The sequence below is a fragment of the Canis lupus genome, chromosome 3 (assembly GCF_011100685.1).
Source record: "Canis lupus familiaris isolate Mischka breed German Shepherd chromosome 3, alternate assembly UU_Cfam_GSD_1.0, whole genome shotgun sequence".
In the NCBI taxonomy this organism is placed as follows: domain Eukaryota; kingdom Metazoa; phylum Chordata; class Mammalia; order Carnivora; family Canidae; genus Canis; species Canis lupus.
In genome coordinates, this window is record NC_049224.1 from 64,506,897 (window position 1) to 64,578,985 (window position 72,089).

General features: G+C 38.8%; 1 long non-coding RNA gene across 1 annotated transcript; it reads left to right on the top strand.

Moving 5' to 3' along the window:
- The first annotated feature begins 9,517 nt into the window (after positions 1–9,517).
- LOC111095261 lies at positions 9,518–31,600 on the top strand. Its single transcript, XR_005357189.1, has 2 exons — positions 9,518–9,662; positions 31,394–31,600. It is a non-coding gene; the product is annotated as an uncharacterized LOC111095261 (long non-coding RNA).
- Positions 31,601–72,089: the final 40,489 nt, after the last annotated feature.

Consider the following 72,089-nt stretch of genomic DNA (forward strand, 5'->3'; position numbering starts at 1 on the left):
CCAGCCTGAGAAGATGAAAAGCAAGGAGCTGTGGAGACCCTGATACCAGTCCCATATAGAAAACAATGGGAGAAAATGATGCCCAAAAGCAGAGAGAAGGAAAATCAAGAGGGAGAAAAAGTAAATCACAGTGGAATCAAAGTCATGTGTCTAGTTGTTGAGTGTCCCTTTCACACCTGGGTTTCAACTCTTCCTCTGACTCTGAGAGCGACTTCAGAATGGTAGGCTGGTTCTGATCAGATTCATGTCTCTTATAACACTTTTATGGAAAGTGACTCACTAGAAGAGATTTGCACATATTGTCTATATCACCACCATTCGGCAGGCCCAGGGCATGATGCAGAGTGCCGAAAGTAATATTAATTAAATCTAAATGTTTTTGTCCCCTGAGGGACCTCAAATACAGTGATTAAAGTTCCCAGGAATCATTCACTCAACAGTTTTAGAACATTTGGCTATGATCTGAACTCAGTGAGTTCTGCCTTCAGCATTTAATTTGAGTGATTGCCATCAACAGCACCCAGCAAAGGTGGAAACCATACCTCCATATGCTTTTCATTAGCAGTCCATCAGTCTGCATTTTTAGTGGCACTCATTGTCCTCTGAACCTTTGTTCAGTGGGTACCTACTTAATTTTAATTACTGATGATGACATTTCTACAATTAAGAGGACAGAAATCATCTGGAATAACAAAGGTCAAGATTGGCTAGGGAGGTAGGGAAGAGAGTGCTGAGAAGGATACATTGATTTTTTGAGTTTGGGCCAAAGTATGACTTTTCTCTGAAGGTTGTCTTCCAACTAACTAAATTATATTTTAACTTTATTGTAATTCAGTTCTTCAGCATATTTATACTGAATACCTACTGTATATTAGGCATTGTGCCCAATGTTGGGAGTAAAAAAGATGAAAGAAGCAACATCACACATCACTGTCTTCAAGGCGATCCACTTAATAGTGGATTCAAGCACAGCGCAGAACGGTGTTGATGGCTTATTCAGCATCTGTAGCCCCTTCCTCCTTCCTAACAGACCCCTGCTATTGTTCAGTTACTCATGGGCCCCAGAACAAGCTGGCTCCATCCTTGGTTTGAGGACTGGGCATGGTGGTTCTAAAAGAACCCCCTTGCCTTGCCAGGGAGTGAACGGTACAGGAATGCAGGCCTGACCCAGTCAGCACATAGCTTTCTGAATTAGCAAGAATGATTCAGAAGCAGACACAGGACCTCAAAGAAGTCAATGAGTTAGAGGGAAAGTTTGCTATCTCTTACCATTGTTTGCAGTGAAACCATTACAGCCATCATGTGTCCAACTTGAATATGAAGCCAGCATCCAGAGGACAGAAGAATCACAGAGAAATTGAGCAGAATCTCCAGATTAGGTCATCCCTGAAGCCCGATCAGCCCCATCTTCCCAGCAGTGAGGGTCTATATATTTCCTCATGATTCCAATCACTTTGAATTGGTCTCATCCTAATTAATAGAGACAAATGAACAGAAATGTGGGATGTAGCAGATGAATATATGCAGAAAGTATGAAAGGAAAACCAAGGAGCAGTGGCAGGAGATCCCAGGGGGACACTGGTTGCACGGGCAGGTCAGGGAAGAGACACCCAGTGGAGCCTTGAAGGATGAATAGGAGCCAAATGAATGACAGTAGGGGCTAGGGAAGAACAACATTTCAGGTAGACGGAACAGCCAGAAAGAAAAATAGGAGGAAAATAGCATGAGGTTCAATATTCCTAACATAGTATAGAAAGTCTAAGGTGAGGCTGGAGCCAGATCATGAAAGATTTGGATACCATGAAAGGAACTTGGACTTAAACTTGACTGAGAGAGCTGCTGTTACAAGCGAGGCAGGCTTTTTATAGTCAGACTTACACTTTAGACAGGTTTCCTTGGTGCCCATTGAGAGATGAGTACTTCATGGCTCATACAGTCCCTGTTGCAACTACTCTATCCTTGTAGTACAAAAACAGCCAGAGACTATCTAAATTAATGGGTGTGGCCCTATTCCAATAAAACTTTATTTATAAAAATAGGCTGTGGGCTGACTGATTCTCAGCACCTCTTAATCTCATAAGAAGCACAAATCAAGCAGGATAAGCCCCCAGCTCGTATCAGTACTATGACCTCTCATCACATATGAAGGAACTCAATCTTTCTCTACCTCCCAGCTCTGAGCAGCCCTGCTTCCCTTACTGACTTCACTTCCTGCCACTTCATCCCTTGCTGACTTTGCTCAATCTGTACTGGCCTTCTGGTGCTTTTGGGGTACTCCTAGGTTACTCTCACAGGAGGACATCAGCACTGGCTGCACCTCCTGTGTGGAATGCTCTTCCCCTAGAACTTGGCATAGCTCACTCCTTTATGTTATATATGTTTCTGCTCAAATGTCACTCCCCAGAGACACCTTTGCTGATCACTCTCTTCAAAATAGCTCCCGCTCCTCTTCCAACAATCTCCATCTTCTATCTTCTAACCCTGATAATTTTTTTTCTTCACAGCACTTACTACTACCAGACATTATATTATTTATTTGTTTGTTTACTGGTTTCTTATCTGTTTCTCTCACTGAAATGTAGCTCCATTAGAGCAAGTAATTTCGTCTTGCTCACTGTTACATCCTCAGCACCTAGATTATTGCCTGGCACATCACAGACCATAAGTATTCATTAAATGGATGAATGAATAAATTTCTGTCCCCTGACATCAGAACAACCCATACTATTGGGGCTTTATCAGGAGAGACCAAAGCCAAATTTTGAAACTGTGACCCTCATTTACTATACAAAGATATTCATGTTCCCCAATTAGTAACCTCAGCTCTACTCATGGACTCTTAACACCCTAGGATAATTCCTATGCAATCATCTTGGAAAAAATCTGGAATGCTTTTATATCAGGATTATCAGTTGCAATATCCAGAAATATCAGGCATACAAAATCACCAAATAAGACTGCAATTACTTGAAGATCAAAGGGAATTCAGGATGTTATTGTGATAGAAATGTGACATGCAGAGACAGAGACAAGAAGGATGGAGGTCAGGAATGGGTAGCGTACAGACTTTAAAAGACAAGTCCAGTGTAGATTGGCCTAATGAGGTTTAAGAATCCCAGCATCACCACCAACTGCTTGAGATGAAGGAAAGCACTCTGAGATCATCCAGTCCCTTTGTAACTTTATGTGTGGTTCCCGGACCAGCATCACTGCATCACCTGGGAGCTTGTTAACATCCCACAATCTCAGGTCTCAGGTTCCAGACCTCCTGGATCAGAGTCTGCCTGTCAGCAAATCCCCAGGCAATTCATGTACACATTCCAAAATGTCATGGTAGCCCATTTGCCTGGCAGCTCAACATCCAAGGTCTTTGTTTTGTCCACCAAACTTTATCTAATTCAGGTTACCATAAAATGTGATTTTTCCCACATATAAGAAACAAGAAATGTCACAAAGAAATCAGATCCCTAACTTTTTTGGAAAAATCTAAAACCTGGCAGCACTCCTGGTGTGCATTCCACATGGTGTCAATTGGTGAGGGGTAAACAGTGATTCCCCTTTATCAAACCCTACAGTTCTCACCAGGCCTGCTGTAATCATCAGAGATACTTGTCCAGACACCACAGATATTTCAGTTTCCAACCCCTCATCTAGTCCAACAATCTCTTTACGGAAAAGGAGAACATGCTCAGAAGGGTTAAACATTTGGGCTAAAGATTCATAGCTAGTTTCATACTCATTCACTTATATTATCCTCCCTGAAAAATAGGTAGCATTATTGCTCCCTTGAAGATGAGAGAACTAAAGTACTTTAAAGAAACTCACTGGCTCTCTTAAAATAAAGAAATAACAAAAATATCCTGATTCTCCAAGGCTGGTGGGTGAGGAAAGAGTCTGCCGTTGATGGAGAAGGGAGACTGGAGGTAACCTGCACAACTGTACATCCAAGCAAGGGATGGTCCTTTGCTCAGTGATCCACCAGGGACCACCTCACCACTTCTCAGGCAAAGGGAAATCTTGGGAGGCAGAGAAATCTCCTCTGCAAATGGAATTTACCCTTTCTCTGACAAGGAGAGTAGATTATGGTGTGACACAGAAATAAGTTGGTGGGTCCAGAGCATCAATGATTGACCCAGGCTCATCCAAGTGCCAGAGGTAAAAGCCAGGGATGGAATTCCAAATTCCAAGCCCAAATTAAGCTGCTGCAGCCTAGATCCATGGGTGATTCTCTACTTCTGGATTTATCAAGCTTCCAATTCTCTGATTTTCCACTCTCAAAATTAATGACAACAGTAAGAAAGATAGTAACAAAATAACAGTAAGAGAAACAAATCATTTGGAATAACAAGACAAGTATCTGTGATGGGTATTGCGCTTCAGAGTTTATCACAGACGTTATCTTCTCTGAACATCACAAGAAGTATGATCACTCTTCCATTTCACATGTTCAAAAATAACCTGTCCAGGCCCACTGAGTTAGTAGGTCCTCAGACTGATACTCTAACGTACACCACGTGACTCTTTTTAAGGCACACATTTCCTCAGTCATTTAAAAACAAAATAACTGAAAAACAGATTATGGTGTCATATAGATAGCCTAACAAGAATCAATGGAAAGACCATGTGCAATGGCCATATTTGAAGGGAGTAGAGAGGAGCAATTATGAGTTCATACTTAAGACCAGAATGCAAGACACAACTCTGCTGCTAACAAGCTATGTGAACTTTCAGGTGTTACTTAACCTCTCTGGGCTTTAGTTTCTTTTTGGATTAAATAGGGTTAACAAGACCCCTTGCCTCATTCTAAGAGTCAAACAAAATAATGTGTGCAAAAATGCTTAGTCCACTGCCTAGCACATAAAGGAAATAGTCAACAATTGAAAGCAATTATTTTTAGATCAGTCTGGAAAGAAAAATATCTAAATACAGCACCTAGAAAGACCTTAGAGGTTTGTAAACCAAAAATTTAGGTACAGAGAAAAAATGGAGAGAGAGAAATCTTATTCCTCTAATCTAGCAAAAAGAGACTCCAGGGAAGCAGAAATTGTGATGTATAAACAGCTTTGAGATTACAATATAAATTAATCAAGGGAATTATTCTTCCTTTCAGAGGATTTAGACTAAGGAGCAATGGCCTGAAGCCACAGAAAGGGAAATTTGGGTTAGATACAGCAAGACAAGAATGTTCTCAGCAGGGAAAGTAATTAGGAAATGAAATAGACTCCCAGGGGTTAGGATGGAGGAATCTGCCCTGGCAGTAATCAAGGAGAAAGAAGGGAGAAAACAAGCAGGCAAGAACTGCAAAATATCCATTGACTAGGGGTTGGGGGGAAAAGGGAGTTTCTGCCCCCTTTAAGGAATCCATCAAAAGGGCAGCAGCAGTCATTTATGACCACCTATGTACCTGGTGCCCCACGAGGTCTTAAAGGGGATGCATAAGAACAACAGGAAGGATACTGACCTCAGGAAGCTTGCCATCCAGTACAGAGAGCAGAGTTCTCAGACTCAGAGGGGAAGAGGGAGGGAGTAGTACCATCTAACCTGGTGGACCATTTTTTTCCCCTTGGATAACACTCAACTGTTTCTACACTGTTGCAGAACAAAAGGCATGAGTTAGGTTTAACAATTGATAATATTGGAGATCCCTGGATGGCTCAGTGGTTTAGTACCTGTCTTCGGCCCAGGCGTGATCCTGGAGTCCCAGGATCAAGTCCCACATTGGGCTCCCTGGATGGAGCCTGCTTCTCCCTCTGCCTGTGTTTCTCTCTCTCTCTCCCTCTCTCTCTTTCTCTCTGTCTTTTATGGATAAATAAATAAAATCTTTTAAAAAATTGATAATATTGATTTTATGTAGACAATTAGAAAATCCTTTTCTCCTGTGGGTCACGATGATGTTACATATTGAGTTGTCATAATAAGACCTTATTCTGGTAGGGGCAATGTGGTAAGATAATAATGAGTCTCTTATATACAAGAGAAAAATTCGAAAAGTCACAATACAAAGCTGAGACTGATGCCTAATTCTACCATAAAGAAACTTGGCTAAGAAGAAAATCATGGTAGGCTAGAGTCGGCAAAGATATCTCTTGGATTGAGCTGAGATTGAAGTTAAGTCTTGGCCTGAATCAAAATGCATTTAAGACAGTAGACAGCCATCGATAGCTATCTATTGCCATAACACTGCTGCTTAACAAAAATCCACCCAAAACCCAGTGGCTTAAAGCAATAACTGTATATTGATTCTCACAATTCTGTGGGGGCACCTGAGTGGTTCTGTTGACCTGAACCAGGTTCGGCTGACCTTCCCTGGGTTGGCTCATGGTCTGTGATCAGTGGTGTGTATACTGCAGCCTGGCTGGTCACGAGTGGCCTCTGTGCCTCACACTCTCACTCTCCCCAGGGCATCTTGACCTGTTCCTATGACATTGTCCTAAGAAAGCACAGAAGCAGCAAGACCTCATGAGACCTGGGCTGAGAACTCAGAACTTCTCCTGACCGTGTTGGCATGGTCTTGTTGAAGGAGGAAGGTTCTGATGACATTCACTCCTGGCTCTTCTTTGGCTCCATCCAGATACTGAGGAGTGGGGAATGATTTTGATTGACCTGATAAATAATCTGCAAAAGGAAAATGGAGGAAAGAAAAGAGTGAGAATTTTTGGTACTCCCACTGAAAGAGAGTTGTATGGGGGAGTTTAGAGAGAAACAGAGTTTGGAGATGGAATATTCTAGCGAAGTCTATATAGCAAAGATGGCAAAAGTAGATTTCAAAATATGTTACTGGGAGTGAGACTGAGATGTTATTTAAAATCTTGTCAAAGCTTTGGTAGAGGTTGAATTGCCCTGCACTTATCCTTGGTTTGGGACTGGCATTGCTTAGAGTGCACCTTGGTACAGGGTGGCAGCAGCTTGGTGTGGGGACCAGACAGGGGGCCCACTGGGAGCAGGTATACCATGAGGCTCATGCTACAGTCTAATCAACATCTCACATACACCCTGGTTTGGGATCGACTGTGTGGCACTTAACCAAGGGGATAAATCAATCCCAATTTTAAATGAAGACTGGAAATGAAATGGCCTTTTCTAGCAAGAGATGACCAATTCACCCGATGGCACATAAATATTGCCTTTATTTGAATTGGAAGAAATCTTGCCGCTCCTTCCTCCTGATTAAGAATGTCATAAATCCCAGGGATCAGAGGGAGAACCAAATTCTCTGGCTGGAGGAGTCTAACACATTCCAGAACGACATTGACCCTACTCACAGAAGTCTGCTCATATTTTGTTCAAGACCTCAGAAAGTTCATATAGAAAATCAGAACTTGCTAACCCAAAAATGTTTCCAAATTATTTCTGAAAACAAAGCCTCATCCTGAGACTATTTTCTATGTCTTTATTATCTGCAAGCAAGAATTTATAGACACTCAAAGCCCTGTATATTTGTTATCTAATCACATGAGGAAAATGCTAGCCCCAGGGTCTGTTAGCCACAGCAACACCTGAAGAACAAGTTCATGAATTAGCAGTTGTCCCAATCCTAACACAAAGTCCTCGAAGATCTCTATCATGGAGGGAAAAAGATGGATGAAGGACACAGGATTGCATCTGAGGAGTGGCCTTTTTTCATGGCAGCCAGGGTTAGACAGAAAGCAGAACCTGTTACATGGGATCAGACTTGTAGCTGGAAGGCTTCTTAAGTCTTGAAACCCCACAGTTGTCAGATCATGTCAAACCTCTGCTTAAAATCCTTCCATGCTGCCTGTATCTTTAGAGAAAGGTTCTATTCCTATGGACCAAAAAAGCTACCCATACCCGAGACCCTACTTATGCCCCCCAGCATCACCTTCATCTAGCTACCCACCTGCTACTCTCTCACAAACATGTGAAATCTTTGAGTAGTCAGTAAGGTCTGGTGAATAAAATGGTCTCAGAAGCTGCCTGTGATTCTAAAAATTCTACAAAACCATTCTAGTTTATGTCTTTGGACATTTTGTTTCTACTGCTTGCAAAGCTCTTTCTGCTTTGCTCTTTCTGCTGTTCCAGATGGAAAAGGAACCCCCCCCCATCCGAGAAGTCATCCCCTCTGAAACCTTACTTGACCACCCCAGGCAGCTGTATGCTCCTGCCCCCCACCTCCTTGGAGCTCTGTACACTCTTTGTCCCTAACACTTCTTTGCCTCCTTATGCAGGATTTTTCCAGACGTCCACCAGGGAGCGCTGATATAAAGATAATGAGCACAGTAGAAATGGATGGGACTATTTATGTTAGCCCCACAGACTCAGATAAGGGATTATCAAGTACATACCATTGACGGGGCATCTACAACAGATAATCTACAGGTCTTTAGAGGGGAAACCAGTTTGTTTCATTTACTCATCATTCATTCATCAATATGTAATATCTAAGGGCCACCATATTAATTATCTGTTGCTGCTTAACAAATCATTTAAAAGCTTAGTGGATTAAAGTTAAAAATGAGGCTTCAATATCCACAACCATTTAATTGATCACCATTTTACAATTTTGGCAGGTCTAATTGTAATTAGAACAGCTGTGTCTATGATGTCGACTGGGACAGCCCAGTCAGGCCTGTAGGACTCAAGATCATTCCACATCCCCATCTGGAGCTCACATGACCAGATCGGCTGTGGTCTGGCTGGATCTCTCTCTTGGTTCATGATCTCTCATCCTCCAGTTTCTGTCTTTCTATGTGGGCTCTCTAGTAAGATAATTTGAACGTGGCTTCTCAGGCCTCCAAGAGGGGGAAGTGGAGGCAGAAGCTACAAGGCTACTTAAGTCCTAAACTCTAAAACTCTCATGATGTTGCTTCTGCCACATTCTGTTGGCCAAACAAGTCACACAGTCAGCCCAAATTCAAGGAGTGAAGAAAACAGACAACATTTCTTGACGAGAGTGCAAAAGGGTAGGACGCAGGGGAGCAGTGGGCGCCAAGGACACCCAGGAAGTGTTCAGGGTAGATACTAGGAAACGCTGGTGAGTTAAGACCACAGTTGCTGTCCTCAGAGAGCTCCACTGAGGGTAACAATAAATAGATTCGTAGATAATTACAAAATGCTAAATCAAGTGCCTCAAAGATCCGCAGGTTGGGAAACATGCCACCCGTAGCAGTCAAATGATGTGAAGCACGTTTGTAAGAGAATACTAGGATTCCTCCTGCCCGGAAAGGGGTGATTGAGGTGGGGAAACCATAGGCACTTTTTCTTCCCAGAATATTTGCAGACTCCTCAGAACCGTTAAGACACAGATTCTCCATGCGGATTTCCCTCTCCATAGGTTCATCCTCTTCTCACTGCACAAAATGTTTGTGTTCACCTAACTATTACCAGGCACCAGATTAGCACCCCAGGAGAAATCGCTGCTGGTCGCATCTGGCTGCTGTCACACTGACTATCTTTGGCTGCCCCCCTGAGATTGATATTTTCACCAGCACATCCCACCACCCCCCCCCACCAACACAGAATAGACTCATACATTCTACCCTTTATGACAAAAGCCTTTACAACTGATCTTTCCCATGAGTTAGCAGCTCTTAAACTTTTGAGAACCTGATCAAAGCTATATGTTCTCTCCTGGATAAATGCACATTAGCATAGGCATGCATTTTGATTACAAGATCCGGCGTTCATAGACCTCTACAGTCTAGGTAAGGAACCATGGTACTGATTTCATTGTTTAATCTCTGCTTCTCCATTGCCTTACACAAAGCCTGATACATGAATGAATGAATGAATTCCACCAGTATTATAGGGCAATGCCTCATATCTCATTTTTCTTGCTTAGAGCAGAGTGAGGGTCACTTCTCCCAGAGATGTAGATTGTCCTCTCAATAGTTAATCAAGAACAAGGAAGGGAGGATTCCAGAAGTATTCACAGTCAAATCCTTCAAGCCTGCAGTGAGAGCCAGAGAGTCTGAGCATTTAGAAGAGGCTTTCTCTTTACAGTAATTCACCAATCCCTGTCTCAGGCCGGATCACTGCGTAAGCCTGTGTCAAGGATGGAAGCTTAGCTGTTGGTCACATGATTGCACTTGCTCGGCCTCCATGTTCGCGTCCCACAGATCACTGTCAGGTTTGGTGTAGGAAAATATGAGAGCTGCCAGAAGGAAGACAAAACTGTCAATCACTTTCAAATTCTTTCATGGTGCAGGGGGAAGCAGAGGGAGCCTCTGAGTCCTTTTGTAAATAAGCAAACAGGCTAGATTCAAGAATGTTACCCTAGTGTGGCCAGACCTGATAATTTCATCTTTTCTCTTCTCTTCCCTCCGTCTCCCTGTTCTCCAAGGAACAGAGAAGGCTTTGTGGACTTGATTTCATTAATCTTCAGAAAATCCTGGGGACAGCCTGCGGGCAAAATGCTGAATCCTCTTGTGCCTGCGGAAAATGTGTCCAGGGAGAGGGAGAGGCTTGCCAAGGTCACAAGGTGCAGGTCTTTAAAAGCTGAGAGCTAGGCTTTAAGCCTAGACCAACACTGTTCAAACTGCTTGCCAGGCTGTATGGGGTTTTGCAAAGGGTCTCCATGATAAAGGTGGCACCATGTGGGTACCTGGGTGAAGGAAACTTTAATCAGCCCATATGCTAACCAGTTACCTCAAACACAATAACCTATAGTCTAATAAAATCCTGTGTCTAATAAAATCTATAAAATAACCTGTATCTAATAAAGGCCTATAATACTAATAATCATAATAATCTATAACTTGTAATATAATAGATAGTATTTACAATTATAACATATAACCTACAATAATAATAATAATGTTATATCTAATAAAACCTTGCTATTTAATCGTAGCCAGGTCGCTGGTACCTTTTAATTTTTTTTAAGATTTTTTTAAAATTTATTTATGAGAGACACAGACATAAGTAGAGGGAGAAGCAGGCTCCCCATGGGGAGCCCGATTCAGAACTCCATCCCATAACCCCGGGATCACGACCTGAGCCAAAGGCAGACGCTCAACCACTGAGCCACCCAGACACCCGCTGTTACCTTTTAAAACCAGAGTAATGGTTCTACTCTCCTTCTATATTGATATGCTGGAACCACCACTGCCAAGGCCAAGGAGAGGCTAAAGAGAAGGGGCCTAGAGGTTCCTCCCAGAGCTGTTATGTATCAGATATCTGTGCCCTACTTCAGCAGAAGAAGGGTTAGGTACTGCTTTTTTTAAAAGATAGGAAACCGCTGCTCTTGACTGCCAAAAAGAGCCCAAATTTGGCTACAAAGAATATTTGGCCAAAATCACAAAATCCTTAAATCACAGCACTGCTGAGGTGGTGGGAATTGTCAAAGACTCATAAATCAGTTGACAGGGAGGTTTGAGCAGTACTTGCTTAGCTCAAGTCATCATTTGGGCATCACCATTATTTGTAAAGTTTGCTGATTCAAGTAGTATAAAACCTTCTTGCTTAAGTATGCAGCCTGTATCAAGTATCTTGTATTTTTCTCTCAGATTTAACCTCACAGTGTAAATGATCCTGGAAAAGTTGAATGTCTCCTAGTCTTAGGTTCCACGTTTGCAAAATGAAGATAATAATGTCGACCGAATAAATGCCCGAGGAATAGGAAAAGGCCCTATGGCTCCACTTTGCATGCAGGAGGCTCACTCTTTTCAAAATTTCTGTTAAGGAAGTGAAATTGGTTTTGTTCTGTTCTCCATTTCTCTGACTTAACATGGAACTATGATCTCAGTATGTTTCTAATGTTTATTGAAAGAATGAACACTCTCTAAGATTACATATAAATGATTTAAACACTGTGCAATGTTTTGGAATGTCTACCTTATATTCAATTGTAAAGCATCAATAACCGAGAACTAGTTATGTGATCAGTAGGCAAAATGTCACCAGAATGACAGAAGTTGCCAATTAAGTAATTTATCATGGAAATATGGTGAAAGATTCTAAAACTATGTGCAAAGGGACCATTCTATTATTTAGATCTACATTTTTACTGGTAAATTTATGTCAATAAAATGACAAATTCATTCTCATTAGGCATAATGAGTTCATCCAACTCAACTAATAATGTAGAACATCTGTCAGAGTGACCTTCTAACATGCTTTTTTCAGTGATGTCACAGAGCTTGTTGATTTGTGCCTCCTTAAGTGCACCAGGAGGTCAAGGTCAGCTGCTGGTCAGCATACAATGGCTATGAGACCCATCTCTCACTTGCAATTGTGGATTGGTCCGCGTTTATAAAGCTGCATTACCCAAAGTATATTCTAAACAAATCCAAGCCTTCAGAGCATGAGGAGAAATAAAGAAAGGCAGAGAGGAAGGAGAGGAGGAAGGGGAAGAAGAATGAAGGGAGGAAGAGAGAAAGACAGGAAGAGTTTTCATGATCTTTTATGTTTGGCAAACACAGAGTTAAATGATCTTTATTGCAAGACTTCTCAGAGCCATTATGACTTTCCAAGTAGAGGATCAGATGTTCAGTGTTTTGTATTTTCTCTGCATGGCATATTGGAAGGAATAATGTTCCATGAACATCACTTAGGGGAATACTGGAGAAAATATTGTAGGCCTGCATTCCCTTTTCACTGAGTATGACTCAGTTCAATGTTCTTTGCTCAGGTTCCATCAAAGCCCTTAGCTATCCTCACATTAGACTCTTTAGCATCATGAGGAGAACATTGCACAGTGTGGATTTATTGCCAATCCTTGCTTTCTCAGTGCTCTTCAGAATCAGCATGCAGAGTCCCTTCAGGACACTGTAATAAGTTGGCACCAGCCTTGAGTTCCTAGCCGGAGCCCTCAAGTGGAGAAAGAGCTGGAATGAGACCAGAGACCATATAAGTCCTATTTTTAGGCTGGGCTGAGGTTAAACTAGGGTGTCTCTTACTCAGACATCAGTTTCCAAGTCCAAGGAGTAGGCACAGTAAGAAAAGCCAACAATTTCAAGCTTATAGATCCACTAAAGAAACAAAAACAAAAACAAAATTTCTAGAAGCAAAAGGAATGAGCCCAAGGCACTGAGGAAGATGGACCTGGGGACATAGTAAATAAAGTGGTCAACTTGCTTCAAAATTCTAGGGTGCACACTAACAAGCAAGGTCCTGAGTGGACTCTAAACAAGGCAGACTATGTGTCAGGGAACCCAGGCTTGCAGGCTGGTGGCATCTAAAATTCCTCTTGCTGTCATAGTCTTGGAATCCGAGAAGTTTGGGGGGAGTCTTTTGCCCTTGCAAGCCCCCTGAAACCTAACCACCACTGTGTCTGCCTTAATTATCAGTTGGAAATCTGATAAGCACTTCAGTTCCCCACTTCCTGCCAGACCCTCTTGCTAATCATGACTTTGCTTCATGTTCCAGCCACCAGAAAATGTCTTGTGTCAAGACAGAAAACCATGCAGAACAAGAACATTGCTACCCTCATGAATCCAATATCCCAGCTGCCTGGAAGTTTCTGAGTAGGGATGGGGACAAGAAAAGACCCCAACAAGAAAATAAGAGGTCACAGTCTGGAGGAGTTTTCAGCTCCTTCTTATTCATTTTGCCTTCTACTTTTATCCCTTGACAGTAGTGTTGAGCCTAAGATACTCTTTAGTTTCCTTTCCCCTTTCTTCTAAAAATGTTTATAATGTATACTGGAGAATTGTTTAAACATAAAAATACAATACATATTTATAATTTTAATAATAATAATGACCCATTATCTACCTTGAAGTTTAACAAATTGAAGCTAGAACATCACAGTGCCTCTGAAGTCCCCACACAAGACTAATGGGCTGCTTCAACCTCTTCACCACCTCCATAAGAAACTACTATCCTAAATTTTATGTTTATCATTCCCTTGGGCTTTGTGTGTGTGTGTGTGAGATTTTGGCATGATAAACCCTAAACAATACAGTACTCGGTCTTGCTGGGGTTTGAACTTTGTCTTACAAAACTCATAGTGATATATTCTTTTGTAACTTGTTCTTTTCACTCAGCTTTGAAAACCATGAAGATAAATATAACTCTCATTTCTTAAATATTATTGCTGTATGGTATTCCATTGTTTGAAGGTATTATAGATTATTTAACCCTATTTTAAATGGGCATTTGATTATTTCTAGGATTTTGCTTTTAGGAACAAAAGAGATTCCTATATATGAGCCCTATTACATATGTGCAAGAATTTCCCTAAAGCAATGCTCCTCAAATTTTTATTTTTGCCCATCTGATAAAAACTTGAAAAGATAAATATCCCCTCAATAGTTTTAAATAAATATCTAGAAATAAAATAAAATAAGTAAAATTTTTCAATAGAGGCTTAAATAGTTGCAAAGACTATGATATTTGTCATGCTGTAACTATGGTGAAACTTGCTGATGGAGGCCAATTCAAATAGGAAGACGTTGTAGTTGGCATTTTGTTCCACACGTTCCTGTTCTCAAATGAGCTTTTACCTCCTGCAGTAGTGAGACACAGAGGGGATGTAAAGGAGAGAATGAAGCCGGATGAGGAAATAACAGGCAACCTTGTTTCAGGGAAACTAAGACAGAAGATGAGTTCCTGTGTCTCTAGGTATCTCCTAGCCCAGACTCCCCAGATCAGGCTGACAAAATGGGCATCCACTAACAGAGATTCCTGCAATTGCTGCCACTTTTCTGGACATTCTGGACAATTTCAAGACACAGAAGTATTCCCATTGATATTAAAGCTGAAAATGGAAAGAATATTATTACAGAAAAGTCTCCCAATTTCTTGAATTCTTTCAAGTTTTATGCAAAAAGTCACTTGGTAATCTAGCATTTTTAAACATTATTTTTAATGATCCATCAGCTGACAACTTGATTGGATCCTTTGTCAACTTGGTTGAAAGTAAAGAATTGCAAACTCTTTGACTTGTAAAAACACACACACACACACACACAAAACACAAAAACAACAACAAAACCCTGTTCAGTCATTTAGTATTATTTTTTTCAGTTTCTCAGAACTATAACCAAAAGGCTTCATCATATAGCTAATCAAGAAAGATTTATCAAATAACTATTCATCATATATATAATTTCTTCACTTAGAATAACCTTGTTTAACCTAATGTGGTTGGAAAGGGTTGAGGAAAAATAAATACTGTATATTTTCATCAAATTTTGCTCAAATAATTTTTTATAAGATGCTTTTTATCTTATCAAGGTCTCTTAAAACACTTTCATCTAAATCTTGGAAGTAAGAATATAACTCAAACAATCTAAGGAAAATATCCAGTTTATAACTGAACAAGCAAACTAGTCTTTAGTTTTAATCAGTCAGCTAGGCCAGACTTACTTTGTGTCAGAAGAAAATCTGATTTCAATCCTAAATTAATGTGTTACTATGAAGCCCTGACAAACATTTTACTTTTATAATATAACTTAAGATTGATAAACGTATGGACAGATGGATGGATGGATAGATAAGTGATTGAGATAGAACCTTGCTCTAAATTTGTTACCCGGTTGAAATAAGGTGCTTCCATTTTTTGATATTCACAGGGCTGATGTATTTTGGATAGCAGTCACAGATTTCAAGAAGTAAGGTCATTAAATGAAAATTGTCACCACTCATGCTGGATTCAGGACATCCTAATAGGAGCCAAACTATTCCATTTCTAATACAATACTTTGCTCTTAGAAAAATTTACTGGATCAGAAAAATCACAAAGCTCTACCACAGGAATATGGAATCTTGATTGAAGGAGGCTTCAAGGTAATAATATCTTGCATTACCTCAGTGGTGCCCCCACTTTCAAGGGTCTTTATATTCCAGAGTGATACATCAGAGTAAGAGAAGATTGGCGAGAGGTTTTCATTCATAACAACAAGACAAGGGTGATTGTAAAAGGGGAGTTAGGAGAAGGGGAACCAACATGATGTTTTTTATCCAAAACATATTGTCAGAACAATTTTAGTAAAGAGTATAGATAGATACTGACAGTATAAAAATTAATTCATTTAAAATCACCAGTGTTTGCAAACCCCCTGGAAATCTTTATGACGTTCCAGGAAATACATGCTCCCAGTTTGAAGGCCACTGCCACAGGATATTTACTTAGGAGCAGAACTAAGGGTCACAGAATCCGGGCATCTTTGACTTTATTAGATAATCTCAAACTGATTTTCAAAGTGATAATGTCAATGTATGCTTTCACCTGCAGAGCATAAGACTTCCCATTATTCTACATTCTTGCCAACAGCCTTGTCAAGGTTTTTGCTTTCCAGTATACTTGTGAAATTTTATCTCATATTTTAATTAACATTTCTTTCATTACTAAGGAGATCAAGCACCATTCCTGTGTTTATTGACCAAATATGTTTCCCTTTTGTGAAATTCTTATTCATGTCGTTAGTTCATTTATCCATTAGGATCATTTGGCTTTTCACTTCTTAATTCTCAAGAGTTTTTTTTTTAAAGCATATTGTACGTAACAGTAATCTGTAGATTATAGGTATTAAAATATCTTCTCTTGGTTTATGGGTTACATTTTTACTCTGCTTATAATGTATTTAGATGAACCAAAGTTGTCAATATTAGTGTGGATGAATTTATCAATATTTCCCTTTATGGTATATGCTTTTTTTGTATCTTAAGAAATTCTTCCTATCTCAAGATCATAAAGGAATTCTCTCACATTTTCTTCTAAAAGTTTTAAAGTTTTGCTATTCACATTAATAGTCAATCCATCTGGAATTGATTTTTGTGTCTGAGATAGAGTGAGGATCCATTTTCATTTCTTACCATCTAGATAAAGAATTGTCTTGGCACCATTTATAGAATCTTCCATTCTTTTTCCAGTGATCTGCAGGGCCAGCGCAGTCATCAAACAGGTTTCTGAATGTGTGTAGATCTGATGCTGAACTCTGTTTTTTCATTCACCTGCCTAACTATTCTTAAATCAAAATCACGATACCTTAATTAATATAGCTTTAGTATAATACAGTCTTGATGTCAAGAAGCGCAAGTATCTTTTTTTTGTATTTTTTTTATTGGAGTTCGATTTGCCAACATACAGCATAACACCCAGTGCTCATCCCAAGTGTCCCCCTCAGTGCCCATCACCCAGTCACCCCAACCTCCCGCCCACCTCCCTTTCCACTACCCCTTGTTTGTTTCCGAGAGTTAGGAGTCTCTCATGTGCGGTCACCCTCTCTGATATTTCCCACTCATTTTCTCTCCTTTCCCCTTTATTTCCTTTCACTATTTTTTAATATTCCCCAAATGAATGAGACCATATAATGTTTGTCCTTCTCCGATTGATTTACTTCACTCAGCATAATACTCTCCAGTTCTATCCACATTGAAGCAAATGGTGGGTATTTATCATTTCTAATGGCTGAATAATATTTCATTATATACATAGACCACATCTTCTTTATCCATTCATCTTTTGATGGACACCGAGGCTCCTTTCACAGTTCGGCTATTGTGGACATTGCTGCTAGAAACATCGGGGTGCAGGTGTCCTGCCGTTTCACTGCATCTGTATCTTTGGGGTAAATCCCCAACAGTGCAATTGCTGGGTCGTATGGCAGGTCTATTTTCAACTCTTTGAGGAACCTCCACACAGTTTTCCAGAGTGGCTGCTGCACCAGTTCACATTCCCACCAACAGTGTAAGAGGGTTCCCTTTTCTCCGCATCCTCTCCAACATTTGTTGTTTCCTGTCTTGTTAATTTTCCCCATTCTCACTGGGGTGAGTTGGTATCTCATTGTGGTTTTGATTTGTATTTCCCTGATGGCCAGTGATGCGGAGCATATTTTCTCATGTGCTTGTCGGCTATGTCTATGTCTTCTTTGGTGAAATTTCTGTTCGTGTCTTTTGCCCATTTCATGATTGGATTGTTTGTTTCTTTGCTGTTGAGTTTAATAAGTTCTTTATAGATCTTGGATACTAGCCCTTTATCTGATCCGTCATTTTCAAATGTCTTCTCCCATTTTGTAGGTTGTTTTTTAGTTTTGTTGACTGTTTCTTTTGCTGTGCAGAAGCTTTTTATTTTGATTAAGTCCCAATAATTCATTTTTGCTTTTGTTTCCCTTGCCTTCATAGATGTATCTTGCAAGAAGTTACTGTGGCCAAGTTCAAAAAGGCTGTTGCCTGTGTTCTCCTCTAGGATTTTGATGGATTCTTGTCTCACATTTAGATCTTTCATCCATTTTGAGTTTATCTTTGTGTATGGTGTAAGAGAGTGGTCCAGTTTCATTCTTCTGCATGTGGCTGTCCAATTTTCCCAGCACCATTTATTGAAGAAACTGTCCTTTTTCCAGTGGATAGTCTTTCCTCTTTGTCGAATATTAGTTGACCATAGAGTTGAGGGTTCATTTCTGGGTTCTCTGTTCTGTTCCACTGATCTATGTGTCTGTTTTTTGTGCCAGTACCACACTGTCTTGATGATCACAGCTTTGTAGTACAACCTGAAATCTGGCATTGTGATGCCCCTGGCTCTGGTTTTCTTTTTCAATATTCCCCTGGCTATTCAGGGTCTTTTCTGATTCCACACAAATCTTAAGATTATATGTTCCAACTCTCTGAAGAAAGTCCATGGTATTTTGATAGGGATTGCATTGAATGTGTAAATTGGAAGGGCAAGTATCTTGATCAGTTTTAGCACTTTTCCTTTTGTGGCAACCATAAAAGCACACTACTTAGACCTCCCTTCCAAAAGAGAACCTGCCATGGGGAGTGCAGTCAGCCAACAGTCTCCAGCTGTAGGTGCCTTCAATATCTGCTTCAGCTTAAACCTGAATCCATGCACTCCACAGACAGGTCTCAGATGATAACTGAGCATAGTGGTGGTTGAGCAAAGGTTCACCATATCTGGCCAGAGTAGGACTCTTCTATGAGCAATCATTCACCCAAGCTCCCCACTGGTCTAGTGGAGCTATCCCCACAGCTGCACTGCCCACTGACACTCCTCCTGCTTCATTCTCCTTTCTTTCTCTCTTCTTTTTACAGGGGTTAGATCGACGTAGCAGTATGAAGGCTTTGCCTGCCCACTGCTGCTCCCTCTTCTCTTTATCTTTCACAGGCATCATACCCCAAAAAACCTCTTACACCTCTAACTCCATCTTGGCTACTGCTTCCCAGAATCCTACGAATGCACTCTCATGAGCATTTTAGAATTTTTTTTTATCATGTTCCACAGGAAATTTTGTTAAGATATAGCTTGGAACTGCATTGAATCTATTGATCAGATTAGGAAGAATTAACATCTTTACAACATGAATATTTTCTACACATATACATATTATGTCTATTTATTAAAGTCTTCTTAATGTCTCCCAATAGATTTTTTATTTGTTACCAAAAATTATGTGCATGTCATTGTCAATTTTTTTTCAATTCCAGTATAGTTAACTTGCAATGTTATATTAGCTTCAGGGGTACAGTGTGGTGATTCAGCAATTCTATACATTACTCAGTGCTCCTCATAAGTGTATTTTTAATCCCCTTCATCAATTTCACCCATCCCCTCTCCTTCCTCCCCTCTGGTACCCATCAGTTTGTTTTCTATTTTTATTTTTATTTTATTTTATTTTATTTATTTATGATAGTCACAGAGAGAGAGAGAGAGGTAGAGACACAGGCAGAGGGAGAAGCAGGCTCCATGCACCGGGAGCCCGATGTGGGATTTGATCCCGGGTCTCCAGGATCGCGCCCTGGGCCAAAGGCAGGCGCCAAACCGCTGCGCCACCCAGGGATCCCTGTTTTCTATAGTTAATAATCTATTTTTTGGTTTATCTCTTTTTTCTTTTGTTTTGTTTTGTTTCTTAAAATCCACATAGGGGTTAAATCATATAGTATTTGTCTCCATTTCACTTAGGATTTTACTCTCTAGATCCATCGATGTTGTTGCAATTGGCAAAATTTCATTATTTTTTATGGCTGAGTAATATTCAGTTATATGTAGGGGTGCCTGGGTGGCTCAGTTGGTTAAGTATCCGACTCAGTTTTGGCTCAGGTCATGATCTCAGGGTTGTGAGATCAAGCCCCACATCAGGTTTTGCACTGAGCATGGAGCCTCCTTAAGAATTTCTCTCTCTCCCTCTTCTGCCCCTTCCCTGCTTGTGCTCTCTCATTCTCTCTCTTCCTCTCTCTCTCTCTCTTTCAAATAAAGATAAAAACAAAAACCAAAAGTAAATAAATAAAAATATTCCAACTTCTTTATTCATACATCTATCAATGGACACTTGAGCTGTTTCAAGGGCTATTATAAATAATGCTGCAGTAAACATAGGAGTGCTTATTATTTATTTATTTATTTATTTATTTATTTATTTATTTATTTATTTATTTATGAGAGAGAGAGAGAGAGAGAGAGGCAGAGATACAGGCAGAGGGAGAAGAGGCTCCATGCAGGGACCCCAACGTGGGACTCAATCCCAGGACTCCAGGATCCTCCCCTGGGCAGAAGGCGGCGCTAAACTGCTGAGCCACCTGGGCTGCCCCATATTATCTTTTTGAATTAGTGTTTTTGTATTCTTTGGGTAAATAACCAGTAGTGGAATTACTGGATCATACCGCAATCCTATTTTTAATTTTTATAAGAAACTCCATACTATTTCCCACGGCAGTTACACCAATTTGCATTCCTACTAACAGCACACAAGTGTTCTTTTTTTCTCCGCTTCCTAGTCAACATATATTTCTTTCTTGTCTTTCTGATTCTAAGCATTTTGACAGGAATGAGGTGATATCGCGTTGTGATTTTGCTTTGCATTTCTCTGATGATGAGTAATGTGGAGCATCTTCTCATGTGTCTGTTGGCCATCTATATACCTTCTTTGGAGAAATATCTGTTCATATCTTCTGCTCTTTTTTTAATTAGATTATTTGTATTTTGGGTGTTGAGTTGTATAAGTTCTTTACACATTTTGGATAAAAACTCTTTATCAGATACGACATTTGCAAATATCTTCTTCTATTCAGTAGGTTGTCTTTTAGTTTTGTTGGTTGTTTCTTTTGCTGTGTAGAAAATTTTATTTTGATTACTTCCAATAGATTATTTTTGCTTTTGTTTCTCTTGACTGAGGAGACATATCTAGAAAAATGTTGCTATGGCTAAGTCAGAGAAATTACTGCCGGTGCTCCTTTCTAGGATTTTTATGGTTTCAGGTGTCACATTTAGGTCCTTAATCCATACTGAGTTTATTTTTATGTAGGGCATGAGAAAGTCATCCAGTTTCATTCTTTTGCATGTAGCTCCCCAGTTTTCCCAACACAATTTGCTGAAGAGGCTGTTTTTTTTTTCCCCATTGCATATTCTTGCCTCCTTTATCAAAGATTAATTGACCATGTAATCATGGGTTTATTTCTGGGCTCTCTGTTCTGTTCTATTGATCTATGTGTCTATTTTTGTGCCAGTATCATACTGTTTTGATTACTACAGCTTTGTGGTATATCTTTTTTTAAGATTTTATTTATTTATTTATTTATTTATTTATTTATTTATTTGAGAGAGAGTGGGCACAAGCAGGGGGTAAGAACAGAGGGAGAGGGAGAAGTAGACTCCCTGCTGAGCAGGGAGCCCAATGTGGGGCTCCATCGTAGGACTCCAATTATGATCTGAACCAAAAGCTTAACTGAGCCACCCATGTGCCCAAGCTTTGTAGTATATCCTGAAATATGAGATTGTAATACCTCTTGTTTTGTTCTTTTTCAAGATTGCTTTGTCTATTCAGGATCTTTTGTGGTTTCATACAAATTTTAGCATTATTTCTTCCAGTTCTGTGAAGAATGCTGTTGGTATTTTGATAAGGATTACATTAAATCTGTAGATTGCTTTGGGTAGTGCAGACATTTTAACAATATTTGTTCTCCCAATCCATGGATATGGAATATCTTTCCATTTGTTTATGTTATCTTCAATTTCTTTCATCAATGTTTTATAGTTTTCAGAGTACAGATCTTTCACCTCCCTAGTTAAGTTTATTTCTAAGTATTTTATTATTTTTGGTACAATTGTAAATGGGATTGTTTCCTTAATTTATCTTTCTGGTGCTTCATTATTAGTGTTTAGAAATACAATGGATTTTTGTATATTGATTTTGTATGCTGTAACCTTACTGCATTCATTTATCAATTCTAGTATATTTTTGGTGGTATCTTTAGAATTATCTATATATAAATAGTATGTCATCTGCAAATAGTGAAAGTTTTACTGCTTTCTTCTAATTTCGATGACTTTTGTTGTTGTTGTTGTTGGGTTTCTGTGGCTAGGGCTTGCAGTACTATGTTGAATAAAATGATGGTAGTGCACATCTTTGTCTTGTTTCTGATATTAGGGGGGAATTCTCAGTCTTTCACTATTGAGGAGGATATTAACTATGGGTTTTTCATGTATGGCCTTTATTATGTTCAGATATCTTTCCTCTAAACCTACTTTGTTGAGGGTTTTTGTTTGTTTTGGTTTTGGTTTTGGGTTTTTTTTTTTAAGATGTTATTTATTTATTCATGAGAGACACACAAAGAGAGAAAGACAGAGACATAGGCAAAGGGAGAAGCAGGGTCCATGTAGGGAGCCTGATGTGGGACTCGATCCTAGGACTCCGGGATCACACCCTGAGCCGAAGGCAGACGCTCAACCACTGAGTCACTCAGGCATCCCTGTTGAGGGTTTCTTTTTTATCATGAATGGATGTTGTGCTTTGTCAAGTGCTTTTTCTGCATCTATGGAAATGATCATATGATTTTATCCTTTCTCTTGCTAATGTGATGTATAATGTTCATTGATTTATGAATATTGAACCACATTTGTATCCCAGAAACTGTGGTGAATGATTTTTTTAATGTATTGTTGGATCCAGTTTGCTAATATTTTGTTGAGGATTTTTGCATCTATGTTTATCAGAGATATAAGCCTGTAATTCTCTTTTTTTGTAATGTCTTTATCTGGTTTTGGTTTATATATATCTGATATATATATGTGAGATATATATCTTTTTTATCCTTTCATCTGTCAAAGGACATCTCAGCTCATTTCATAGTTTGGCTATTGTGGACATTGCTGCTATGAACATTGGGGTGCAGGAGTCTCTTTGTTTCACTATATCAGTGAAATACCCAGTAGTGCAAGTGCTGGGTCATAGGGTAGTAGCTTTATTTTTAACTTCTTAAGGAACTTCCACACAATTTTCCAGAGTGGCTGCACCAGCTTGAATTCCCCAAAACAGTGCAAGATGGTTTCCCTTTCTCCACATCCTTGCCAACATTTATTGTTAACTGTATTTGTTAATTTTAGCCATTCTAACTGGTGTAAAGTTTTTCATTGTGGTTTTGATTTATATTTCCATGATGACAAGTGATGTGGAGCATTTTTTCATGTTTCTGTTGGTCATTTATATGTCTTCTTTGGAGAACTGTCTGCTCATATCTTTTGCCCATTTCTTGACTGGATTATTTGGTTTTCTGAGTGTAGAGTTTGATAAATTCTTAATAGATCTTGGATACTAGCCCTTAATCTGATATGTCATTTGCAAATATCTTCTCCCATTCCCTAGGTTGCCTTTCTTGTCAAATCTTTAAACTCGCAATTTTTGCCTGACTATATGAGCATGGCTTCTAGAAAAAGGTTGAATAAGAGAAGTTTCAAGGACCACCCTGGTCTTTTATTGAACTTAATGAGAATCTTTTCAATTTTCTTTGAGTATGCTTTTTTATTTATTCTATTTATTTATCCTATTTATCATTTCTTACTGTTTTTTCCCCTCCTTTTCACCTGCTGAATTAATTGAATTTCTCTCCCTCATCCACACACACTTCCATTTTTTCTCCTTTTACTACTTGGAAATTATATGCTCTATTTCTATTCTTTTGTAGGTTTTCCTAGAAATTTTAAAATGCATACTAAGCTTGTCAAAATCAAGAGATACTTAATATTTTTATCTTCCTCTTCATCAACATGTCTTTTTAATGAGTTTAGCTTCAAATACCCCTCTGATTTATACATATAAATATTCAGAATTTTCTTTCTACTTTAAATTTTCTGGGATCCCTGGGTGGCTCAGCGGTTTAGCGCCTGCCTTCGGCCCAGGACATGATCCTGGAAACCCAGATCGAGTCCCACATCAGGCTCCCTGCATGAAGCCTGCTTCTCCCTCTGCCTGTGTCTCTGCCTCTCTCTCTCTGTGTATTTCTCATGAATAAATAAATAAAAATCTTTTAAAATTAATTAATTAATTAATTAATTTTCTATTGCCATATGTTAGACACTGTTGATATTGCCTTTTTATACTCAATGTATGTTTAGATTTACCCACAGGCTTACCATTATCTTTATTCACTTTTCATCTTTCATATCAGATCTTCTAGGATTATTTTTCTTTTTTTTTTTTTTTTTTTTTTTTAATTTTTATTTATGATAGGCACACAGTGAGAGAGAGAGAGGCAGAGACACAGGCAGAGGGAGAAGCAGGCTCCATGCACCGGGAGCCCGACGTGGGATTCGATCCTGGGTCTCCAGGATCGCGCCCTGGGCCAAAGGCAGGCGCTAAACCGCTGCGCCACCCAGGGATCCCTAGGATTATTTTTCAACTGTCTGAAGTGCGTTTCTTTAGAAATTTCTTTAGTGAAAGCTTAATGGAAATTAATTGACTCAGATTTTGTTTGTCTGATATACTTTCATTCCAAAGTTATTTTTAAAAAAGATAATTATGCTTGCATCAAATCATAATTTGGAAGCTATTTTCTCTTGGCACTTTGAAGAAACTTTTACCAGTCCTCCAATTTCCTTTGTTACTATTGAGAAATCAGTTTCCAGCCTAATTTTAGTTTCTTTACACATTTTTATCTTTTATCACTTACTGATTTTAAGATCTCTGTTTTTACTAATCTTTAATTCACTATGTGTCTAGGTATAGCTTACATTTTATGTATCTTGGCTGGAGGTTATTGGGCCTCATAAGAAATGGCTTATTACATTAGTACTAGAAATTCTTAGACATTATATAATTTTTATTTTTATTTATTTATTTATACTTTTTTTTAATTTAAATTCAATTTGCCAACATATAGTATAACACTCAGTGCTCTTCCCATCAAGTGGCCTCCTCAATGCCCGTCATCTATTTACCCCATCCTCCCAACAACCATTTGTTTCCCAGAGTTAGGAGTCTCTCATGGTTTGTCTCCCTCTCTAATTTTTCCCCCTCAGGTCCTCTCCTTACCCTTTCAATCCCTTTCATGATTTCTTATATTCCCTATATGAGTAAAACCATATGATGATTGTCCTTCTCTGATTGACTTATTTCACTCAGCATAATACAGCATAATACCTACCCTCCAGGTCCATCCACGTTGAAGCAAATGGTGGATATTTGTCTTTTCTGATGGCTGAGTAATATTCCATTTATATTTTTATGTAAATTCTCCCTCTTCTCTCCTTCATCTCTTTCTGGAACTCCCAGTAGACTTATGTTCAACTTTCTAATTCCTTATATTCTATTATTTTCATTCATATTTTCCTTCTCTTGTCTCTGAGATGCATCCTATGTAATTTCCTCATATCTATCTTCCAGCTTACTTATTCTGTTTTGCTATATCTAATCTACATTAATCTTTCCACTGAGTTTTAATATTAGCTTTTACTTTTTAAATTCTAGATATTGTATATGTTTTCTCCAATTATGATGAATTAATTATATATGTTTCAATATGTATGAAAGTATTATATAATACATTCTTATATTTTTACCATATTTTTAATACTCAGATTTTTAACATTTGAACATGTTTATCTTGTATTTTATATCTGAAAATTCTAGTTTGAGGATCTGGCTCCACATTTTTTTCTATCTGCTGACTTGTTTAAGACAGCTTCTTTTGTTTGTGCTTTAGGTGATGTGTGTGTATGTGTTGTATCTGTGTGTGTGTGTGTGTGTGTGTGTGAGCTCATCTTCCATGGAATTTTACGTCTGATTATTATTTGATGTCTGAGTTTAAAGTCTTTTCAACCAGAAATAATTGGAATTTGCCTGTACCAGGTTAATGGAGACTCTTTCAATCCAGAGTAAGAATATGTGAATTAGAAGGTAGATATGAGGAAGTTACAGTTAATACACAGTCAGGGAGATGTTTTTAAAGGATAGAAAATATGACTGAGAATTAAATGACTTTTCATCTGGAGATTTTGGTTAGTATAGCCACTCAGATAATGTGAATTCTTGCCCATACTTATAAGAATTTGAGTTATTATTAGAATTCTTAGCAGAGACTTTATTCTACCTCTGCTCATTCTTACCCCTCCCCATCCTCATACATCCATCCAGACACTTGGAAAAACAAATTATTTTTGCTACTTCCTCTGCAAAGCAAGTTTTTTTTTTTTTTTTTTTTTTTTTGCTTTGTTTTGCTTTTTTATTTGGTTGGTTAGACTTTTTTTCTTTTTTCATTTGTTGCAACTTCTGTTTGATGGCTGGGCTGGGGATTAATCTTCCATACGACCACCCATTATTTAGGCTCTAGCCTTTCTCTTCCATTCTCCATTGATTGCATTACACATTAATACTTCCAGGTACTGACAAAAATCCCCAGAGAAAACACTGGTTCCAGAATTTGCTTACCCATGGAATTATATTTTCTTGACATTTCAGAATTTTCAGAACTTCCTTTCTTCCTTCCTGCAAGTTTATCATGCATTTAAAAAGTTAAGACTCAACAATAAGAAAACCAAAAGCCAAATAAAATAGGCAAAGAATATGAGCAGACAGCTCATCAAAGAAGATACATAGATGACAAATAAGCACATAAAAAGCTGCTTAAATAGTTTGTGCTGTAAACTGAATATTTGTGTTCCCCCCAAATCCATATGTTGAAATCTAGTCCCCATTATGATAATTTAAAGAGGTGGTATCTTTGGAAGGTAATTAGGTCATTCATAGAGCCCTCTTGAATAGGATTAGTGCCTTTATAAAAGAGAACTCAGAGAGCTCCCTTGCCACTTCTGCTATGTGAAGACACAGAGAGAAGATGGCCATGTCTGAGCCAGAAAGTGTATTCTCACCAGACACTGAATCTGCCAGAGTCTTTTTATTTATTTTTTTTTTTAATTTTTTTATTGGAGTTCAATTTGCCAACATATAGCATATATGCCGGAGCCTTGATCTTGGACTTCCCAGCCTCTAGGACTGTGAGAAATAAGTAAGCCCCCAGTGTATGGTATATTTATCATAGCAGCCCAAATGGACTAACACAATTTATTATAAGGAAATTACAAAGTGAGATAAGATACCACCACACACTTATTAGAATACCTAAAAAAATTTTTTTAACTGACAATACCAATTTTTGGTGAATATTCACATCAGTAGAAACTCTCATTGTTCATGAAAATGCAAAATTATATTGCCACTTGGAAGATGGTTTGGCAGTTTCTTACAAAGCTAAATATAATCTGACAATTGCACTCCTAGGTATTTACCCAACGTATTTGAAAAGTTATGTCCACACAAAACATGCGTATGAATATATATGGCAACTTTTTCATGATTGCCACAAACTGGGAACAATCAAGATACCTTTCAATGGATAAATGGATAAGGAAACTCTGGTACATTAGTACAATAAAAATTATTCAGCAATACAAAAGAGTGATAATTCCATGAAAAAATTTTTTTAAAAGATTGTATTTATTTATTCATGAGATATACAGAGAGAGAGAGGCAGAGACACAGGCAGAGGGAGAAGCAGGCTCCATGCAGGGAGCCCGACGTGGACTCAATCCTGGGTCTCTAGGATCAGGCCCTGGGCTGAAGGCGGCGCTAAACTGCTGAGCTACCCAGGCTGTCCCTGGATTAATCTTAAATGCATATTACTAAGTGAAAGAAATTAATGTATAAAGGCTTATGATTCCACTTTTATGACATTCGAAAAAAATTATAGACACAGTAAAAGATCAGTGATTGCCATGAGTTTCAAAGGAAAGAAGAGGGAGTTGAATGGGTAAAGCAGATATTTTCTAGGGAGGTAAAGCTATTAAGTATGATACAGTATGATACTGTGGATACATTATATAGGCATCTATTGAACTCTGTTATGCAAGAATTCATCTTAACGTGCACAAAGAAAAACTCTTTAAGTCCTCAGAGGAATCCCAGGATGGAACGCAGAATATGGCAATCTAGCTGTATTTGAAGGGATTAGAAGAACGGGTACTCACCTGAGTAATGTGGAAATGAGTAGAGTCCATAAAACTAAAGCCAATGTAAATTATATATAAGCAAAATTAAATTGTTTATAAATTAAACAATTAAATAAATGGACAGCAAATGGTAGTTTCTCACTGTTGGGGTGGAAGGTTACAGATATGCCAGGGAAATGCTAGAATTAATCCTATGATAATAGATTACAGTTGGGCACATCAGTAGGAATGCATATTTGGCTTAATATTTATACATATGGTCAAATAGAGAAATATTTATAGATACCTGTGTATACATTAATTAATATACATGCATAGGTTCCCCTGTTTTGTCAGCTGAGAAGACCTAAAAGTAACAACACTGCAATAGCAATAAACACACCTAAGCATATGGATCTTGGTTTCTAACATCACTCTTCAAGAAAAGGAAATGACTCATTGGAGAATGTGAGCTGGATATAGTGACTTTCTCCCAAATGGCAGAGTATAGAAAAAGAAGATGAAGGAGTTGAAGTGGAGAAACCTGAAAATGCTACGTTTTCTAGGTTAATCAAGTCAACTTCAAATAATAAAGTCATGCTGTGGCAAAGTCATATTGTTAGTGTGTATCCTTGACAGGGTTTCATGAAAATGGCATTGTACCTTTATGAACTTTCTTCCAAAACTTCTGCCCCAATCTAAACATAAGAACAATAGACAAATGTAATTGAGGAGCAATTTTACAAAATATCTGACAGATAATCCTCAAAAGCATCAAAGTAACCAAAAACAAAATCTGAGAAACTATTACCACCAAAGGAGCTCTCAGAAAACTTAACTAAATGTGATATTGTATCTCAGATGGAACCCTAGAACAGAAAAAGGATATTAGGTAAAAATTAAGGAAGTCTGAATAAAGTATGAATTTCAATTAGTAATAATGTAATCAATATTTGGTTAATTAGTTGTAGCAAATATTCTATATCAATGTACGATTTTTTTTAAGATTTATTTATTTATTTATTTATAATAGACAGAGAGAGAGAGAGGCAGAGACACAGGCAGAGGGAGAAGCAGGCTCCATGCCGGGAGCCCGACACGGGACTTTATCCCGGGACTCCAGGATTGCGCCCTGGGCCAAAGGCAGGCGCCAAATCGCTGAGCCACCCAGGGATCCCCCCAGTGTAAGATGTTAAGTAACAGGAGAAACTGGATATGGAGTATATGGGAACTCTGGAATATTGCTATCTGCAATATTTTTTATAGGTCTGAAAAAATTGTCCTAAAACTTAACATTCATTAATAAAATACTTTAAAGTACTTTATCCAGCATTTTTAGATGTGCTATCATGGCAGGAGTTTTACTTAACATCTAATCTTCCATATTGCCATAAAACCTGGAGGCTGAAAACCAGGAGAGCCAACCATGTAAATTCCAGTTCAGAAGCCAGCAGGCTCAAGTCTCAAGAAGAGCCAGTGTCCTAGCTCAAAGCAGTCAGGGGGGTGGAGTTCACTCTTACCCTGTCTTTTTGCTCTATTCAGGTCTTCAGTTTTTTGACTGAGGCCCACTCACATTAGGGAGGGCAATCTACTTTACTCAGTCTACTACTTCAAATGTGATTTCATCCAGAAATATCTACACAGATACACATAGAATAACATTTGACCATATGTCTGGGCACCTGGTGGCCTAGTCAAGTCCACACTTCAAATTAACCATCTGAGTTGGTTTCAACAAGACAGAAGACCTCTAAGCCCTGGAAACTGTTCCTCTGTTCCACTTTCTGAACAGAGAATTCAGTTATATGGTCTATTCCTACTCCCATGGAGCCCTTCCTTCCAGAGGGGAATGCTCAGGGGCACAGCTCACTGCAATGATGAAGGCACTTGAACATTCACTGCTTGGGCCTGTTGTGAGGACTGACAGTGTTTGGGAAACACACTTTGTAAGCCATTGGTTCTACAGAGGTGAAAAATTGTCATTATTTTTATTTTCCTGGGCATTAGCAGCATTCACGTTATCTTTATGTGTTCTCAGCAGAAATGAAAATATAACAAATCTGAAAAGCTTAGCTCCTAAGAACTCACAAAGAGAAGACAGCTGGTATTGCCCACATCAAAGAGAACACTAGCAGCTCAAATTTGCGTGTTGCTTTTAGCACATGAACCACCTCCTAACCCACTATTTCATGTAATCCTACCAAAATCCTGTACAATAAAGGATGTTATTATTCTGCTTGTATAGATGTGGAGAAAGAATGAAAGAGGCAAATGACTCCTCCAAGATAACACTGCTAGGAAGAAAACAAATTATCCTTTAACATCAGTCTTCAAATTCTAAATCCATGTTTTTCCATGCCATCATTATCCCTCTCCAGGCAGGAAACAGGGAATTCAGCACTCAGCAGCACAATCACTAAAGAAAGACAAGACCACTTTGTTAATAACTGAATAACAGGTTTTGGGTTCTTTACATTTAAAAGAGCATATCCGCATGAGGGGTAACAGTATCTGAGGATTCTAATTTCGTGATATCCATTGATTTATGCATTCCACCTCCATCCATGCAACCAATCAACAAATTAAAGATCTACTGTTATATCTACCACATTATAGGCACTGAGAATACACATGGCAGCCTTCAGCCTCACCGTCACCATCATCAACAACATTTTCATCCCAATAACTTTGGATATATGCATGTTATGTGAAATGAGACTAGGTGAAATGTCCAGAAGTCCAAGATGAGAGAATATGATGTTTATAGTGTGTTAACCACTAACATGGCACACACTCAACAAGGCAGACTTCAGAAGATATTATACCAGAGACACAATCACCTCAACAAAATAAAGAAATGCACAATTAATACATGATGTACATAGGAACCAATGAACTGTGAAGGGGTGTATGGGGAAGGAAATGTACTATTTGAATTAATAGAATTGTAAAGAACTCTTGTTCCTGAGTAGGTAGCTTGATGAAAGCTCTTCAGGTCATAAAATGGGGCTGTGTCTCTTAACTGTTGTGATTTCCAGTAGAAAGAAGTCCCAGTAGGAAAGTGAGCATTCTGTACCCAATGGAATGGGTTTGTCTTGCTATGCTGGCACGTAGTAGGTCTTGACTAAATATTGATTTCTTTTGTTTCCCTTGATTCAGGAGAATATTTGTGGGGTATTTTCCAGAGGAGCAGGTTTCATTTGGAAAGTAATAAAAATTCCTCAGATGAAAGAACCATAAAATATATACTCTTATCTCTTCTTTATCTAAATAATGTTTCTTACTCCTCCCTAAATGCAGACCAAACATGGCTTCTGTCAAGAAGACTTCTTCCATTCTGACAAGCACCACTCAGAGTTGATGCATCTGCTTGGGAACCTCATGGAACACATTCCTGGAGAGCTGAACAAACTGGACGATAGCCCTTACAAAAACTTCTTCTCTGTCTGTTGTTATTGTGGATAAAATGCCATGCTTCTATCTTAGATAAACCCATTCACTTTTAAACTGGATCCGATCTCCACTTATGCACTCAGCTACAGCAATTCTCCTCTCTCATTTATCTTTACATGCTCACTTTTTACATGGTCATCCCCAACAGCAAATATGTTGTTATTTCATCTAGCTTAACAAAACAACAACGAACAACAACAAAACATCCCCATTAACTGCAACTCCCCTCCATCTATTCCACATTTACCTGTCACATGTGTGCTGCATCTTTCATAGAATTTTCCTCAGCCAACAAAGCCAGCCCTTCTTCTCAGGAGCAGATCACAGCCAATGACTGCCTGGCACATAGGTACAAAAATTCTGGTCCACTGCCTTGAGGTAAAGCTAACTTAGGAGTGCAAACTGTTTTCCAGAGCTTCCCTACAAGATGGAACTGAAACTAGTTGTCAGTTGAGACTCTACTCCTGCTTGGCATTTTTTCTGCCCTATATTTCTTCCCATACTTCACCTTTTCTGGAAAGTATTTCCCCAATAAATTATCTGGTTCTAGGGGACCCAGCCTAAGGCAGTTGGCACCAGAAGTGTTGGAACTCAGTTGGGGATGCTCCTTAGAAGCTCGAAGGATGGGATTCTCAAACTGGATTACTTGCAAGGTGAATGGCAATGAAGACCCCATCACTGGTATTAGATGTAATGTAGACCATTCCTGATAATTCAAGTATTGTAATGGTGAAAACTCTTACCTTTAAGAGTTAGAAAGAGGTACACTAGCTGGTACACATCTTTGGTCCTTAAAAGATATAGAAAAAATAATCATTATAAGAACTGTGGAATCAGGTAGCTGTTTCTAAGCAACATTGATTTACTAAAAAGAGAAAATGACAGGGTTGGATCTATTAATCAACAATCTACAACAAAATGTGAGAGCCATAGGGTATTTGCGACAATATTTAAAGACCTTTACCTCTGATAGCTACAAGACAGACATTGCTTAAGATCAGGCATGAGACTAAAATTTTAAAATGAGACAATGAGAAGTCTGAATCATCAGCTTAGGCAAGTATCCAATAAAAAAGTAATTGGATACAAAAATAGTAGCACTCTGAGGCTTGGAATGGAGATATCTGGACAGATGTATGTGAGAACACTGACTTCCAAATTCCCTTGGACTTCCTAGGCCTGCAGAAGTGGTCTACTCTTCCTTTTTGAAAGATAGACACCTCCCTTGCTTGAAAACCATGCAGTAGTCTAAAATGAAGCAGGTACTCTACAGTATAGTACTTTCCCCTATCAGAATCTCTTTCCACCTTTCCTGCTGGCCACCAATCCATAATTAGAGTTAACTCTCAGCTGTATGTAACTAAAGAAATGCAAATCCTGCTAAGCAAAGAAAGAGATTATGTGCTAAAGGAACTGTAGGACCAAGGCAACATGTACTGTCAGGGCCAGAGAATATTACTGGGACTGTATCCTGAGCATGCTGGATCAAGGCAGAGGAATATAAAGCTGGATAATGGAAAGCTCCATATGGTATTCTTCTCTGTGACACAGCATTTAATATCTTGACAAAGTCTCCAGGTGATGGTTGTAACACATCACTGGAGTAACTATTGGGAACTTGGCAAAGAAGGCCCCACCTTATGTGAAGGAAGGGTCCCAGAAATCATGGAGGAAGGAATTATGATCCTTAGAGACATGGGGATGCTAAGATACACCTACTGTTTGAGACCAGAAAATGTACCAACTAGACATGTTTCTTGGGATCGCTCAGAGGACACGTTGTTTACCAAGATGATGAAGGATGCTCTAGTGAGAGAGTCACAAGATGTGAAAAACTGAGGGGTAATTTTCTTCTGTAGGCCAGGACTAATGATAGCAGATCCTGCTATGGACTTGGGCTCCCTAATAGCAATGAGGATGATAAGATCCTGGAATGGAAGAGGCCAGGTGGTAACCAACCAGAAATAGAAGTAGCAATCAGAAATAAAGTGAATCTATTTGGACACCAAGATTGAAATGGCAGCCAGGAGCATAGGCTCTATAAGGATCTTCGAAATGGCTCATAATACTTCGCATTCTTAGGGACAGTACAATACAGATGGACAATGAGCAAAATACATAACCAGAGAAGTTCAGAAATGATGATCAGAAAGTTACAGTCAGCTCCTCCAGTGGAAAGTCATGATTGACCAGTTTACAGACCAGAGGCATTCTCAGATCCAGAGTGCACTGACTGAAGGAAAGACCAGATCAAGAAGAAACAAAAAATCCTACAACAATACAACAAATGTACATAACAATGGTTTCCCAATCCTTTGCCCAAAAGAAGCAAATAGGAGCAACAATAAAAATAAGAAATGGCTTACAGCTACAAACTGGGGAAAGGAACATAACCAGATTTTTCAAGGTTTTTAGGATATAGGGTATGAATAGTCACTACTACCCGGAAATCCAAAGTGCCATTGTTGCACTGTTAGGGTAGGGAACAGAGCAGTCAAACAGTAAATGAAGTCCTGGTTCAGGATCCATTGGATCCATAAACTCACTCATTGCTATTTTTCTGATTTTTGAAAGTAAATATGAAATTGTCATACTCAGCAGTTTGGCAAAACTCTTACATTGACCTATAGAGTAAGAGTTCTCCTACTAATAAAGGTTATGTGGAATCTTCTCAAACTGCTCCTCCCTCCAAAGACAGAAAATCAAAAACCATATCTCATCCCAGAGTTTATGGCAGATATTTGTGCCATCTTTAAATCCTTAAAAGATGGTCATGTCCCATTTACTTTACTAGTGCAAGAACTAGATGGATCATAATAGATGTTCATGGATTATCACAAACTTAACCAGGTATAGTCTTATTTGTAGCTTTTCTGGCAGATATGGTGTCTTTACTAGAGGAGACTGACATGGACTGAGATACATAGTAGTATATGGCTATTGATCTGATGAATGTTTTCTTTTCCAAACCTCTACAAAAGGAAGATCAGAAGCAGTTAGTATTCTCATGGGATATAAAATAGTATATATTCACAGTGTGCAGAAGGGCTATGTTAATTTTCCCACTTCCTGTCATTATACACTCCAAAAGGATCTTGACCTTCTGGACATCTTGAAAATGGCAGTGGGTACTTAACTGTGGAATCCATTAGTACCAACATAGAGCAAACCAACTGGAAGTTGCTGGCCTGATAAAGTGATGGAATAATCTTGAGGGTCCAACTGAGGGGCCAGATTGAAGATAACACCCCTTGGGATGGGGTGATATTAAGATGTGGTATACCCTTTAAACCAATGGCCAATACATGGTGATATGTGTCCAGTAGATAGAACACATGGGTGAGAGAACTAGGGATGGAAGCAGGGTGAGCCATTTAGGATATTGGGTTCCCTTTGCCTGTAATTTCAAACTCTGAAGAATAAAGGTTCTGGTCTCCAGAAAAGGGGATACTTCCACCAAGGGACCCAGAAGAATGTTACCTGGTCATTTTGGAGATCTTTGTGAAATAAGCCAACAGTCACAGGAAGCAGTTTCTATACCACCAGGGGCAATAGATCCTAATTCTCATGAGGTTATAAAACTCCTGCTATATAGTGGAACAAGGAAAAAGTAAGTTAGTCATGGAGGTGACTCTCCAGAGTGTCTCTTATGGGTCCCATGTCCTACAAATGGACAAGCACAATGACTTCAGTCCTATGAGATTATATCCTATATTCTTCTTGGAGACAGACTTCAGCCAATGACTGATTGAGATGGAGGTTCAAAAGCCTAGTCTCTTTTGTCTCAAGGTGGGACTAACTCTATAAAATCAAACTAAGGCTAGTTTCCAGTTAAGAGCACATTCTTGTTTAGCTTTTTTTCCCTATCCTGCTTCCCTCACTCCTCTTGTCCCATGAGCACTTCCTGGGTAACTCAATAGAACAAGAAAACCCATTTCAGTCTCTGCCTCCAGTGAATCTCACCAAAGATACAGAGACTTTTGACATTTTTGCTCAGTGATGTATCAAAGTTTCTAGAAAAAAAAAGTATGGCACACAACAGGCACTATATTTGCCTATATATATGTATACATATATATATATGTATATACATATCAAATAAAATTTTAATCATCACATTGAATTAACATGCTTGGTTTACTTACTATTGTTTATTTATTTCGTGATTTATTTTATTCATCTAACAAGACTTTATCCAGTGCCTCCTATGTTTAGGCTGTATGCCAATTGTTGGAGATACAGAAAAATGTAAGTCAGTAACCCTGCCCTGAAGAAGCTCTCAGCCTTGTCAGGTGGACATGTCAATAAACCAGCTCATTTGAGTATAATGTAATAAACATCATGATACAGAGAGGGTTCTGGAACTTCCTTTTTTTTTTTTTTTTTAAACCCTCAACAAGAAACACAGACACTAGCGCACACTAGCCACTCAATAAATAATGAATAATTTGAAGTAATTCTTTAAAGCCTTATGAAGTGTAAACTCTGGTTAGATCTTACTAAGCACAGCCTCTGTTGCATCTCAACAACCCAGCAACTCAGAATGCTCAGCCCTCCATGTGGCTGCTTATATTAGAAAAGTCATCCCATTTTAACACCTGCTCACCATATCAGACTCAGCTCTGACATCACTCCTCTCTATTCCCTGACCCTACTCCTCCTTGAGACCAGATTAGGTGCGTCTTCCAAATATTGTGCAGCCTCTTCCACTGCACTTAACATTTTATGCCCTGCTTTTCTGGCCATGTGTCTAGCTCTCCTCGACTTATTTATCAGTCACGGACTGTGTTCCCAAAACCTATCAATTGATAAATCTTTCAATTGATTTAATTTTTGTTGTTTGTTTGTTAAATTGGTTTTTTAATGTCCAAGAAAGAATATGTGTGTGAAAAAAAAATATTTACCATAGCTTGGGTTTTCACTAATAATCATTTTCTTCAATTTTTTAATTAAAATTTATCTTTCCTTAAGCCTTTAAATTCACTTTTCAAGTTCAGTATATTTGCTTATAAATTTAGTAATTGGATGTGAAAATGTAAAACCCTTTTTTGTTCTATTTTTTATTTCTACTAATTTATCTGATAATTTTACAGATTAATTTTCCCTAAGCATGTGAACATTAGTTTTAAAGTTTATCAGATTTTCTCAAACATATCATATAAAAGTCACAAAAAGTTATAAGCTTAACAAATTAAAATCTCCCATATTATCTAAAACATTGTTAATTAAATTTCCTTAAACATGTCAAACTATGATCATATATCAAAAATATTTTATTAAGTACTTCAAACAGCCGATAAGACAGATGTATAACCCTAACAACAAAAATCATTCTAACTCTTCCAAGATCTTCTGAATTTTAGTAAATAGGAACTTATAAAATGAGTAAATCAGATAGTTAAATATTTCGGTATCTCTGAAAGCAATGTATAAATTCAGTAACTTAGATTCTCCTAAGCTTTTAAACAATGTAATTAGATAAAAGCTCTTGACATTTTAAATTATAACCTCAAGTCTAAATTCTCCAAAATGTTCAGATTCTCTTAAATATTTCAAACATCTTACAAAGTATATCCAAACGGTGCAATGGATGCAAAATTTTCTGTCACACTGGCATAATCACAATTTACACAAAGGTTTAAATACCAAGTTTATATCTTCATTATTCATATACTTACGTTTTATACTTTCTAGAGTTACAAAGTCACTTATCCAACCAAAGATAATAGAATTACCACCTTGGGCCCTCCTGCAGCAACCGAAATGACAGATCCAAGGCTGTCAGAGATTGGAGTCCTCAGTTGCAAAGTCAAGGAACTGGTCAAAGAGTTGTGACTGCATAACCTTAATCACATCATGAGAAAACAATGGGACAAGACCAAATTAAGAAACATTCTACAAAAAAAAAAAAAAAAGAAACATTCTACAAAACAAAAGATTGTGCTCTTCAAAAATGTCAATGTTGTTTTAAAAAAATGGAGAGAAAGAGAGACAGAAAGACAAAAAAGAAGATCAAATAGACATGACAACTGAATACAAGGCAAGATCCTGGCTTAAGGAAGAAAAATGGCATCATTAAGAAAATTACCAAAGTGGAATATGGACTATATATTAGATAGTAGTTTGTATTAAATTTAAATTTCCTGGGGCACTTTGGTGGCTCAGCAGTTGAACATCTGCCTTTGGCTCAGGTTGTGATCCTGGGGTCCAAGGATTGAATCATGCATTGGGCTCCCTGCAGGGGGTTTGCTTCTCCCTCTGCCTGTGTCTCTGCCTCTCTCTGTGTGTCTCTCATGAATAAATAAATAAAACCTTTAAAAAAAAATTTAACTTCCTGAGTTTGAGGGATGCCTGTGTGGCTCAGTTGGTTAAACATCCGACTCTTGATTTCAGCTCAAGTCATGATCTCAGGGTCCTGGGATTGAGCCCAGAGTCTGGATCCATGCTCAACAGGGAGTCTGTTTGAGTTTCTGTCTCCATCTCTCTCCACACTCTTTCTCTTTCTCTAAAATAAGTAAATAAATCTTTTAAAATTTTTTTCTCAGTTTGTGATCTCACTGTGATTATATTAGAGAATGCCACTATTTTTAGAAGAATCATGTTGAATTATTTGGGGGAGAAGTGTCAGATCTCTATAACTGTTCAGCAAATTAATAATAATAGTGAGAATAACAGAAAGAAGAATGTGTGTGTTTGCGTAGAAAGAGAGAAAGCAAAAATAAGGCAAAAATATCAATAATAGATGAATTTGAAGTCAAGAGTAGGTTGAGTGGATTATTGCAAGTTTTTTGTAGTATTTTTTACAAAAAGGAAGGTGTAATTTAAAATTTTAAATAAAAATATTAAAAATAAGATTTGCAATGAGTTCATATGAATCTGTATGTATCTTTGAAGAAAATCAAACTTTACCAATAGACTATCAAAACAATAGAAAACAACTAGAAAATTTAAACGCACAAACAAAAAGGAGCTGAAGGAAGGTTATAAGCCTAGTTTCTAAGACTGTGCTTCCAGAAGATTCCCTAAAATTTTATTTCCTTTCAAGGATGACATTGCCTCCATTGTTCCACTGTACTGAAGGCACTGGACCCTTACAATGCCATTGGCAGAATGGCCACTAGTCCTCTAGAAGCTAGATGCTCTTGTCATAGCTATTCCACTGGCCATGAGAACACACATTATCCACTGTCTCTGTTCTTTATATCAACTACTTGTCATCCAAAGCCAAAAGCATTTGTATCTGATTAGCTGAGCTTAAGACACAGCCAACAAACTAGCTGCAAGGGGAACCCCGGAAAAGGCACAGCTGACCTCCAGCTCTTACAACAGCAGATGGCCTATGCCTGTTATCATCAAGTGTCCTAGTGATGGGCTTCCTCAATCAGAGGAAGTGAGTTCTTATGATGGGGTGAGAAAAAGAAAAGGACACCAGTCTATAGCACACAGTGCAACCCTTTTAGATTCTACATGCCATATCAAAGGGGCTCCAAGGCCCAGTTTTCCGGCTGGGATCTACTTTTGCAATCCCCATTCTTAAGGTAACTACTCTTTCAACTCATCACTGATTTGAGTAGACAGAAGTCTGTCTACCTCACCCCTACTTCTTTCAACTAAATATTTTGTTGCCTAATCACTTTATGGAATTCTGTGACCCTCCACACCTCCTCTCCCTTCTACCCCCCAATCAAGGTGGTAACTAATGACTCTTGATTATTAATTCCAGTGGGACCCTCTCCAGCCTCTTTTTAGCTTTCATATAGATCTTCCCAATCAGCATTTTGTGATGATCTATCATCAGGCTCAGCCCAGGGCCTAGAAGACAGTAGGCACTTGGGAAGAAGGACTTCCCATAAGTGAACACATGAAGAAATGAGTAATGAACAAGTGGATGAATAAACTGATGGGTACTGTGAAAAGTTTCCTCTCTAGCTAGCAGTGACATAGGGAACACACAGATTCTGACTGAAATCACAGCAACATAGAAGTAGTTTCAATCCTTTCCTTGGAAACTTGTATTCAAACATAAGATTTGATTTCCTAAGGCTGCTAGGTCCACAGAGAGTGGGAGAGGATTCCTTGGTTCTGGCTGTGTGGGGGAGGAGAGGGCAGGGGTCTCCTTTCTGCCCTAGAAGATGGCAGGTCCATCTGAAGATCTTCCTCTTACAGCAACACTGACAACTTCTTTCCATCCCGTCCGTGGCTAACACCACCTTAAAAGGGACAAAAAGTGACTAACCTTACCCTTAGTCGGACACACTAGCCAGACACAGAGCTAGAATAGTTTGGTTCATTCCCAGATCCAGATTTCTTTAAGGGAGCTGGGGAGGACCCAAAAGGTTAATTAGCGTTCAGAATCAGCACAATGAAGCTAGTCACAGGGCAAGACTTTCCAACTTTCTTCTCTCTCTCTCTCTCTCTCTGGCCTTCCCTCTGGCCGGGGACCTTAAAACATAAATGCTGAAAAACTCATTAGCACCGGGTAGAAATGTAAGTAAATGAAGCATTACAATAATGAATTCTACAGCAAAAGACAGGAACAGAGGCAACGAATCTTTCCTGCAAAGGACTGGACTGAAACTGGGCCATTTTCCTGCTACGACAAGAAGGCTTTTGTCAATTTCCAGACATGTAAATCAAAAGGGACACTTCAAGACAGAAATGGAAGGGAGAAACAGTTTCTTCACCATTGACCCTCAACCTGCATTCCAAAACTGGCTTTAAGGCTAAGAAGCTCTAATCCCTCAGCCAAACAGAGGGAGCTAAAAAGATTGGATTTGAAAAGGCCACAGGAAATGAGATTGGCAATAGCTGTCGACACAGCCCTAGTCACACGGCTTGGGGAAGTTAAAAGAAGATGAAAAGGAAGAGTCGAAAAATTATCTGCAGCATATACATAAAACACGAGGCTGGAACCAGCTCAACTGTCTCCCCTAATTTCTCTACCTCTCTGTGGATGCGTTAAATGCTAAATCCTGGGTTCCAGTGGCTGGAGTTGATGTGAATAGAAATGCAAGTGCCTCTGTTCTTGAATTTCTAGTCTAAATTGTATTAGCGTAAGTGACAGGGACTCTGTCACGATTTGATTCGCAGGAGCCGACTGTTTCTGATGTTTTACTAACAATTTGGGTAAATATGCCGAAACCAATATGTTCAGCCAGGTGCTGGGCAAATTTAGCCCAGCGTGGAACAGGGCCTGCACAAATCTGTATCCCCAGATGGAGGACGCGGAGTTACAAATTAGTGCAATTCAAACAGAAGAGGTTTGACCAAGGGAAAGCTTAAAGAGATCAAAGGGAAAGCAGTGCGGAAATTGGATACACTTGCATGAGGTTCATTAGAAGGCAAAGGGTACGTAATTATTTTATTCCAGTTTTTTCTTCTTCTTGAAGAACGAGGTTAATGCTTTCACTATTCTAGTTTGGTCCTATGCTTTCCCAATTTACAAGAAAGCTGTGTGTCACAGTGATATGTTAAATAGGAAAGAATTTTCCTGCGTTATTAATCTGAGACCAGGCATGGAATTCCAAACATATTCAAAATTTGAGTTCAAAATCAGAACTCTACCTTTAAAAGGACTGATTTTACACACAAGTGTCTTCAGAGAGTTATTTATGTGGGGTGCCATAATTTCCCTACATTCCCACCTATTTATTAATTATTTCCCCTTCCAACAATAAATCATTTTAAAAACCTTAATTAACCGGGCAGCCCCGGTGGCTCAGCGGTTTAGCGCCGCCTTCAGCCCAGAGCCTGATCCTGGAGACCTGGGATCGAGTCCCACATCGGGCTCCCTGCATGGAGCCTGCTTCTCTCTCTGCCTCCCTATCTCTCTCTCTCTCTCTCTCTCTCTCTCTCTCTGTGTCTCTAATAAATAAGTAAAATCTTAAAAAAAAACTTTAATTAACCAACATAATAGCTTTTCAGTTATTATCATGTTATACTGTCTTATCTCTCTGTAGGCATGTAAAATCACAGTGATTTAGTTGTTTACCTCCCAGGTTGGGGGTCTCACTCAGAAATATGAATAATAATTATATCTTTAAAGAATTGGAATTGTGCACTCTGCCCATAGTGAGTTGTTGGCTAAAATCACTGTATAAAAGATAAAGACAAGAATGCCAGGAGGTATGTTAACATTTACAGTGTCCCTAGAATTCAATTTGTAACCAAACAGCATGGCACTAAACTCCTTTGAAGATTCTGGAAGGGAGGGGTGGGCAGGAGACAGGAACAGCGTGACACTAGAACTGATTAAAAGTATGGAAGCGGACTCAGGGCGAAGTCGTGGCACACTGGAGCGGGACCCCTAGAGAAAGACCTAAGCCATGAGCTGGCTGCAAACTGAGAGATATTAGGAGGGTGGGAAAATCCATGAAGCTTGTTTGCAGAGTGCTCCAATGAGTCCTATAAGGGAAAAAAAAAAAAAAAACTCATGCTAAGGAAGTAATACTCTGACACCAATCACAATGTGTAGTGGGTATTTTCCCCACACTACCAATTCTCAGACCCCAGCTGGGTGTCCTACAATCTAACTCAGGTCTGACCTCATCTACCAGGCAGATTCAACAAGATAAGGGCTCAGTCCCACAAGACCGTGCCCACTTCAGATGCCAGTCATATGTCCAGGTTGTCACCCATGCTTCTGACTGATCAGATCCCCATAACCCTTCCTTGGGTTTGATTAATCTGCTAGAGCAGCTCACAAAACTTAGGAAACCCACTTACTCACTAGATTTCCACTTTATTGAAAGGATGTTAAAGGATATGAATCAATAGGCAGATAAAGAAAAACATAAGGCAAGATCTCATAGAAAGGAACGTCTGTCCTCCTGGTGTTTGAGGTCTGGCATGGTGGCTCACGGAAATGTTTTCTCCTCCAGAAGCTGTCCTCATGCCATACTTTGGGGTTTTTATAGAGGCTTCATTACACAGGCATGATTGATAAAATCATTGACTATTGGTGCTTGAACTCACCAGCCCCTCCAACCTCCCCTGGAAGTCAGGGGCAGGAGGGCTGTAAGTTTCAACTATCTAATCAACATGGTTAGTTCCACTGGTAACCAGCCCCTGATCCTTTTCAAGAGTCACTCTGTTAACATAACAAAAGATACCTTTATCGTTTTCACCACCAAGGGTTTTAGGAGCTGTGGGCCAGAAACTGGGACAATATACACAATATAAATCACAATATTACAGGAAGAAGCCCCATGAGGGAAGAAGAGAGAGGATAGCGACAGGGTCAGAGAGGCAGGAATGAGGTCACATCCACCTTGTAGGATGAAGCAAGGAGTCTGGATCTTATTCTAACAGCATTAGAGTGCCTGCTTGTACATGTGTGTGTTTGTGTGAGATTACAATTCGGCATTTATTTATTGAAAGCTACCACGTGCTGCACATAGAGCAGGAACATGGCCTCTGCTCTCTTGAAGCTCATATTCTCAGAGGAAGAAGCAATGCAGAAATAAACAAGATGATGCTATGGGTCCTGTGAAGAACTAAAACAGTCAAATATGATAGTGACTTGGGGCTACTTTTTTTTTGACTGAGTAGTCTAGAGAAGTTTCTCCAAGATAGTGATGTTTCAGCTAAAACAATAGTAATAACTAATATTTGCATATTATTTAAATATGTAAGACTGTACTCAGTACCCAACACATCTTAAAGCTGTTAAGATAGGATGTATTGGTATCACATCCCTTCATAAATATACTGGCGCAAAGACCCTTTCAGTAACTTCCCTAATATGTCTCTGCTAATAAGTGATGGATTTTAACCAGTAAGTCTCGCTGAGGATCCCTCATTGTTTACCACTTCACTCTCTTGGTGACATTATCTGGATGAGAAGAGATGTGAATTTTGAGAAGGAGCTGGTCCTGTGAGACACCATGGGAAGAGCTTTCTAGGTAGAGGGGACAGCCAGGAACAGCAGGAAGGAAAAGAGGCCTTAACTATTGCAAACAAAGGAGGAAGGGAAAGGAGAAGCCAAAGAGGTGAGCAGAAACCAGAACACATAGGACTTTGAAAACCAGGATAAGGGTTTTGCTCTAAATGTGATGGGAAATTTTAAATATAAAAAGGGTATAATCTGTTTTAGGTTTTAAAATATGACTTTAGCACTGGATAAAGAATGGAATGGGGAATTCTAACCCCCAATATGATATATTAGGAGTTGGGGCCCCTGGGGGGTGATTGATTAGGTCATGAGGATGGAGACTCATGAATGGGATTAGCACACTTATGAGAGAGTTCAGAGAGCTCCCTGCTGCTCCCACCATGTGAGAACACGTGGAGGAGAGGGTCATCTATAACCAGGAAGTGAGATCTCACAAGATACTGAATCTGCGAGCACCCTGATCTGAGAATCTCCAGGCTCCAGAACTGTGAAAATATAAACCACCCAGTCTATGGGATTATTGTCACAGCCGCCTGAATGGACTAAGAGAGAGAGTGGGGGGAGAGTGTCAGCAGAGGGGCCAGTTAGTTGAATGGTGATGTCAGAAGTGCTAGTGAGAACCCCTCTGGCTTCAACTAGCTTGACCATAACTAATTTGAAAAGAGGTAGTGAGGCTATAACTTGGAGGTAGAGTTGACAAGGTGTGCTATTGACCTAAAAGTAGGGAACTTTGGAAAGAAAACAAATAAGAATGAGTACTATACTTCTAGTGTGGGTAACTAGGTGAATAAATGATGGTTCCCTTTGTTGAGACTGGGTAGCTAGGGAAGGTGATGGAAGGAGAGGAGGGATAAATGTCATGATAAGGAAAGTAGAAATGTAGCAAGGTGACCCGAGTTGGGCATGTGGGTCAGAGAAGATGACTTAAGGAAGAACCTAAAGGTGATTTAGGAAAGGTAGGTTATTCCTTCTTGCTTGAATGCCTCTTTCATGGTATCTGTAGCCAAAACTACTCATCCTTCAGGACCCAGTTCAGTCACCCCTTCCACTGTGAAACTTCCCCAACAGCCAAATATGATCAAAGAGAGCAGGTGCTATGCTGAGGGTACAAAGATAATAGCACATTGGTCCATCCTCAAGATGGGATGGGTTCATCCTGGGATAGAAGCATGCGCAAGTTATAATGTGTGTTAGTCTCCTAGGGCTGCTATAACAAAAAACCACAGGCTGAGTGATTTAAAGAACAGGAATTTCTTTTTCATACAGGGTGTGTGTCTGGTGAGAGCACTCTCCCTGGCTGGCATACAATCTCTTTTCCACTGTGCCCTTACACATCCTTTTCTTGATGCTTGAGAGCAGAGAGAAAGGAAAAAGCAAGCTCTCTGGTGTCTCTTCTTATAAAGACACTAACCTTAACATGAGAGTCTTATCCTCAAGACTTATCTAAATCTAATTACCTCCCAAAGATCTCATTTCCAAATTGCATTGATAGTTAAGGCTTTAACATACAAATTTTGAGGAGACACTGTTCAGTGCCTGGCACAGTGAAAGTACAGACAGACCTAAGAAAATCTTCAAGAGGGATTGATGCTATAGTTTTCTCATAAGACAAGAACATGTCTTCCAGGAAGATGAGAATATGTTTGCAAGGATGAAAGATGGAGAGAGCCACCAGACAGAAAAGGCACAGAAGCATCATGCACCAATGGCACCTTGGAAAATTATATATACCTGAGGCTCAGATTGGGTGCGGAAGGGGAAGAGGATTGGCAGTGTAACTATAACTGATGAGATATTAGCTTGGAGAGGTATCCCTGGGATCAGGAATGTATCCTGTGGCAGATGCTGCCTATGGCATATTCAACTATTTTAGTCACTTTAGGCTGCTATAACAAAGTGCCTTAGACTGGGTGGCTTACAAATAACAGAATTTATTTCTCACAATTGTAGAGGCTGGAAGTGTCCAAGATCAGGACACCAGAATGGTGGAGTTCTGGTAAGAGCCTTCTTCTGAGTCACAGACTGCCAACTTCTTACAATGTTCTTATGTACAGAATTGTGCAATGAGCAAGAAAGCTCACTGGGGCCCCTTTTATGAAACAATGAATCTCATTCATGAGGGCTCTAATCACCTCTCAAAGGTCCCACCTCTAAATTCCGTCGCATTTGGATAAAGTTTCAACATATTGAATTTTGAGGAGACATAATAGTCGGTCTATAGCACCAACATTATTTGCTAGTTCTTCTCTGCTAACAGAACCTCGATTCAAGTAACATAGAGAGATCTCTTGGTCTCCTAGAAGTCAATCCCCTCTCCAGCCTAGAGAACAAATCATGACTGGCCTAAACTAATCATTCCTCTTCTCCAGTGATTGGTCAAGGAGTAGACATGGGATTCAGTTCTAGACAATACGAAGTAAAGAGAAGTCTTTTGCTCTACCTTCTTTTTCCTGACCCAAACATGGATGTGTTGTCTGGAGTTGCAGCAGGCATCAAGGCTAATGCTAAAATCATCAAAGTCAATGGTGATGAAAGCCTGAAAGAAGAGATAGAAAGAGGAATGGCAAGAAGGGAAGAGGAATGGGATGCCTGGTTGAACGTCTGCCTTTGGCCCAAGGCGTGATCTTGGAGTCCCAAGATCAAGTCCAGCATTGGGCTCCCTGCATGGGGCCTGCTTCTCTCTCTGCCTATGTATCTGCCTCTCTCTGTGTGTCTATCATGAATAAATAAGTGAAATATTAAAAAAGAAAATTAAAAATAAGGGAAGAGGAAGGTTAGATGTTAAAGAGAGAGGATGGACAGTACTGGACCACCAATGAGATGTGAGGGATAGGAGCCAGGGAAGAGCAGGATAGTATCTAGATTTCTAATATTTCTAATATGGATGAGTGGAGAACCATGGTTCCTGAGAGAACATAGGAGAAAGGGCAGATTAGAGTCGAGGAGAAGAAAATAATTTGCTTATGTTCAGAAAAATTGAATTTATTGTATAATCAGAATTAACTAAACCTCATTGTATCTAAAATTTGCCTCAACCATAGAAATAACACTCTGTTTACTTGCCTGAATCCACAGCCAAACCTTGAGCTTCTTCGGGGCAGAAAATGAAAATGATAATACAAGTAAACATTTATCTATTGTTTATACATGCAGGCACTATTTCAAGCCCTTGTTGACAAGGAAGCTAAGGCATGCAGGGAGAGAACTATCCCAGAATCAGAGACCTCAATAGTGTTTCTGCTGAGGTTCTAGATTCAAGACCAGGTGATTAAGTCCTAGAGTCTGTGGGCTTACCTACAATGCTCTGCTGCCTCTCAGAGACAGTTTCCTTCTTGACGCCTCCTCCCAGAGTACTCAGAACCAACAATGGCAATCAAAAACATCTTCACAACGAATGAATAAATAAGTTAATGAATATACAATTGCGTCTCACAAAATTTTAGACACTTTCTTAATTTTCTTAAAGTATATTAATAAAAGTTACTTGTTAAAAAGATACAGAAACCTGTAGCAAACACAAGGTAGGTAGAAAAATGGCCCCACAAAGTTGTACACATCTTAATTCCAAAAATCTTACCCCCCAGAATGTTATAGTACAGTACATGGCAAGAGGGGATTAAGATTATTAACCAGTTGACCATAAAATAAAATGATTATCCTGGATTATCTAGACCCAGTATAATAACACAAGTCTGTAAATGTGAAAGAGGGAGGCAAAAGAGTCAGAGAGATATACTATGAGAAAGACTTGAGTGGTCACTGCTGTCTTTGAAGATGGAAGAAGGGAACCAAGAGCCAAGGAGTGTGAGCTACTATTAGAAGCTGGAAAAAAATAAGAAAATAGATTCTTTCTTAGAGTATCCACAAGGAATTTAGTCCTGTCATCTTGATTGTGGCTCAGTGAAACCCATCTTAGACTTTGAACTTCCATTACTATGATATAATAAATTTATGTTGTTTTAAATCACCAAATTTATAGTAATTTGTTACAGCAACAATTTTGTACCTGAAAGTGGGGTGCTGTTAAAACAAATACCTAAAAATATGAATGGCTTTAGAATTGTGCAGTGGGCAGAGGCTAGAAAAATTTTGAGAAGCATGATAGAAAGATCCTGGATTGAGACACCTGGTGGCTTAGTCGTTGTGCGTCTGCCTTTGGCTCAGGGCATGATTCTGGTCTGGGAATCGAGTCCCACATCAGGCTCTCCGTGAGGAGCCTGCTTCTCCCTCTGCCTATGTCTCTGCCTCTCTCTCTGTGTCTCTCATGAATAAATAAATAAAATCTTAAAAAAAAAAAAGAGAGAGAGAAAGGTCCTGGATTGTTTTGAAAAGAGGTAGTAGAAATATTAATGTTAATTGCTCTGTTAATGAGGACCCAAAAGAAGTAAGAATAATGGTAAAGAAAGCTTATATCATTCTAGAGAAGTCCTACATCGTCGTGAACAGGCTGTGGGTAAAAATATGATATTAAAGGTACTGCTAGTGAGAGACTGATGGAAATGAGGAATTGGTTATTGGAAGCCAAAGGAAAGGGGACTCAAGATACAAAATTCATATAAATTTTACTCAAAAACAGATCTACATCTTAGGTTGTATTTCTAGGGAGCCCAGCCTTAGAATAAAGTAAAACTTGGGGATCCCCGGGTGGCTCAGCGGTTTGGTGCCTGCCTTCGCCCAGGGGTCATCCTGGAGTCCTGGGATGGAGTCCCACATCAGGCTTTCTGCATGGAGCCTGCTTCTCCCTCTGCCTGTGTCTTTGCCTCTCTCTCTCTCTCTCTCTGTCTGTCTCTCATGAATAAATAAGTAAAATCTTAAAAAAAAAAGTAAAACTTAAAAGCAAACAGCAGAGGAAAGGGAAATAATTTAAAGATATAGATGGATAGATAGATGATAGATGATAGATAGATGCTAGATGCAAGAAAGGAGGGAAAATGAACAAAATGAAACAAAAAGCAAGTAGTGAGATAATAGATTTATATCGAAAGATATCAGTAATTACATAAAATGTCAACAAATAAAGTACTCTAATGGAAAAAACACAAAGATTGCCAGATTGGATTAAAGGGAAAAAAACCCAACTCTATGCTAATTTCTTTTTTTTTTTAATTTTTAAAAATTTCTTAAATTAAAAAAAAATTAAGATTTTATGTACTTATTCATAAGAGACACACACGCAGAGAGAGAGAGAGAGAGAGAGAGAGGCAGAGACACAGGCCGAGGGAGAAGCAGGCTCCATGCAGGGAGCCCGACGTGAGACCCGATCCCAGGACTCCAGGATCACGTCCTGGGCGGAAGGCAGGTGATAAACTGCTGAGCCACCCAGGGATCCCCCTCTATGCTAATTTCAAGTGATATTCCTTAAATATAAGAATACAAAAAGAGGGACACCAGTGTGGCTCTGTCAGTTAAGCATCTGCCTTCTGCTCAGATTATGATTCCAGAGTCCTGGAATAGAGCCCTACATTGGGGCTTCCTGCTCAGCAAGGATCCTGCTTCTCCCTCTCCCTCTGCCTGCTGTTCCCCCAATTCTGCTCTTTTTCTCTCAAATAAATAAATAAATAAATAAATAAATAAATAAATAAAATCCTTAAAAAAAAAAGAATACAAAAAGTAAAAGTAAAAGATTGGAAAGTATGTACCATGCAATAGGAAACAGAGCAGACTTTAAAGCATGAAATATTACTAGGTACAGAAAAGGATGTATAGTAATGATAAAAGTGTCAATTCACTAGAAAAAAAAGAATTAACCTAAGCTTGTATGCACAAAATAACATAGCTTCAAAATATATAAAGCAAAAAAGAGCAAGAGAGAGTTTCAAAAGGGAAATATACAAAACTACAATAATAGTGGGAGATTTTCATAGTTCTCTCAGTACTTGGTGGAACATGCTATCAAAAAAAAAAATCCTTAAGATGTGAACATATATGGAACAGTGAACCTAACTGACTTACGTAAAATAATTCATCCAACAACTGCAGAAAATATATTATTTTGAAATTCCCATATAAGATCTTCCAAAACTTATATGTGCTATGCTAAAAAGTAAGTCTCAACAAATTATAAAATGATTAAACTACAGTATATTCTTTGACTATAGTGAAATTAAACAAGAACAGAACAACAAAAGCTAGCTGGAAAATCTCCTAATATTTTAAATTCAAGCTCTCTAACTCATGAGTCAAAGAACAAACCAAAATGGAGATTAAAAATAATTTAGACCAAATGATGATAAAAATGCAAGATATTAAAACTTTTGGTTTGTGGCTATAACCATGCATATAGTAAAATGTATAGCCTCAATTAAATATATCAGGTAGGAAGAATGGCTAGAGGTAAGTAACACAAGATAATAGCAGGAAGGACATGTCAAGAAGGAAAAAATGAAAACAAAATTTCAAATCAATACAGTATGATATAAATGTTTAATATAGAGAATCAACAAATCCAAACATTGATGTTTGAAAATTTCATACATTTGGTAACTTAATTGCAAAACACATCAAGAAAAAAAATGCCAAATTGCAAAAAATAATATAAGTGAAAAACAGTAGTGATCCTATAGACACTAAAAGTACTAAAATGTTATGATATCTGTTTCCATAAATGTGAAAACTTAAGCAAATGATTTATTAGAAAACAACTTATCAAACTGACATAAGAAGGAATAAGCTAAATGTCCCTAAGTATACTAAAGATATTAAAGTAATTAAATGTTACCATAAAAAATTCAAGACCAAGATAACTTCACTAGTGAGTTCTTCCAAGAACTTAAGGAAAAAAATAACATCAATAGTATATAAATTTTTCTAGAGTATAGACAAGGCCGGTACATCAAAGAAGGTACATTTTCCAAGTCATTATATAAGGCCAGTACATCTTTGATACCAAAGCCTAAGACATTGCAAGAAAAAAATTAGAGACTAATATCTAACATGAACATAAATTTTTAAAATAGCAAACAAAATATTAACAAGACAAATCGAGCAACACATATAAAGGATAATACATCATGACCACATCATGTTTATTTCAGGAGCATAAGATCAACTTAATAGACAAACATCAATGAATATAATCAATCATATTTAATAGACGAACATAGGAAAATTATATGAACATGGTAATAATGCAAAAGTCTGATAAAATTCACTACTAAAAATTCTCAGCAAACTAGAAGGGAATATAATATACTTGATTAAGGGTACCTACCAAAAAACCTTCAGAAAACATCTTACTTAAAGGTAAGATATTCAAAGTAATGATGCAAGATAAAGAAATAAAATAGACAGGGTTTGGAAAAGAAGCAGAAAGAGTGTCGTTATCCACAGATAACAGTATTGTGTATATAGAAAATCTAAACTAATATAGATATAGAATTGATAAGTAAACATAGTAACATAGGTTACTAGATAATTGCTTAATATAAAAATTCAGTTTTATTTTTATATACTGACAACAAACTACTAAAAAAACTAAATTTCAAAAGATACTTTTTATATTAGCATTAGAAATACTAAATAATTAGGAATAATATTGAAAAGAGAGATAGTGTGAGAGAAAGAATAAGACCTCTATGGAGAAATAGGTTGAGAAAGGCATTTTTAAAACCTGAAAAATAGAGAAATACATCATGTTCACAGACTGAAAAAAATTCTGTAATGATTAACTCTCTACAAGTTAATCACTGTAATTTAAATCAATATCCAGGAGGATTGCTATAAAAATTGACAAGCTGGTTTAAATATTTTTAATGGAAACATAGGGGTCAAGAAAAGTCAAGATAATCTTAAAGAACAAAGCTAAAGGATTTATGGTGTCAGATATCAAGATGTAATATGAAGCTACACTAATTAAGAGACCATAGTATTGACATAAAGATAGACAAATAGGCCAATGAAATGGGATGGAGAGTCCTGGAATGGGCAACACATAATGGACATTTGACATGAGAATAGCAAGGCAGTATAGTGGAGAAAAGATGGTTTTTCAATAAATAGTATGTGTCACTTACATATCTATGTGAATCTGGACTATTACCTCATAAAATATATAAAAGTCTAGTCCAGATAGATAGTAGATATAAATATGAAAAGAACAATAAAGCTTTTACAAGAAAACATAGAATATCTTCATGACCTCAGGGTTAGCAAAGATTTTTTCAACTGGACATAAAAGGCATTAATTACAAAGGGAAGGGCTGATCAATTGGACTATGTTGAAATTAAACATATTTGTTCATGTAAAGACACAATTAATGGAGTAAAAAGACAAGACAGAGTGGAAAAAGATAAGCAACAAAGATTTCATTTTAGAATGTATCTTATGAATCAATAAGAAAAAGACTTGGCAACCTAATCTTTTACTGGGTAAATAGCTTGAGCAAGCAGTTCAGAAAAGGCCAATAAACATATGAGAAGGTATGCAAGCTCATTAATCATTAGGGATATATAAATTAAGCCATGACATTGAATGATAACCTTTAAAAAGACTGAAAATGCCAAATATTGAGGATGTGGAATGATAAGGACTTTCAGAAACCACTGGGATATATGTTGGTACGCTTTAGAAGACTAGATCGTCAATTGAATTATGATTTTTAATTCCTCATTTCTGTGTAATAGAATCATATATCCATACACCAACAAATACTTCCTGGTAGGTGGAGCAAATTTCCCCCATCTCTTGGGTTTGGCCATGTGATTTGTGTTATATGATGGATGTAGGTGGACATAATGTGAGCAGAGACTTAAAATGTATTTTAGCAGTAAGTATCCTATTGTTTGCAGCCTTGAGAAGAGGCTCAGCTGGCCGTAAGAAAAGTGTGCCTTAACAAGCCACTGCTCCAAGGATGACAGACATATGAAGTGGATCTGAACTGAATGTCCAGCTTTGATCTAAGTACAGCTGAATTCAGCTTAGATCATTAGCACCTCAGCCAACCCACAGATTTGTGAGCGTTAAATGCTTACTGTCATATGCAACTCACTTTGATGTGGTTAATTATGTAGCACTATTAAAATAATAGTTGATTGATATTTGCACTATATACTAAAGCTCGACATATGTCTACTGAGCTGTCACTACTACATATACCTCTTAAGTATGTATCCAAAAGAAATGCAGGCATATACATACCAAATGTATAAAAATGCTCATAGAGCCTTATTCTTAACAGCCAGACATTAGAAACAACTCAAATATTCATCAGCTTCAGAATGGATAAATACATAGCAGTATACTCAGTGAAAGACTACCTAGCAAAGAAAATGAATCCATTTCTGCCACACCTACCAACACAGATGAATCTCACAAAGATAAGGTCAAATATAAGAAATTCAGCCTCAGGGGCAAGCCCGGGTGGCTCAGTGCTTTAGCAATGCCTTCAGCCCAGGGCCTAATCCTGAAGACCCGGGATGGAGTCCCACACTGGGCTCCCTGCATGAAGCCTGCTTCTCCTTCTGCCTGTGTCTCTGCCTTTCTCTCTCTGTGTCTCTCATGAATAAATAAATAAAATCTTAAAAAAAAAAAAGAAATTCAGCCTCAAAATAATTCATAGTGTATAATTCTCTGTATATACAATTTAAAACCAAGTCAGAATAGGAGTCATCTGGGAGAAGGAGGAAGCACAAGAGCACATTGTAATGCTGGAAAGGTTCTAATTCCTGATCCTCCTGGTTGGTCGTATGGGTTCGCTTCGGGAAACTGCACAAAGTTGTACACTTATACCAAGTACAATTTTATGAATACATGTTATACTAACTAAAAACACAAAATTTGCTATTTGCTTCTTCATATTTTTTAAGGAATAAAAGCCCTTATTGGAAAATCAGTAGACTCGGATTGTAGTTTTTCCTCTTCCATGAATTCAATGGCCTCCAAAACGAAATGGGCAAAAATCATCATTTCAGATATGAGAAGAAAATACTAGGGCAATTATTTAAGTATTTACCTTTTAAAAAATCAGAAAATCCTTACTGGCATTTGTTGTTGTTGTTTTTAGAAGATTGTATTAAAAAAAAAAAAAGATTGTATTTATTTATGAGAGACACAGGAGAGAGGCAGAGACATAGGCAGAAGGTAAAGCAAGCTCCCTGTAGGGAGTCTGATGCAGGACTCAATCCCAGGATCCCAGGATCATGACCTGAGCCCAAGCAGAAACTCAACCACTGTGGCACCCAGTTGCTGCTGGTATATGATATACAGACTGATATTCTCACCCTCCTTCAGCCCTTATGTCAGGGGGTTCTTGTGCCTGCCACACAATGTCCACAGGAGATCCCATAGGACAAGTTCCAGGATGCACAAGAGATAGCAGGAGCTTCCTCACATGTCAATTCACTGTCAGCATATTAACATGTAGCTGGCTAAGTGATTTTGGGCAGTCTATTGTCCAGTCTTAACCTAATAATCCCAAAATGCAGGGACTACAAATACCTCTGCAAAGAAACTGGATTGAGTATTATACAAGTACAAGAGAAAAATAAGAAAACAGTAGATCTGAGTTTTCTCCTCCTGATACTAAGTCTTAGCCTTATCATAAGAAATAATTAAATCAGTAAAATCCCTCAAAAATATTTTTTAGAGTGTTGTGCTGTGGAATTGAAAATTCACATTAATAATGAACTTCACTTGAGTATATAGTATTTCCTGAGAGACTAGGATGTATGCTTTAAGCATAGTCTGAAGTCATCACAACTCGTGAAACAACAAATATTATTCAACTCATCATCACCTCATGCTTTATTTCTAAAACATATATTTTATAAGGTACACAATATATTAATAAAGTGGTTCATGTCTATGAATTATTTTAGACACCATTATAAACAGAATTTTTTAGACACATTGCAAATTAAATTTGATTGTCTATAAAACAAGGAACATTGAATGTAGAGCTGAATATTTCTTAGACTCTCTCCAAGTCTGGTGTTCTATGACTCTATAGTTTTATCTCAAAAGTAATTTCCCAAAATCTATTAAAAATGCAATGTTAAAAAGTAGGCAGAGAATCAACGTAGTGTGCCAACTATGAGCTGGCAGCTTTGCATATATAACTCATTCAACCACAGCACACCCATAAGGAAGATATTATTGTTCCCACTTTCCAGATGAGGATTAATAGAATCAGATATTTAAGTAAATCTCAGATAAGGAAACAGATTCAGAGAAGTCCCATTGTGGAGAATTGGGAGTTTAAAACCAAGATCTGGCTAATTGCAAACTTTCCACTCTAACACATTACCATTCTGAAGCAGAAAACAAAATTTATGTTTGGGTTTTTATATGACTTTTATGTTTACTTATAAGAAATGCTCTGTTTTATTTTCCTTTGGAAGTGCCAAGGGTCTTGCCAATTATCACTGTTAACTTCTCTATTCTCAGCGTCTAGTACGAAACCAGGCACAGGGTGGCATTCCATAAATACTTTGTGGGAAGAAAAGTCTGATTGAATGAATGAATGAATGAATGAATGAATCACATATTAGAATATATTCCATGCCAACTAAAAAGCCATTCTTTTGTGAACAGAGAAACTCTCCTACTCTGAATTTTGATTTTGTCATAAAAAAATACATCCAATATGAGCCTTCTTTCAGATCTATCTTGCACTGAATACAGAACCAAAACATGCATTTAAATCACTTATATCTAACTTTTTATGATGCCATTGGGGATGGTGTTCTTTTTGCATTTGCAGTTAAAAGGTAGAACAGATGGTGGAAGTTTAGTTTCAAGTGATGGGCCCATTAAAATAACTTATGCTGTTGAGTGATTGTTCACTCTAATGGCTCCATTCATTACATCCGAGCTCGCAAGCTCCAAAATACTTGGGAAGGAATAAGACTACAGGAAATGTTTGTGCTATCAAGAGATTTGCTGGATTAGGACTGCAGACTCACAAACTCTATCCTTGAAAGTAAGAGCTTGCTGGAGCCTTCACATAGGACATTGGTTTCATGAAGCACCCATCACGTTGGGAAGAAACCTGTGTTAGGAAGGAGAGAAGGTTCTGGGGAACAAGTATCAAGCTCTCTTGAACCACATTTTAGCTTCCTTTTCTGTCTTCTATGAGAATGAGAATTTTAGAGTTATAAAAACACCTGTAAATTTAGGAGGAAAGAGGAGAAGTCACAAACATCAAATCAGGGTCTGGAGGAAAAGAAGGCTGAAAACCAAGTGCAAGCCTCCTTCACCTTATTACCAGTCTAACAGCAAGGAAGTTCACACTAGAATCTGGACCACATCAAGTCCTTTCTATCTACTGAACTATTTCATGTTCTTTTCAGTTTCATTGGCCAAATGGTGGAGTGGAAAGCATGCCTTGAACTGGAAATCCAGGTTCTGTTATTAATGGCAGTCAGTGAAGTGCTACATTCTGTGCCTGGGAATTTCAGATGCATTAGCTCATCTAATCTTTTCAAACAACTCAGTGACAAAATTAATATTGTCTTCATTTTGCAATTGATAAAACTGAGTATATCCAAGTCTCCAGGCTACTAAGTGGTGGCCCTTCGGTACAAACCCAAGCCTATGCAACTCCAAAGTCTTTTATCAGCCTTCTATTTCACATTCCAGTGCTACCACAACCCACACTAAAAGTCCTCTTAGATAAAATGATGGGTCTTACTCGGGACAGAGCTAAGATAAGTTCCAGTTATTATATTTTATGATTACTGCATGACACTACAAAAGTATACAACTTTTATAATATTTCATTCCATAAACATTATCTGAGTATGGGATACATTCTAAGTATTGAGGATCTGGTTACCAGTTCAATATGCCCACTGGCCATATTGGTAGGAAGCAGAGAGCATATTCAAGTTGAGTAAGTTAAGGAGAGGATAATAAAGAGAATATTTGCATAGACAGGCAGGATAGAAAAGCCTAGAAGGACTAGTGCAGGAACTGCACCTAGTCACAGCCAGGGGCAGTATGCCTCTCATCCTGAAATGGAAAAAGGGAGACAAACTTACTAGGGACCTCAAAGCAAGTAGCTACAAGGAGAGAGGCATCTGACAGGATCTGAGGTCTTTGGACAACCCTCAGAGAGCTGGTATGAAGTCAAATTTGCCATCTCCTCTTCCTAGACTGTATTAGTTAGAAAATGTTGGAAGTTCCTGGGTTGGAAACCTAAAGGAAGCTGCACCTTTTTAAAGACAGTTTCAAAAATAAATGCTGGCTGTAAAGACCATTATTTCTGATCTTATATATTCAACAAATATTTATTGAGTGTCTACTGTGTACCAGTCTCGGTCCAAACACTGTGATTACAAGGAGTAATTAAATCAGAAAGTTGACACATAAACACAGGCATTTATAGTACAGAATGAAAATTAAAACAGGCATAGTTCTAGAATATATTAAAACTCATCTGAAAAAAGCTTCCCAAAGAAGAGAAGACTCATTCCTTGAGTCTTGAGGGACAAATAAAATCATGTTACTTGATGAAAGGAGACAAGAGAGTTCAAACCAAGATAGCAAAGTGTGCAAAGACCTAAAGGTGGGAAAAAGCATGAGTTCCAGGGCCTGTGGGACATCAGAGAGGAAACTGCCCAATAGTTTCAGTATGAAAAGTAATATAAAGGCTAAGAGAATACCCATTGGGTTCAACCTATGAAAGGCACTGGTGGCCTCAGAAGGCTGAGAAGTCAATGAGATGTCAGAAGTGGTGAGAGAGAGAAGGTGCTGTGTCTTTAGGAAACCATAATGGAAAGAGAGTGTTATGGAAACCAGAAACACTCAAGGGATGAGGAAGGGGGTGTCCCAAGATGGTAGAGGCTTGGGAATATTTAGGTGCTAACAAGAAGAAGACAGAAGAGAAGCGAAGCTGAAGAGGGAGTAGATAATTGAGGGAGCCATAAAGCAGGTGACAGAGGTGTGAAGGGAAGCCATCTAGTGCACAGGAAGGGGGCACATCCTTGCAACAGAGCATGGGAATCCTTGAAGACAAGGCTGCAAGGATAGATGAGCACAAAGAGGAAGGTGGTAAAGGACATCAATTCAGTTGGCTTTGTTTTTAGAAAATAGGATGTGAGTCTGTGAACTGAAAAGGGGATGATGATTGGTTGGGAGCTTTAAGGAAAGTGGAAAGGTGTGAAGCACTATAGAGAATTGGAAATAGAGCTTATCCTGGGCATCTGGGTGGCTCAGTGGTTGAGCGGCTGTCTTCAGCTCAGGTCATAGTCCCAGGGTCCTGGGATCAAGTCCCATGTCAGGCTCCCCATAGGGAGCCTGCTTTTCCCTCTGCCTATGTCTCTGCCTCTCTCTGTGTGTCTCTCATGAATAAATAAATAAAATCTTAAAAAATATATAAAAGGAAATTGAGCTTATCCCAGAAATGCACAAGTGATATGAGGAAGTGTTAAAAACCCAAGTGAGTTCAAAGGCCAGGAACCCAAACACATGCTGGTCACTGGCAGTAGTGCCCAGGAGCCAGGTAGACACTCAGGGGAGAAAGTCAAGTAGATTGACCCAGGGATAGGGCTTACAGTTGCTCTAGTCAACAAGGACCTATGACTCCTCCCTCTCTCTCCACTTCCCATAAGTAACTAATCACCATATTCTGTTGAATTCAGTTCCTGAATTTCACTTGAAAATGTCCATCTCCAGGGGCACCTGGCTGGCTCAGTCAGAGGAACAGTGACTCGTGATTTCAGGGTTATAAGTTAAAGCTCCATGTTGAGTATAGAAATTACTTAAATAAATTTTTTTAAATGTCCATTTCTCCCCATGCTTGCAGGCTTTGCCCAAGTTGGGTTTGACATCCCATCTCACCTGGATTATTAAGGCACCCTTCTCTTCCATTCTGACACTATATGCCAAGTCCCCATTTTAAAAAGTAAGTTCAATCACATTCTAAATCCCTTCAATTCCTTCTCTTTCCTTCAGGACAATATCTCAACTGAACCTGCCCTGTCTTAACTCTTACAGAGTCCAGTCTCTAACTTCTGACCACACTGAGTGTCTTGCCGTTTCCCAAAGATGCCCTGCCCATTCTTGACTGAGCCTGTGGCTGGTTCCTCTCTGAGAAATGTCTTCCTCCAGTTCTTCAATGTGTGAAGCTTGCTCATCTTCCTGCTCCCATAGGAGAGCTCATTTCCTCCAGCAAATCTTCTCTGGCTTCCAAATCTGAAGAGATACCTCCCTACATGCTCCCATGAGCACCTCTTCTCTCCCATCTTAGCCTTATCATGCTGTCACAACAGCAAGTTTCCTGTGTGTCTTCTGCCATTAGATTCTGAGCATCATGAAACTTGGGTGCTATGGCTTGTTCATTAGTGGATCCCCACAACCTCGCACCATGCCTAGAATACAGAACATGTTCAATATATATTTATTGAATGTTACTGAAAACCAAGCTTCAAATCCTGAGCCTTTCCCACTAGACTCTCTTATCTGTAGCACAAAAGGTTAAAAACATGGCACGCAGGTATTTGGAAAAGGGAATTTATTCCTGACAAGCTAATGAGCCAACCACTTAGTATCATTAAACAGGCAGCATTTATCCTCATGGCCTGAGAAGAGTCTATTTTGATGAAGGATGTGCCAGGTTTCTTAACATCAATGCCAAATTATTTCTTAATTAACTCACAGGTACTGTCAATAGGAAAGTCCGGTGTTGATTATAAATGAGAATTAAGGCAGGGGAACTGCTTCCTCCAGGATTTAAAAAATATGTTGTAGCTCTTACATAATCAAGATAATATTTGAATGAGATTTGCACAATGCCTAATCTGCTGTTAATCCTATCTAGTGTGTTTTTCATCTCAGACATTATAATTTCCACCTCTAGAATTTTGATTTGGGTCTTTTTAAAATCTCTGCTATGTCTCTACATCATGTGTTCACTCATTCCTCTTGCTTCTTAAACACATGGAACATGGATGTAGTAACTTTTAATGCTTTATCTACCAATTCTATCATCTGTGTTTGTTTGTTTCTTTCTTTCTTCTTTCTTCTATCTTTCAGATTTAGAGAGAGAGAGAGAGAGAAGAGAGAATGCACCAGGGGAAGGGTGAGGGAGAGGGAGAAAGATCTCCAAGCAGACTCCCTGCTGAGTGAGAAGCCCAAAGCAAAACTCCATCCCAGGACCCTGAGATCATGACCTGAGTTGAAATCAAGAGCCAAAAGCTTAGCTGACTAAGCCACCCAGGGGCCCCTCATCTGTGTTATATCTGTATCAGTTTCAATTGAATGGTGTTTCTCTTAATTATGGGTCACATTTTCTTGTTTCTTTGCGTATCTGATAATTTTTGACTGGGTGGTAGATATTCTTGCAAAACTCTTGTTCATGAATGCCTTGTGAATTATGAGGTTTTCTGCTGTGGCTGTTGGAAAAAGGCATCATTCCTATCCCTGTGTAAGCTCTGGACACTGTTCCCTCAAATCCCTTTGAGTGGTTCTTTCTTTGGTCCTGAATGACTTTCACAGGGACTTGTATTGTTTGCTACTCAACTGTATATTTGAAGGAGGAGACCCTCTGTAACTCTTCAGAGTTCTCTGGGCAGCATGTTCCTCATTGGTATTATACCCTGTTAGTTTTAATTGCCTCATCTTCCCAGGACCCCTACATCTGTATCTTCAACTCCTTGAGTACACTGGGCTCTGCCTGACTTCCTGTTCCCTGTTCTGTGGCTGGATAGCTGAACAGACTAGATGAATTCCCAGGACCATTCTATGGCTATAATCTGTAACTCACCTCCACTACCTTTCTATTGGATTCCCTGGATCCCATGTTTTCCTATTTCTTGGTTTACTCCACTTTTTGCTGAAATGTATCTATCTTCCAGTAGCTTTATAAGAACGGGTGCATGGGAGATAAAAATTTTTAATCTTTTACTGTCTAAAAATAGCTTTAGTTTACACTCAGGCTTGTTTGAAAAGGTGACTTAAAAGAGAATTATTTGTTGAAATATTAAATGTCCTTCAGAATTTTGAGGATATTGCTCTCTGTCGTCCTGCACATTGTGTTATTGTTGTATTTTCTAATGCCATTCCAAACCTAATCTTTTTGTATTGACTTGCTTTTTCATCTAAAAACCTTAATTCTTCTCATTTTCAGTAGTCTAAAATTTCTTGATGTTATGCTTTGCTGGAGGTCTCTTTTCATTCACTGTGATGGGGATAAGAGGAAGGCCCTCAGTTCTGAAAAGCAATGTATTTCTATTGTAAGTTCTCTGTACTATTTCTCTAATAATTTCCTCCCAATTTTTCTTCTCTTTACTCTTTCTAGGATTCCCATTAGCTGGATATTAGATCCCCTAGGTCAGTTCTCTAATTTTTCCTATCTCTTCTAGTCTAATGTTCACCTCTTTGAATTTAGCTCCAGTTTTTGAAAAATTTTCTTGACATTTCTACCAATCTTTCTATTTAATTTTTCATTTCAGTTATTATATTTTTAAAATTGAACAGTTATTCCTTACATATTGTTCCTTTGTTAAGTCATCCTGTCTTTTTCATGGATTCAGTATGTTGCTTTACATCCTTGAGGATATTAATAATACAATTTTTAAATGTTCTTTTGCTCTCTTTTTTGCCTTTATTCCTTCTGAGTTTCTTTTTCTCTGTTTTTATCTCTTTCATGTTGGCATCTTTCTGGAATTTTTCAAGTATTGAGTGATGCTGTATATGTGAGAATGAGCCTCAAAGACATGAGTGGCAGCTCTGAGCTGGTGGGCCTCACTGAGATGTGTTGTAGGCAAACTGGATCTTTCATCAGGGAGACCTCTGCAAGGGCAGGGTGTCAAGATATGTAGCAGTTTTCTCTTCAGCAATTCCATAGCTCCAAAGAAGAATATGTGATCTCCTGTTTGTGTTGGTAGTGATAGGAAGCTGATGTTCTGGAGGTGAGTCGTATAGCAGGGACCAGGGTAGGCTGCAGTGTCTCATCATTTAGTCTGAAGACTTTCATTTGATGCCTCTTATTTCAATCTGATGCCTCTCTTTTCCACTCCACTCTGACTAGTGTCCTCAAGGCCTGAGACCATACCTCCAGTCCATAGAGAGGAGGAGGGACTGTTTCCTGGCAGCAAGAAATGGAAGATCTAAGATCTCACTGTTCTGTCACATATTTTCAAGTCATTCTAGTGTTTTCAGTCTTGGTCCTCACCTTCGGACTTGAGCGGTTCATGGTTTTCCAAGTCTTCAAATTTTATTGGGTTCTATAGGGCAAACATGGGCTCTCTTTATGCCCTCCTCACTCCCTGTAGGCACTGAGGCTCCGCTTCCTTCACTCTGCTGAGTCATTTACCCCTCTTCTGTACACTTCTGGCAGTTATGGCTATTCTTCATATACTGTTTTCTCCTCTCTTGCTTCTCTCATTTTATTTTTTTTTAATTTTAATTTTAATTTTAATTTTAATTTTAATTTTAATTTTAATTTTAATTTTTATTTTTATTTAAGTAGGCTCCACACCCAGCATGGAGTCCAACACAGGGCCCAAACTCATAATCATGAAATCAAAACCTGAGCTGAGATCAAGAGTAGGATACTTGACCAACTGAGCCACCTAGACACTGCTCTTTTCTCTTTTATTCTTTTCCTTTCTTTTTGATGGAGAACCAAAGAGAGGCTGAGGTACACATAAGATCAATACTGATATATCTTAAACAAATCACATGCATTCTCTCATTTAGTTCTCACAACCATGAGATGAACGGTAATGATCTCTCATTGTACAGACAGAGAAACTGAGGCTCAAAAATGCTAAGGCATTTGCCTTAAGTCACATGGCCAGCAGGTGACAGAACCAAGATTCAGAACCAGTTCTGACCCATAAGACCATGACTTTAGCCATATGTGATTCTGTTCTGATTTGAAGGGTGGACACATGGACATTCAAATTTATCAGTTCCACTAATCTTTGGCATCTGTGTCCCCAAAGCACCCTCAACCAGCTGTGCTTGGATCACCAAAGCCATGTGGTTCATGTGCATATAATCCCAGGGTATCCAACCTTGGCCTCCAATGTCCTGCATTTCTGGAACACACAGTCACTTGGACTCACTTCACAAGTTTTCTTTTGTGTTCCATTTCTTTCATGTGTGTTCTATTTCTTTTATTAATTACTTAATCTTGGACAACACCTTGTGCTGGGCACTGTATAGATAAATGACCCAATGAAGCAAACAAGGACTGGTCTTTGGAGTGTTCACATATAGTTAGGGGAGAGAAACCTCTGAGACTAAGACACCAGGAGAGAAAGGACAAACTGTGACAATGTTCCTTGATGGAGAAGAACCTTTTTTAGCAGGGATTTCAGGGAAGGCCTCAGGAAAGAGGTGATACTTAAGGTGATATTTACATAGTTCATTCATTCATTCTTTCCTACCATTATTGAGCACCTATCATAAAAAGGGTAATCCAAACTGACATGGCACCTTCCAAGTAGCTGGCACTGGCCTACATGTTTAATGTAGTTTAATTCTCAAGAATCTATGACACAGGTACTGTTAGTTTCCCCATTTTACAAGGATAAAAAGGAAACACTGAGATTTGAAGTCACTTTTTCAAATTGACACATCTAGTAGTTTGGGGCTAAGATTCTGCACAGGTTGTTGGCTGCCAGAGTCAGCACTCTTAAGTACTATGCAAGAAGGAAGGGGAAAAATGGAGGTAAATGTGCCAGGTGGGTGCCCTGCCCCCTTGGAGTGTATATTCTAGAGATGGGAATGAGATGAAGTCAGTCATCAGGCACACACTAAGGCCATGCACTGTAAATACACAAAATGGGCTTCTTGGAGGGATGCTAAAATATGTAGAGGTAGCAAAAGGTACACAATATCCCCAACACTCATTATCCCACACACAAAGGTGGACTGGATCTGCAGCTGCAGGTTTTCTAGAAGAGAGGAGGGCAGACCTGCTATGCCAGCTGATAAGAAACCTCTGCATGGAGGAATAATGGGACCTTGAGGTGGTCTTGATTTGTCTCCCTTCACTGTTTTAACAAAGAGGGCATAGTGGGGGAGGGACAAGTGTCTTATGCAGAGGTAACCACATCTGTGAGGGGTAGGGTATGAGGGAGTCAGAATACTGGAGGTCAGGGTTGGATACCTTGGGATTGTACACATGGACCTGAAGGATTGGGGATTTGTGAGAGGTTGGATGGGGAAATCTTAGATACCCTGGTGGCCCTTGATGAATGGAACACACATGGCCAAATGAAAACTCTGAGTGAAGGCTTGGGCTAGAGTGTGTTAGATGAGAGGGAGAATGGTAGGAGCAGGGTTTGGAGTGAAAGATGTGAGTCACATGATTCAGGATTGGTAAGCCAAAGGAGGCTTTGTTTTCAAGCCACTGAAAGTCTGACCTTGGTTTAAAGAGCTCCTCCTTGCTACCTTTAGGAAACTGGCTATGCAAAAAAAAAAAAAAAAAAAAAAAAGGAAACTGGCTATGCAAAAGGCACAAGGGGAAACAGAGACACCAATTAGATGTAAAAGATGTTGAAAGTTTGGATTAGCAACCTGGGAGCGGTGAGGGAGGGAACCTTTTAGATTAGAGACATATTTACAAGGTAACATTGACACACTTGCTGATGGACTGGATAAGGAAGTTAAGAGAAAAGGAGAGAAGAGGATGACGCCAAGATTTCTGTCTTGGGTTGATGGGGAATTGTGGTACCACCACCATTGGGTGACAGGTAATGACAAGTTGAGAAACAGCATGGAGGTGAAGTAAATGGGGCTTCAATTTATACTGATCAGCAGCATCACTGGGATTGTGAAATACTGATGCAGAAGCACAGGCATCCTCATCCACAGTTCAGCCCTTCACTTACCTGGCACAGAGTGACACCAATGAAACTGAGGTCTCTGTAAGCTCTAATAGGCTAGAAACCAAGGAAGTTGAAATGAACATATACCCCAGGCTCCTCTGGGTCACAGAGCAATCACCCATTCTAAAGTATAACCATTTTCCTTACATTTTTAAAGGCATTCAAGGATACCTCACATTTCAGTTCAGATCTGCCATTTTATCCAGCAAGATTTCTTTTCAATTCAACCCAATTTTAACCCCAATGTTCAAGTTATTTTTTCGCATTATGCCCATAAATGGAAGCAAATCATACTATCTTGATATGCAGCTGTTTTTCTCTCTCTTTTTTCATTTTAGATGAAAATCCCGTCTTTTTTCTTTTTATTAACACCACCCCCTCCCTGCATCCAGCTGAGTTCCTCACCATCAGCTGTTCCTCATCTCCCGTGTTCTTTCCTGTTTCTTCAGGGAGCCCCTGCAGAGATGTTTTCTTATATAATCAAATTATAGGTCAAATTCATCAAAGAGATAGCACACAGGTACATTTCTTAGGAACATTTAAACTAATGCAGTAACACATCCTTGGTTTAAGTGGGAGCATTGGTAAATAATGATGCTTTTTGGTAATGAAAAATGAAGTAAGGAGTAGAACTTAATAAAAGCAAGCCAAAGTGCCTCGTTAAGCTGTGAAGCTGTGCAAATCCATGTTGCCATCACCATCATTAGTATGACTATGGTATGGTATTATATATTATATATGTTTTGTGGTTAATTAATTGATTTCAATAAATATCTTCTGGGTGCCTAATAGGAGGTACTCTCTGCACTGAGCACAGGAGATGCTCAGAAGATGGTCCCCCTGTGGCAAAGGGAAAACCCAAAAGAACAAAGTACATAAACAGATACTTTTGATGGGGGAAAAGAAATACTTCATCAGTGACAACAGCAAGGAGAACACCTGTAGTAATACTCACAGTGAGAGGTGCTCTGGTTGATCGCCTATTTGGAGTCAGACATTGTGAATCATGCTTTGTATACATAATCCCATCTGAACCACGTGGTGATCATGCAAAATAAGATTGTCCGCCTCATTTTATAGAAGAGAACACACAGAGGTATAGCCAGGTTGACTAGTTGGCTGAAAGTCACCAAGATTTGAAGTAGCAGATAGAATAAGAGAGAACCAGTTATCTCTGGCACCAGACTTGAATTCCCCCAACCCCACTTCTCCCAGAGACATATATGGTGTAGTTCAGGTGAGTAGAGGAGGGCCCTGTAATCAGCCTGGACTAGGATAGGGGAGAGTGGATCCTTGAGGAAGGCTGCCCAAAAGAGAAGACATCGGAGCTAGGTCTGGAATGTCGAGTAGGCACGAACAAGAAGGAAGGGGAGATTGGGCATCCTCAGCAGAAGAAAAGCCTAGAGGCATGGAATATCATTAGGCTGGTGGACCACACTCAAGTGGTACAGGATAGCTGGAGAATCCCACTCAAGGAAATGGGGCTGGGAGAAATGAGACCAGACCACATCACAGAGGCCTATGTTCTGCACTGAGCAATCTGGACTTGATTCTGAGAGCAGTGGAGCAGTGGTGGGCACAGTTTGATCTGATCTGGGCACCAGAAATCACACTCTCAGTGTAGTGGAGGATACACTGGGCTGGGCAGGGTAGGAACCAGGCTTATTATCATCCAGGCTTCCTAGGAAGGATTAATGCCATGAGGCTAAGCAGTGTGTGCAAAGCTCTTTCTTGCATCTTTAGTTGTATTTCTGATGGCCAAGGGACAGCTCTGCCACAATGAGGCTGGCACCATTCACCGATCTCCTTCCCATCCCAGCATCTTCACCTATCTTGCTCCCTTGGCTTGGAGTCAGCCTTCCTTGACACATCTCTTACCACTCCCTTCCAGTTCACCAGGAACTCTGGTCACATTGCACTTTTTACCAAGTACCAAATGTCACATCATCCTCTCTCTAGCCCTTGAGCACTTTTTCTACCTGGAGTGTCCTATTCCATACTTACTATCTGGAGAATTGTCACCCATAGATCAAGATTTACTCTTCCTTTTACCAGTTCCTAGAAAGTGTCATTTTTGTCTCTGAGCACCCATGGTACCTTATACTTTCCTCTACATTATCACATTCTGCACAGAGAATCATTTCTTCTCTCATTGCTTGTGCAGTGTGTTCCTCATTCCACAGATATTTCAAGCTTGTACAAGCAAATATTTAACTACCTATATGTAAAATACATATATACATATAAAATTTTTTAGCATGTTTTTTGAAGTATTAGGGTTGGGTGTGGAGTACACCATCTATCAAGATCCTAAAAGAACACAAACCCTTTGATAGGTCAAATACCCTCTAGGAACCATGCTTTAGATAAATGCTCACAGGTTCACCGAGGGGTCACAATACCATTGTCTTTGGAGCAACAACTTGACTATTTATGAGTAGGGACTGCCAAATAAAAGATGTGAGCTTCCTGACTGGCAGAGACCACTATGTCTGTTCATGGCTATATCCTTGCTGCCTACATTGAGTCCTGGAGAGAACAGGGGCTGAGTAAATATTTGTTAAATAAATGGATGAATTCCAATAATGTGATATTATGCAACTATGACAATGAATGAGACAGAGCTACATGTACTGAGTTGGAAACATGTACTCAACTTATTAAATGATAAAAAGAAATATGGAAACTCTGGAAGTGTGCAAAAATATCAATAGCATTTATTTCTGTGAGAAGATAATTGCTTGACACTCTCTTGGGCTTCTTTTCTTTTGCTTTTTGTATTTTTTAGAAATCTGGTTTATTTTTCACGAATATACTACCACATTCCCAATAACCTTGGCCAGGATTCAGAGATAAGGCCCTTATCAACTTCGAAACCCTAGACTCTGGGTTCTAGGATCTTAGTAATGGGAGAAAGAAATACTGAACACCTACTATATACCAAGCACCAACCTCAGCTCTTACCAACACATCTTCACCAATTCAGTGAGATGGACCCCTGTCCTCCTTTAACAAGTGAAAGAATTGATAATCTGAGTCTCAGCAGAGCGACACAATTTGTGATACAGTATAAATATTTAACAATATGGCTTTTTTTAAAGATTTTATTTATTCATGAGAGACAGAGAGAGGCACATACAGGAGGGGGGAGAAGCAGGTTCCCTGCAGGGAGCCCGATGTGGGACCTGATCCCGGGGCTCCAGGATCATGCCCTGAGCTAAAGGCAGATGCTCAACCACTGAGCCACCCAGGTGTCCCAACAATATGGCTTTTGAAATCTGACAGGTCTGAACTCAGTTTATATCTCTGCCACAGTGCTTCACTTCTCTGAGTTTCAATGTCCTCATGTGTACAATGGGATGAATAAGATACCTGTTTCATAGGGTTAGGTTTTTTTTTCTTTTTTATCGAGATATAATTGACATATAACATTATATTGGTCTCAAGTATACATGATTCAGTATACATGTAAATTGCAAAATGATCAGTTATGTCTAGTTAACATCCATCACAGTAGTTGCACATCTTGTCTTGTGATGAAAACTTTTAAGATTTACTTTCTTAGCAACTTTTAAGTATGCAATACAGTGTTATTAACTATAGTCTCCTGCTGCAGATTACCTTTCCATTACTTATTTATTGTATAACTGGAAGTTTATGCCTTTTGACCCCCTTTACCAATTTAGCCCATATACAAGTGAATACTTTCCTACTTACTACTAATACAGGCATACATATGTTTTTATCCTTTTTTGAAACAAACAGTAGACTACTATACACTTCCTGAATCTTATATTTTTTACTTAATAACATCTTAGCAATCTTCCCATAAATATACATGAAGAACTTCTTCATTGTGAAGATGAATAAAAATTTATTTATCAGTCCCCTTCTGATGGACGTCTAGGTTGTTTCTGATTTTCTGCAATTATAAACAATGATGGAAAGAATAACCTTGTATATACAGCATTTCTCCCCCATATGATCATAAATGTTGGATAAATTCCTAGAAGTGGAAGTGCCAGGTCAAAAAATGCATGCATTTGTAAATTACGCAGCTGCTTCCAAATTGTCTTTTGTAGAGTTGTGCAAATTTGCACTGCTGCCAGGTACATATAAAAGTATTTGCTCTCATGTGGCTCCAAATTTCAGATTTCTGCCTATCTACTAGGTGAATAATGACATTTCCTGGGTAGTTTTAATTTGCATTTCTCTTTTATGAGTAAGTACAACCTTTTTTATATGTTATATGATTCCATTTATATCTTTTTTCTATCTGTTCACTTCCGTTGCCCATTTGTCTTCTGATTGTGAGTGTGAAATAATAGAAAATATGTATATCGGTCTCTGCTTCCAGTTCCTGCCTAAAAGCTCCTAAAACTCTTACAATTTTGTAAGTGACAAGAGCACTAGGAGCATCCTTTGTTCTAATTGGTTTTTGATTCTGCTTCCTGTAGCCAAGTTTCTAAATCCTTTGAAATTTCTTGGGTGATAGGAATATCTTTTGATCTAATGAGGGAACTCTTGGTGGGTTCCTGTAATAAGGGAGGGCTTGGTTCTTGTCTCATAGAGTGGAAGAATGAATTTCACAGACACAGGAGAGTGAGTAAAGGGATAGAAGTTTATTAAGCAAAGATACAGAGAAAGCTTTCAGAAGTGAGAGGGGTCCCAACAGAGTTGCCACTGAGGGCTTTTATTGAAAGCCAACAAGGGAACCTAAATCTTTTAACATATCTATTGATATCACCATTGAGTAAGGACTCGTGATAACATCTCTAATGGCTTACTTCCTTTTTAGGGCCCCGGTAATTCTTTGTTGGTCACAAGTAGCTGTTATAACAAGACCCCACCTCTGGCAGCTGGGACAGGATGGTCTGGTTTATTTAACTCTGGTTTACTTTCACCTCCACATTTTTGGGATTTTTGTGAGCCTGATTCCATGGCCCCCTACCTAGCCCTGCCTAGCCCCATTTGTCCCTACCTCACCTGGATGGGGGCTTCATCAGAAAGACCAAACCATGATTAGAAGCTTAGAATTTTCAATCTCACCTTGCATTCTCCAGCAAGGGAGGAGGAGATGAAACTGGAGTTAATGATGGATTTTGCATATGTGATGCGCCCTCCATAAAAATCTCAAAAGTACAGGTTCAGAGAGCTTTCAGGTTGGTGAACCTACAGAGGTATGGGACAGTGGCATACCTGGAGAGGATGTAGAAGTTCTGTGCCCTTCCCATTTACCTTGTCCTATGCATCTCTTCCATCTGGATGTTCATTTGTATCCTTTATCATACCCTTTAAAATAAACATAAACAGTTTTCCTAAATTCTGTGAGCCCCTATAGAAATTAACCAAACCCAAGGAGGAGGTCATGGGAACCTCTGACTTACAGCTGATGAGTCAGAAGCACTGGTTACCAGCTGGACTTGGGACTGTGTACTAAGGGGCTCTGGGGGCAGTCTTACGGATTGAGACATTACCATGTGTGATTTGACACTATCCCCCAGTAGATGGCTTTGGATTTGAGATAAATTGTAGGACACCCAGCTGGTGTTGCTGAATTGTGACACACCTGGTATCAGAGTGTTGTGAGTGCAGTAGTGGTGTCAGAGGAATGGAGAGACATGAAGTGAGGGTTTTCTAAACACTGACTCTTTCACTTACACTTTCCTAATTAGCCATTTCTGGGACATGAGTTGGAAATATTTCTCCCAATTTGTCCTGTGCTTCTGAGATTGTATAGTGTTTTCCTTTGCTCTCTTTTTCTGTAGAAAGGGCATGAGATTGGGTAAACCACTGCCAAAGCTGTAAAACTCCAGGTTACTGCTGATTAGAGCTCATGATCTTACTAGAAAAAAAAGACTGCAATTTTTACTAATAATACACACCAAGTAGTAGAAAGAAAAAATACCTAGTTTTATGTTACAGTCTTCTTTTTCTTAAAAAAAATAAAAACTTGCTTTTAAGAAATGATTTGCTCTGAAGTATGAACTTTATAGGTTTCCTTGAGATTTGCACATGCTTTTCTCTTTTATTAAAGAGAACTCATTTGGATTAAAGAAAAAAAAACTTAGAGAAAGATGCTAATCTCTTATCTCAGACAAGAGTGCCTATGATTTTTGCCATAATACTTGGACCATGTGGCCTTAGAAAGCTGCCACTAGAGGATTACATTTCATGAGCCACTTTTTTAAGAGGTGAATGAACCCCTTTGGGTATTGATTTGAAAAATGAAAGGTAGAAAGTGACAACTTTGTGACACCATTTAAGAACGATAGATGGTTTTGATAAATCCAATACTTATACTAAAGCCTGGCTTGGGATCCCATTTAATCATTCTAAAATCTATCCACAAAGGGCTTCTTGGGTGCTTTTAAGTTGAAGGAGGTTATGACAAGAGATTTTCCATCATCACAGCATGTCACGTGGCAAGTTAATGTGTGAGAAATATTTGCTGGCTGACTGGTATACTTTGCTATGTATAGTACAGTTTCAAAGAATGCAGAACTTTCTCTGGGGAAGTGAAGAAAAGAGCACTTCCTGACCTTAACTTATTAGTATGAGATTTGTATATAGGTAATGCTAGCATTCTTCATTACCCTCAAACACTAATGGGGTGAACTCTAAATCACTTAAACTGATCGTTTGACATAAGGAACTATAGCAGATTCTTCTTGTGACTTCTCCATCAGAGATGGTTGCCAGGTCCCTCCATCTCCACCCAGAGATGGTCACTGAACTGCTCTGTCAGTGCTTCACTGCAGCTGGAAGACTGCTGGATATATGGCTCACACATCATGCCCAGACTCAATCGCAGATTCCAGGGATTCCCACATAGCCTCAAGAAAGAGGCTGTGAGCCAGACTGGCAAGAACACAAAAGCCATCACACTCTCCCCATCTCTCATAACTTTAAAGTTGATGCGATTAAGACATTAAACTCTATCATAGCAAAATATGCACTGAAGGAGGTTAATTCTGTGAAAAGAATTCTTTCTGTCAAAGGTTCTTTTACCTTAACATAGATGTTGAGCACTTCTTAGATGCCAGGCACTCTTCAAATTTAGAAGGTCCAGCAGCGAATAAGACACACAAGATCCTAGTCTTCATGAGAGAGAGAAAATATGTACAACATATATACAAACAGGGTAATTTGGAGAACAGGGCAACTTAGACCAAGTAGTCCAGGAAGGCTTCTCTGAGGGTATAACTTTTGAGCTGAGAGTTTTACAGAATGAAAATGAACCAACTGTGGAAAGAGTCAGGGAAATAAGAATATAGGAGCAGGAATCAATGAGGGCAAATCCCGGTATTGAAAAAGATTCATAGGAAGAGTTAAAGAAAAGGGAGAGGGAGTTTCACATCTTATATTTGAAGAATTGACCACCACTGAGTCAGCTTAACCTTCCCATCATGCAGATACATAAACAGAGGTTCAGAAAAAGTATTTTCAAAAGGCCACCTAGCTTGGGCAACATGAATAAAGGTCACCTTCTTGAATGCCAGCCAGTTAGCTCTTCCTACACCATGACACTTCTTGCATACACTCCTACGTATCTGATGTTAGACTTCCATACATATCCTAAATCTGTGACATGACTCCAGCAAGGAGGCAGATAACATGATTTAGCTATAGAGTAGGAAAGAACAGAAAAAAGCACTTAAATGCATATTAACCCGACTTCCATTTAGAGAACTACCCAGTCACTCAGGATTCTCAAGCACCGTAAAAGCAATTCTAAATGATACTTTAAAAAAAAAAAAAAAAAAAAAAGCGTCATTCAAAAGTCCCAAAAGAATTATGGAAAAGAGAATGTTGGTTAGGATGGTTGTAAAATGGTCACTTTAATTTAGTCAAAATCAAGGTTTCAAG